This window comes from Dendropsophus ebraccatus, chromosome 14 (genome assembly GCF_027789765.1).
Source record: "Dendropsophus ebraccatus isolate aDenEbr1 chromosome 14, aDenEbr1.pat, whole genome shotgun sequence".
In the NCBI taxonomy this organism is placed as follows: domain Eukaryota; kingdom Metazoa; phylum Chordata; class Amphibia; order Anura; family Hylidae; genus Dendropsophus; species Dendropsophus ebraccatus.
In genome coordinates, this window is record NC_091467.1 from 58,251,917 (window position 1) to 58,306,338 (window position 54,422).

Sequence of the window (54,422 nt, forward strand, 5' to 3'; positions counted from 1 at the left end):
GAAGTGTGTTTTCCATCAGCGCAGTCTTCCATTTCTTGGCTATATCGTCTCCGACCAGGGTCTACAAATGGATCCGGCCAAGCTCTCAGCTGTCCTCCAATGGCCACGCCCTGTGGGACTTAGAGCTATCCAGCGTTTCCTTGGATTCGCCAACTATTATCGGCAATTCATCCCTCACTTCTCTACCCTGGTCGCACCCATCGTGGCTCTCACTAAAAAGAAGGCAGACCCCAGACGTTGGCCTCCAGAGGCCGAACAAGCCTTCAATAGCCTTAAGTCTGCCTTTGCCTCTGCTCCTGCCCTAGTCCGCCCGGATGTCTCCAGGCCGTTTTCTCTCGAGGTCGATGCTTCTTCTGTGGGCGCAGGAGCCGTTCTCTCGCAAAGGGACACATCAGGCAAGACCAGAACCTGCGGGTTCTTTTCTAAGACTTTCTCCCCTGCCGAGAGGAACTATACTATTGGGGACCGTGAACTCCTGGCCATTAAGTTGGCACTGGAGGAGTGGCGTCATCTACTAGAGGGGGCTAAACACCCCGTTAACATCTACACGGACCACAAGAACCTCCTCTACCTCCAGTCGGCTCAACGCCTCAATCCCCGGCAGGCCAGGTGGTCTCTCTTCTTCTCTCGGTTCAATTTTACCATCCATTTCCGTCCAGCCGAGAAGAATCTAAAGGCCGATGCATTATCCCGAGCATCCGATGTCATGGGGCAAGAGGAATCTCCTCGTCACATTATACCCCTCGACCGCCTAGTACCAGTTGCTACTTCTGCTCTGCAGAGACTGCCCCCCGGGAAGACTTATGTGCGCCCCGCGCTCCGTAAACGCATCTTGAAGTGGGGGCATTCCTCTTTGGTGGCCGGGCATCCAGAAACTCAAAAGACTGGGCAATTGATCTCCCGTCACTACTGGTGGCCCAATCTCCTCCAGGATGTCAAGGATTTTGTGGCTTCCTGTGCAGTCTGTGCCAGGAATAAGTCTCCCCGTCAAAGACCTGCCGGCCTACTTTTGCCCTTGCCAGTCCCGGACCATCCCTGGCACCACATTGGGATGGATTTCATCACAGACCTACCTCCATCTGCGGGCAATACAGTTATTTGGGTGGTGACGGACCGCTTCTCTAAAATGGCTCACTTCGTGGCTCTTCCTGGCCTACCCTCTGCTCCTCGTCTGGCTCAGTTGTTCTTCCGACACATCTTCCGCCTGCATGGACTTCCTCTTCACATTGTGTCCGACCGAGGCTCTCAATTTGTCTCTAAGTTTTGGCGTGCCCTCTGCTCGCAGCTCCAAGTAAAGCTGGACTTCTCATCAGCCTACCATCCCCAGTCTAACGGGCAAGTGGAGAGAGTCAATCAGATCCTGGGTAACTACCTACGGCATTTTGTGTCCAGCCGCCAAGACAACTGGTCCAATCTCCTTCCATGGGCGGAATTCTATAACCATCTGGACTCGAGTTCCACAGGCAAGTCTCCTTTCTATGTGGTCTACGGGCATCATCCTCGTCCTCCTCTGCCTCTCTCTCCATCCTCTGGGGTCCCAGCCGTGGAGGAGCTGTTATCTGACCTGCAGTCAATCTGGGAACAAACTCGACAGTCCCTACTCAAAGCCTCTGAACGCATGAAGGACCAGGCTGAAAAGAAGAGGAGACCTGCCACGAATTTTCGTCCAGGTGACAAAGTCTGGCTCTCGGCCAAATCTGTTCGACTCAAGATTCCCAGCTACAAGTTGGGTCCTCGATTCCTTGGTCCTTTTTCGGTGCTAAAACGCATCAACCCTGTCACCTACAAACTCCGCCTGCCCCCTACTATGCGGATTCCGAACGCCTTCCATGTCTCCCTCTTGAAGCCTGTGGTCCTCAACCGGTTCTCCGATCAGTCTCCGTTCTCCGTACCACAAGCCGTCTCAGACGACGTCTACGTTGTTAAAGATATTCTGGCCATGAAAACTGTCAGAGGGAGACGTTTCTTCCTGGTGGACTGGAGAGGATTTGGTCCTGAGGAGAGGTCCTGGGAACCCGAGGCTAACATCCTGGATAAAGATCTCATCAAGGGGTTCCTGCAGGCAAGAAAGAGGGGGAGGCCAAAGGGGGGGGGTACTGTCATGGCCGCGGCGGCGTCCCGTGCGCGGGGCCGCCGCCGCGACCGCCATCTAGCTCAGGCAGCTGCCGGGGTCCTGGTGCAGGGACCCGGCGCTGCGGTCTGTTCGGCCCCGGGGGGCGCCTCACCTCGTCCCGCTCCGCCTTCCGTCTGTGCCGGCCGGCGCGCGCGTCCCCGCCACCTAGGGCGTGCGTGCGCCGGCTGTCTCAGATTTAAAGGGCCAGTCCGTCCCTAATTGGTAGTTGCACCCAATCACTCCCTATAAATCCCAGCATGCCCTGTCCCCTGTGTTGGAGCCTCTACATGCTTCCCATAGCGTTTGGCCCAGCTCCCTGTTGTTCCTGATACCTGTCCGCTACCTGGTCCCTAGTCCTTGTTCCTGTTTCCTGCCCGCTACCCAGTCCCTACTCCTAGTCCCTGGTTCCTGCTTCCCGTCTCACTGCTGTTCCTGTGTTCAGCCTGTCACCTGCGGTACGCCTACACGCCACTGTCAGTACCTACTCCTGCCACGCCTCGCCTGCCGTCACCAGCAACCAAGCCAGGGGTAGCGACCTGGGGGTCGTCTGCCGCAGCAAGTCCATCCCGCTTTGCGGCGGGCTCTGGTGAAAACCAGCGGCCCCTTAGACTCCGCTCCCTGGTGAGGTTAGTGCCATCGCTGGTGCCGGTCCAGTGGATCCACTACTCCAGGCGTTACAGCGGGGTCCTGCTTCTGCGGACTCTCCACGGCAGTGGAGGTAGTAAAGGTGAAACGGTTGCGGCCTAGCGGCTTTTCTGGGGCCAGAGTCTTGGAGCTGGGCGGTGGCGCCAGGATAGCCCGCTAATGGACATGACAGCTGCATTTAAATGCCCTCCATAGCCTATCCGTGGTGGTCTAGTGGGAGGGGAGATCCCTTCTCCTTACCCGGCCGGGCCTCAGTGTCGGAATGACGCTGATCCTGGCTTGGTATTCTATATATCTGGTCTGCAGCGGACCAGAATAATAGATAATAGAGCACCAATCTAATGGATCGGTGCTCTATTATATGCACGGCATTGATCTCAATGGGAGATCAGTGCTGTGCATATAGAAGCCCCCCAGTTTTTTTAAGGGTAGCTTCACAAGTACCGGATCCGCAAAAGATTTCATGCTGTGAGTTTGCATCCTGGTAGTGTGAAGTTGAATTTGTCACATACCCACAAAGGCCCGGAGCATACATTACCTGCTCGGTGCCGTAGCTATGGATATGTAACCCCATAGACCTTCACACTACTAGGATCCACACCGGATTTTGCTGCAAACTCGCAGCATGAAATCCGCTGCGGATCCAGTATGTGCGAAGCTACCCGATTAATAAAAAAAATCCCCTCCCCTAATAAAAGTCCAAATCACCCCCCTTTTCCCTTTTAATAAATAAAGATAAATAAATAAATAAACATATTTTTTAGAAATTGTAATCTTTTAAAAGCAGTCAGATAAAATAGAAGTTAAACAAGTTACATATTGTTGTCATCGTAACAACTTGAGGAACATGTATAACAAGTCAGTTTTACCATAGGGTAATTGGCCTAAACACAAAACCCCCAAAAATGTGTTTTATTTTCAATTTCACCACACATATAAATGTCTTCCGGTTTTGCAACGTATTTTATGCAAATATTAAGATTGTCATTGCAAAGTACAATTAGTGACGCAAAAGAAAGGGCCAATATGGGTCTCTAGGTGAAAAAATACAAACTCTATGGCCTTTTAAACATGAGGAGGAAAAAAACAAAAGTGCAAAAATGAAAATTGTCTCAGACCTTAAAGTGACTCTGTACCCACAATCTGACCCCCCAAACCACTTGTACCGTCAGATAGCTGCTTTTTACCCGAGATCTGTCCTGGGGTCCGTTCGGCAGGGGATGCAGTTATTGTCATAAAAACAACTTTTAATCCGGCAGCGCTGTGTCTAACAGCCAGGGCTTACATTTGTATATGCATAAGGCTGGCACACCCTCTCTGCCCTTCCTCCCCACCCTCCTCATCATTAGGAATGCTCAAGGCAGATTGCTTCCTATTCCCCACCTGTGTGTATAATGAACATGGGCTGGATCGTTAATACACCTGTGCAAAGCTCAAACAGCAGTAAATGTTCCTGGATCATTCCTAATGATGAGGAGGGTGGGGAAGAAGGACAGAGAGGTGGTGCCAGCCTAATGCATATACAAATGTAAGCCCCGGCCGTTAGACACAGCGCTGCAGGATTAAAAGTTTTTTTTAGGACAATAACTGGATCCCCTGCCGAACGGACCCCAGGACAGATCTTGGATTAAAAGCAGCTATCCGAAGGTACAAGGGGTTTGGGGGGGGACAGATTGTGGGTACAGAGTCGCTTTAAGGGGTTAAGAGATTGTAGTAGTTTTCCATCATATTCTTAAACATGTATTGAAAATTGGTTTATATAAGAAATGATATAACTACTTTAAGGTAAGACGCTGTATTAGTTGCTTCTATGCAGAGTTGACCACAATGAAAGCCAGCCTAGAGAATTATTAAGTATGTTTGTGCTTTGACTATGTAACCAGCAAGTATCTTAGCAAGAAATATAAACCACAGTAGGAGAGGAGGAAATTGTGGCTGTGTAGCAGATGCACAGCAGTATACGTCATGTAAAATATTTACTGTATAACATTTTTTGTAAAGGTAAAGATTTAATCTAGTACTGTATATGGAAATCTTAAATTCTACAAAAACATGAAAACAGAATACTGAGAAAATGACACATTAAGCAAACAGGCGCTTTTTATTGTATATTTCGTGTCCAAACTCCGTAGAAAATATCACAGCGTGGAACAGCAAGTAGAAGCTTGACACATGTGGCAGGTGCTATATAAAGTGGTTCTCTGCAGCATCAAAGTATAATGTTCATGTGTTTCGACTATTGGCCTTACAAAGCAACTAGCCATAATGCGTTAACATTATGCTTTGATGTGATTTTTTTTATGTCCGGTTTGAAATTTTGAATAAAGCAATTACCTTCACATATTCTGTCTTTTGACTTTTTTTTTTTTTACTATTTCAGGTGATTCTTTGATTATCTGATTCAAGGATTTCCACTGAAGAATAAAAAACAAACAAACAAAAACAAAACAAAAACAAATGCACCCAAGAAATGCTGCATGCATTAAAATGTACATTTTTAGGCTATGTTCACACTATGTAAAAGTATGGCCTTTGGTGCAATCGGCAACAACGGACGTACTTTACACGTGTGTACACATTGCCACTGCTAATATGGGATCCCGGCCAAAGCGTATACACATCATATACGTTGTGGCCGGGATCCTGCACGGGGCCGCAAAGAACTGACATGTCAGTTTTCTGCAGCCGCAATTCAATGAATTGCGGCCGTAGGAAACCCTGTCAGTTCACACAGTGAAGCGAGCGGCTCTGGCCGCTTGCTTCACTGTGCGCTATGGGAAGCTCTGATGCGGGCGCGCGCTGACGTGCCCACATCAGAGCTCTGCGTCCGGAAAGAACATCCGGGATGATCCGGGCAGAGACCAGCCGTTCCGTGACCGGCCGGGGTCACGGAACGGCCGGTCCCTTACGTTGTGTGAACATAGCCTTAAAAGGAATCAACATGATTGTTCTAATATGAATCTCTGCAGCACAGTATAGATCTACTGTGCAGCTTGCAGAGCAGACCAGCCACGACTGCAGCAGTAGCTTTATAAAGGTGAAAAAGATTATTTTTTTCAATATTCTTTTGTGTTCAAAGCAGTACTTTTTTTTTAAATTAAATATTCATTTTAGTTTTTTTTTCAATAAAATAACAATCATCAGACTATTCAGCTTGTGACAAAGGCATGAACAATGACAGTATCCAAAAATACAATAAAAAGAATTTTTATTATGCTGTGGGGCAGGAGAGGGTCATCAACTAGTCATCTGGGAGCTGTCTGACTAGTCACAGCTCTCTGCCTGTCAGTGCGCTCTGTAGGGATGACCCGTTAGTAGCCTCACTGCCTGTCAATCATCCTCGCACTGCATGGCAGAGAACCATGACTAGTCCCAGCCTCAGGCAGCAACTAGTCCCAGCCTCAGGCAGCATAAAACTACTGCTGCCCTTATAACTACTACTGCTGCAATCACAGCTGGTATGCTCCGCAAGCTGTACAATAGCTCTAGGGTGCCAATTGGTTCCCTTTAAAGTGTCACTGTCGTTTTAACTTTCGAAATCTAAATCAACAGTAGATTAAGCACGTTTGCCACATACATTTATTATTTTTTTGTTATCATGCTGTAAAACAAAGCAGTCTCCAGTCTCCAGTCTCCTGAAGGCAGATTTTCTGACTTGTGTTGGTTGGAAAAAACAGACTAAACACAGGAATTCCGTCCAGTACAGAGAGTCACGGCTCAAAATGTCCATCAATCACATGACTGCCTTCTCTCTGTAAGCGCTCAGATGGCCTGGGGTACACAGGACTTCCTTTTTTGACTGTTCCCTGTTTTTGAGAAAAAAAAGAGTCAGAAAACAGGAAGTGCCGTGTTCTCCATGATAACTAAAAAAAAAAAAATGTAAATTACAAACTTGCTTTATATCACATCTACTGTTGATTTAGATTTTGAAAGTTATAATGACAGGGACACTTCAAGCAAAGAAAAAGGAAAATCTTATGGAGGTCTATGGTACAAAACTAAGCCAAAAACTGGATGAAAAACAGCATAGCAACAGCACATTGCTACTAACCCCCAGCATGGACCTCAAGGGAGAAAATGTGTCACAAACAAAAAAGCCTTGTAGGAGTAATGATTTATATTTGCCTATTGCCTTTCAGCTAACATCTGGCTGCAGTGTTTTTCTGGAAATATATTGTGTATGAAACCACGCTAAGACTTTCTTTACTCATACTGTTCCTGTGGTTCCTGAGCCACAAAAGTCTACACATTTTTGTTCTCTATGATGTTGTTTATGTGCCTTTGATCCCAAAATAGTATATATCAGTATTTTTGGTGGTTATAGTATTTTTAATATTTGCTGCTGATCTCCTGCTAACATATGATTGCATTTAGAGATGAGCGAAGCAAATCTGACAAGTCGGGCATTTAATGCGATTAGCGAATTCGCCAGATTCGCTTCGCAAATTTGCTAAACATGGCCGCACATGTTAGCTTACAGAACAGTCTTTTGGCGGGAGCAAGGGATTATCCATAATCCCTAGCACCTGTCCAATCAGTTGCAAACCCCACTGTGATGTCAGTAACCCCCTCCCCCAACACTCTATATAAGGTGATTGGCTTCCTGGAGGCGGTCAGTCAGCTGTGTATAGTGGAGAGCAGGTTGCAGCAGGCAGTTACAGCAGGGAGAGAAATACAGAGAGATGGGACAGAGAGGAGAGGAAGGTGGATTGTGGGTGTTTTCTGTGGGAGCAGTGAAGCCATTGTCCAGTATACCAAGTAACTGGGTGACTGTTGTTCATTATACCAAGTCACTGGGTGCTGGGTGTGCATTATAGGAATGATATATATATATACAGGGGATGCTCTATTGGATTGAGATCTGGTGACTGTGAAGGCCATTGGAGTACAGTGAACTCATTGTCATGTTCAAGAAACCAGTCTGAGATGATTCTAGCTTTATGACATGGCGCATTATCCTGCTGAAAGTAGCCATCAGATGTTGGGTACATTGTGGTCATAAAGGGATGGACATGGTCAGCAACAATACTCAGGTAGGCTGTGGCGTTGCAACGATGCTCAATTGGTACCAAGGGGCCCAAAGAGTGCCAAGAAAATATTCCCCACACCATGACACCACCACCACCAGCCTGAACCGTTGATACAAGGCAGGATGGATCCATGCTTTCATGTTGTTGACGCCAAATTCTGACCCTACCATCCGAATGTCGCATCAGAAATCGAGACTCATCAGACCAGGCAACGTTTTTCCAATCTTCTACTGTCCAATTTCGATGAGTTTGTGCAAATTGTAGCCTCAGTTTCCTGTTCTTAGCTGAAAGGAGTGGCACCCGCTGTGGTCTTCTGCTGCTGTAGCCCATCTGCCTCAAAGTTCGATGTACTGTGCGCTCAGAGATGCTCTTCTGCCTACCTTGGTTGTAACGGTTGGCTATTTGAATCACTGTTGCCTTTCTATCAGCTCCAACCAGTCTGCCCATTCTCCTCTGACCTCTGGCATCAACAAGGCATTTCCGCCCACAGAACTGCCGCTTACTGGATGTTTTTTCTTTTTCGGACCATTCTCTGTAAACCCTAGAGATGGTTGTGCGTGAAAATCCCAGTAGATCAGCAGTTTCTGAAATACTCAGACCAGCCCTTCTGGCACCAACAACCATGCCACGTTCACAGGCACTCAAATCACCTTTCTTCCCCATACTGATGCTCGGTTTGAACTGCAGGAGATTGTCTTGACCATGTCTACATGCCTAAAAGCACTGAGTTGCCGCCATGTGATTGGCTGATTAGAAATTAAGTGGTAACGTGCAGTTGGACAGGTGTACCTAATAAAGTGGCCGGTGAGTGTATATTTTCCTCTATTTGTATAGTGCTGCCATATTCCTAGCACTGTACAAAGTTTGTCATAACCTAAATTGGTCCCTGTCCTCATTGGGGGTTTTTATGTCTTGACAGGTAGCGGGTCCATGGAGATTACTAGTGGTTATCTGCCCTATGGTGCACGTACCTTAGCAGGAAACATAGGGTGAGCTGGTTGTAATGAGTATGACTCCTTTCAGTATTTTGAAACTTGGAGGATATTTAGGATATAAAAATTTTAGGTATTAGCCCATTTGGTTGGATACATTCGATTTAAGTGTAGCATAACAATAGAAAGGCGCCAGCGTGCGGAGGCCGGTGCGCAGTCCTTATTTTTAACTGCGGCCTGATTCCCGCGCCGGTCTATTACTGGGCACTGGCCAGGACTGAGGCACTGGAGGCAGGCTTGCAGTTGCCCCTCTGTGACGCGGCTCCATTGATTCTAATGGAACCTGGTGGTACGTTCACTTTAAAGAAAAAAAAACATACAAAACAAATTACACAATTGTAATTAATCTTTCCCCTTTTTTCTCCTTATACAAATTCTAATGAAAATAAACGTCTATTTCTATTTCTTACTCTTTCCATACTGTATAATGTATTTCTTCTATAATTGCTGTATACGAAATGAGTTTCCCTCCTATGACCGACCATTTTCTCCACAGTACAATTAAATGATATACCCTGAACTAATTCAGCCCCAGTGAGAATTGTAACCTTTTACAATTCTTTGTTTTTAGGCTCAGGACATAGATTATTAGGGGTAAGAGCAGTTTCGTATAAAAAAAAAAATCTTTCAAATCAACTGATGCCAGAAAGTGCCAGAGATTTGTAATTTACTTCTATTATAAAATCTCAAGTCTTCCAGTACTTACCAGCTGCTGTATGTCCTACAGGCAGGAAGTGTTGTCTTCTTTTTGGTCCGACACAGTGCTCTCTGCTGCCACCTCTGTCCATGTCAGCAACTGTCCAGAGCAGTAATAAGTTCCCATAGAAAATCTCTCCTGCCCTCCAGACTGGAAAGAATACACCACTGACTGCAGGACATACAGTAGCTGATAAATACTGGAAGACTTGAGATTTTTTTAGAAGTTACAAATCTTGGTTTGTAGCTTTTGGTCAAACTGCTGGCGATCTGTTGTCTATGGCCAGCAGCAGTGGGGTGGGGGGTGTCTCCAGGTAAGACTGCAGGCAATTTGCTGTCTGTACCCGTACCAACCAATGACGGTGCCACGCTGAATGATGGGAAATATAGTTTCCTGGCTGATCGCTACATTTAAGGCTCCTGGGACACTAATTTGAACGTATATGCATGTTTCTACTGCACGGGGCCATGACCCATGTTCAATGCACTTACTGAGGGAAGGAGGTTGTTTCGGGGAAACGCAGTAGATAGGTAGGTCCCTCCAGGACATAAGTAGGTACCCGTTAAATAGGTGGGTCTTGCCAGTAGATCGGTAGGTTCCCATTAGGTAGGTCAACCCAGTCGGTAGTCGGTCCTCTTATAGGTAGGTTCCACCACTACACGGGTAGTTTCCCCCCATACTAGTAGGTAGTTTGTCCCACCCTCCTCAACAGCATAAAACATAAAAACTGCAAAAAAATAAAGTATTCTTACTTTCTCCTTACTCCCATTCTGAATAGTAAATTTTTCTTACTCCTCTGTTTGGAATTTTTAAAGAAAGTTTAATATGTTGGCTAAAATCCAATCCCGTAAAAGAGACCTTACTGTAAAACTGGTTTAAAGTGTAACATATACAGTATACTTGTACATGTAAAACTAATCAAATTTTAGCTTGACCTTATCAGTATCACTGACTTACAGTATATATTTCCTCTTTTTATACACGTCTCAACCTTTATCCCATTCACTTTTTGGTGTGAAAACATTAGTTGGCCAAAACCCCTTCACATCAGGAACGTATGTGCATGTTCCTACTGCATTGGGTATCGGCAGTAGGCATATATATATATATATATATATATATATATATATATATATATATATATATATATATATATGAGACGTGACGGGGTAAAAAACTTTGTCCAAGAGATCCGAAATTTCTTGTTAATGCCTTCAAATTAATTTCCAGTTGCAATATGCAAGTTTGTCTTTCTTTTAATTTTTTTTTTTTTTAGCGGTGTGGTTTGTGTGGCTAGTAACAGTACAAATAACACCTGTCTATTTAATGTCTAGTGCTGCTGATGTCTTTCTCTGCACGCCTTTAACAAAAATGTATCCGCGGTGCCAAAAATACCCACCATTACACAGTTTCTACTCCTCTTTTCTTCCAGTTATGCTTTGCTCCCCCTAAGTCATCCTTATGTATAGCATTATACAGTATGCAAGGTAAAAAAGTCTGTGGGCCTTTTCGCTAAGCACACTGTCAGCAGGAAGCTTCCCCATACTCTGTCACCTTTGACATCAAAATCTGCTAGTTTCTCCCATCCTCCTCAACAGCATAAAGAGCTGTAAACAAATAAAGTAATCTTACTTTCTCCTTACTCCCATTCTGAATAGCTAGTTTTTCTTACTCCTAGGTTTGAAATTCTTAAAGTGTCACTGTCGTTATAACTTTCAAAATCTAAATCAGCAGTAGATGTGATATAAAGCAAGTTTGCAATATACATTCATTATTTTCTTGTTGTTATCCTGCTGTAAAACAAAGCTGAACTTACCAGAAATCCAGGTCCAGTCTCCTGAAGGCAGATTTTCTGACTTGTGCTGGTTGAAAAAAAAAAAAACCAGACTAAACACAGGAATTCCGCCCAGTACAGAGAGTCACAGCTCAATGTGTCCATCAATCATAGGACTGCCTTCTCTCTGTGAGCGCTCAGATGGCCTGAGATACACAGGACTTCCTATTTTCTGACCGAGTCAGAAAACAGGAAGTGCCGTGTTTTCCATGATAACTAAAAAATAAATAATGAATGTAAATTGCAAACTATATATATATATATATATATATATATATCATGCATCACAGGTATAACGACAGTGACACTTTAAAGAAAGTTTAATATGCTGGCTAAAATCCAATCCCATGAAAGAGACCTTACTGTAAAACTGGTTTAGCAGCAGATTTGATGCTGTGAGCTTGCAGCGAAATCCAGTACCGCAGCCCCCCCCCCCCCCCCCCCCGCAGCCCCAGCCCCCTGTTCACCCGTCCGCCCGCAGTCCCGGCCCCGCGTCCACAGCCCCAGCCCCCGAACAAACATTACCAGCTCGGCACCACGGCTGTGTGAAGCCTGAATCAAGCCGTGGCGCTGAGCAGGTAATGTATGCTCGGGACCGGGGCTGTGGGCGGACAAGTAGACTGGGGGCCAGGGCTGCGGGCAGGCTTTCGGCCGGTGGCACAGGGGTTAAAAGGGCTGGGTCCCATACATGCAGCGGATCCGCTGCGTGTATGGGACCCATTCAAAGTCACAGTACTGGATCCGCAGCAGATTTTGCTGCAAACTCGCTGGATTTGACGCTGCGAGTTTGCAGCAAAATCTGCTGCGGATCCAGTACGTGTGAACGTACCCTGAAAGTGTAACATATACAGTATACTGGTACAGGTAAAACTAATCAAATTTTAGCTTGACTTCATCAGTATCACTCTGACCTATATACTTCCCCTTTTTTGTGCACGTCTCAACCTTCATCTTATAACGTCTTGGTGTGAAAACAGTAGTTGGCCAAATATTAGGGATATCAAAGGACATCTTGCTAACCAATTTTTTCACACTCGCTCATGTCATAAAAAGGTGTTCTAATCTGCCTTTTTTGTTGCCCCAAATCCTTAGCTATTAGCAACATTTACTGTAACAGTTGATAGTGTTATATTTTTTTTAGGTTTTATGTACATTATTTATATATTTGTGCTTTTTTGCCTTATACGTGTCAAGATGTAACTAATGAGAACTAAAGAAACAACCAAAATTACACTGATACACCCTACACAGTTATGCAGTGTCCCAAAAAAATTAGGTGGTCTCTTGTGTCCCTTATAGTGTATAGGCGTGAGTGAGTAAACACAATGTCCAGCGTTCATAACAAGTTTATTGGCAGGTTTTCTTAAAGGTATAGTAAAGTGCATTTAGTGTATTAAGTTCACACATAAAGTTCTGCGCTTGAGAAGTCTCCCACTGGAGGAAAGCAGCCTTAGAGGACTTGGTATCTCATAGATTAGAACCTTCTAGAAGAAAGAGGGTGGTGATTGCTGGCTATCATTCTTTCATACTTACCATGTAATAAAACAATATACATAACATTAACCCCTCAGCCCTTCAATGTGCTGGCTGTTAATAGGAAAAAATAGTTAACGGCATCTTGTGGACACAAAGCAGTACTACAACTTCTATAGAGATACATATAAGAACCCAGCTTAAATGGATACCTTAGTGTCGACTGACAGAAATAGGAACCTAGAAGTGGCACATGGGTTACAGGACACTGCAAATGTTGAGGCAGTTTCTTTACTGAGGAGCATACACGATCGTATATCTACAAGAGGGGGAGTTTGTGTCAGGATTCCGAGCGGAGTCTGCGTCTGGGGCTCCGCACGGAATTCCGTCACTTTTACTCAGTGTGAACAGATGTAGTAACCCGGTACAGGCTCCTACGTCTTATTGCACCTGAGGAAGGTAACTCTCTTGGGCTCACACAAGCGGGATGAGGTATCCACTGCAGCTAGTGTTTTTCCCACTACTTTGTTTCTGTGTAACTTATTCACTGCACAGCTGAAGTCTTTCTAGGGTTAATTGTTATGTGTCACATGTTGCCTATTGTATTGCACTGGACTGTATTGATAGCATGAATATTCTCCTTGTATTGCACTATGTTTAGCCTAAGTAAATTATTCTGCTTTGCAGAAGCACTGGCTTATCTCTTCCGCACCCGCACACACAGCTCTACACTTGGGTTAATCTCTTTCAGTGTTGGGGAGGTTCCAAATTGTCAAGGGTGGGCCCTATACCACTCTAGGCTACCTTGATAAGTGCCCAAGTGACCCTAGACCCACTCAGCTACCAGACCATCGTACCAACTGACCCGGCGAGAGTTCACTCCAAACCAACCCTCACTGCACAGACCCTTAGTGCAGCCTCTCTGTCACTGTGCTAACCTAGCTTAGTGTGGAAGGACTAGTGTAAGCACTTTAGCCACTAAGAATAAATCTTAGTCAAACCCACTGAGCCTTTGGTCATCACATACTTTACCCCTTTACACTTGGATCCTAAGAAATGAGGGGGCATAAAAATAGCGATGGGATACATTTTAACCCCTTAGTGACCGCCGATACGGCTTTCTACGGCGGTCACTAATGGGCCTTATTCTGCTGCCATCAGCTTTTTACGGCGATGGCAGAGAATAAGATTGCGGGGCCGGGACGGCCCCCACCCCATCCCCCCGGCTACCGGAGGTAGCTGAGGGGTTGGGGCAGTGTGTGGGGTCCGTCCCGGCCCCCCCCCCTTACCGACGATCGCCGCTATTAACGTTATAGCGGCGGCCGTCGGTAAAGAGGATTACCCGTGCCGCCGCCGCCTTTCATCTCCCCCCGCCGTGAATCTACGGCGGGGGGAGATGAAATAAGTGTATATCAGACCCCAGATCAGACCCCCCTAGTGCCCCGATAACTAACCCCCCTCCCCCGGCGGCCATCATTTCCAAGATGGCCGCCGCCATCGCTGTGAACCGACTAACGTCGGTTCACAGCGATTAAAAAGTTAAAATGAATGAAAGCCCCATGCTCTCCGCCACCGGAGGTAGCGGAGAGCATGGGGCAGTCATCGGGGACCCCCCTGTGGGGTCCCGGTACAAGCGATCAGCGGTATATACTATATACCGCTGATCGCTTGTACCATGTGCTCCTGGCACTTTTTATCCCCTGTCACCATAAATGATTGGTGACAGGGGATAAAAAGTGATGTCCCCCCACCCCCCAAGTCGCCCCCCACCCCCCCTGTCACCCCCGTCCCCCAGTCACCCCCCCTTCCCCATATACTCACCGGAACCCACGGAGCTCCTTCCTCCTCGACGTCCTGGCTGGTTATGAAGTGCGCATGCGCTTCACAACCAGCCAAGCTCTGAAAATTTAAAGTGACAGAGACCAATTTGGTCTCTGTCACTGAACTATGATTACTGTGATAGAAAATATCACAGTAATCATAGTAATACAGTGAAAATGAATATGTAAAGTACAAAAAGTGACAAACATACAAAAAAATAAAACACACACTTTTTATTATAGTAATAATTACAGTTTACTCCCAAATTACCCCTAACCCCTCCCCAGATTACCCGTAACCACCGCACGTTGCCCGTAACCACCGCACGTTGCCCGTAACCACCGCACGTTGCCCGTAACCACCGCACGTTGCCCATAACCACCGCACGTTGCCCGTAACCACCGCACGTTGCCCGTAACCACCGCACGTTGCCCGTAACCACCGCACGTTGCCCGTAACCACCGCAAATTGCCAGTGACCCCCTCCAGATTGCCCGTAACCACCCCAAATTACATGTACCCACCCCAGATTACCTATAAGCACTTCAGTTTATCAGTAACAATCCCAGATTGTCTGTAACCCTTCCAGGTTGCACATAACCCCCCCAGGTTCCCCGTAATCATGCCAGATTACATGTAACCCCCCCAGATTGCACGTAACCACCGCGCGTTGCCTCTGACCACGCCACGATGCCTCTGACCACCACACGTCGCATCTGACCACCACACGTCGCCTCTGACCACGCCACGATGCCTCTGACCACGCCACGATGCCTCTGACCACCGCACATCGCCTCTGACCACCGCACGTCGCCTCTGACCACCACACGTCGCCTCTGACCACCACACGTCGCCTCTGACCACCACACGTCGCCTCTGACCACCCCAAATTGCCAATGACCCCCTCCAGATTGCAGTGCCCATGTCAGATTACAGGTACCCACCCCAGATTGCCTATAAGAACTTCAGTTTATCCGTAACCACCCCACATTGCCCGTAACCACCCCACGTTGCCCGTAAGCACCCCAGATTGTCAGTAAGCACTGCAGGTTGCGCGTAACCACCTCACGTTGCCTGTAACCACCCCAGATTGTGTGTAAGCATTGCAGGTTGCCCGTAACCAGCCCACGTTGCCCGTAACCACCCCAGATTGTCTGTAAGCACTGCAGGTTGCCCGTAACCACCCCACGTTGCCCGTATCCACCCCAGATTGTCTGTAAGCACTGCAGGTTGCCCGTAACCACCCCACGTTTCCCGTAACCATCCCAGATTGTCTGTAAGCACAGCAGGTTGCCCGTAACCAGCCCACGTTGCCCGTTACCAGCCCACGTTGCCTGTAACCAGCCCACGTTGCCTGTAACCAGCCCACGTTGCCTGTAACCAGCCCACGTTGCCGTAACCACAGCAGGTTGCCCGTGACCACCACACGTTGCCCATAACCACCACACGTTGCCCGTAACCACCCCGCGTTGCCTGTAACCACCCCACGTTGCCTGTAACCACAGCAGGTTGCCCGTGACCACCCCATGTTGTCCGTAACCACCCCAGATTACCTGTAACCACCTCAGGTTGCCCGTAACCACCCCTGGTTGCCCGTAACCACCCCACATTACCTGTAATCTCATTTTTTTTATTTTATTTTAGTAACTGCGCTATTCTAATAACCATTACTAGCTGCGGTTTTGCTCCTGTAAATTGGCGCTCCTTCCCTTCTGAGCCCTGCTGTGTGCCCGTACAGTGGTTTATGCCCACATATGGGGTACCGTTTTACTCAGGAGAACCTGCGTTACAGATTTTGGGGTACGTTTTCTCTCCTGTTCCTCGTCAAATTGAGAAATTTCAAACTAAACCAACATATTATTGGAAAAATTCGAGATTTTCATTTTTACTGGCCAATTTTGAATACTTTTCTCTAATACCTGTGGGGTAAAAATGGTCACCACACACCAAGATGAATTCTTTGAGGGGTGCTCTTTCCAAAATGTGGTGACTTTTGGGGGGAATCTATTCTGCTGACACTACAGGGGCTCAGCAAACGCACCTGGCGCTCAGAAACTTCTTCAGAAAAATCTGCACTGGAAATGCTAATTGGCGCTCCTTCCCTTCTGAGCCCGGCTGTGTGCCCATGCAGTGGTTTATGCCCACATATGGGGTACCGTTCTACTCAGGAGAACCTGCTTTACATATATTGGGGTGACATTTCTCTCCTGTTCCTCGTGAAATTGAGAAATTTCAAACTAAAGGAACATATTATTGGAAAAATTCGAGTTTTTCATTTTTACTGTCTACTTTTGAATACTTTCCTCAAATACCTGTGGGGTCAAAATGCTCACCACACCCCAAAATAAATTCTATGAGGGGTGCACTTTCCAAAATGGAGTGACTTATTGGGAGATTTTACTCTGCGGACACTACAGGGGCTCTGCAAACGCACCTGGCACTCGGAAACTTCTTCAGCAAAATCTGCATTGAAAAAGCTAATTGGCGCTCCTTCCCTTTTGAGCCCTCCTGTGTGCCCATACAGTGGTTTACGCCCACATATGGGGTACCATTGTACTCAGGAGAACCTGCGTTACAAATTTTGTGGTACTTTTTTCCTCTTTTTCCTCGTGAAATTGAGAAATTTCAAACTAAAAGAACATAATATTGGAAAAATTTGAGTTTTTCATTTTTACTGTCTACTTTTGAATACTTTCCTCTAATACCTGTGGGGTCAAAATGGTCACCACACACCAAGATGAATACTTTGAGGGGTGCACTTTCCAAAATGGAGTGACTTATGGCGAGATTTTACTCCGCTGGCACTACAGGGGCTCTGCAAACGCACCTGGCGCTCGGAAACTTCTGCAGCAAAATCTGCATTGAAAAAGCTAATTGGCGCTCCTTCCCTTCTGAGCCCTCCTGTGTGCCCATACAGTGGTTTATGCCCACATATGGGGTACCATTGTACTCAGGAGAACCTGCGTTACAAATTTTGGGGTACTTTTTTTCCTCTTGTTCCTCGTGAAATTGAGAAATTTCAAACTAAACGAACATATTATTGGAAGAATTTGAGTTTTTCATTTTTACTGTCTTCTTTTGAATACTTTCCTGTAATACCTGTGGGGTCAAAATGGTCACCACACACCAAGATGAATTCTTTGAGGGGTGTACTTTCCAAAATGGGGTGACTTATGGGGGGTTTTCTCTCTGCTGACACTACAGGGGCACTACAAACGCACCTGGCGCTCAGAAACTTCTTCAGCAAAATCTGCATTGGAAAAGCTAATTGGCGCTCCCTTCCTTCTGAGCCCTGCTGTGTGCCCATACAGTGGTTTACGCCCACATATGGGGTACCGTTGTACTCAAGAGAACCTGCATTACAAATTTTGGGGTGCTTTTTGTCTCATATTCCTTTTGAAAATGAGAAACTTTAATCTAAACGTATATATTATTGGAAAATTAAAATTTTCCATTTTTTTACTGCCTAATTGTGAATACTTTCCTCCAGCCCCTGTAGGGTTAAAATGCTCATTATACCCCTAGATTAATTCTTTAAGGTGTGTAGTTTCCAAAATGGGGTCACTTATGGGGGTTTTCAGGATACCAGACTTCTAAATCCATTTAAAAAAAGAACTGGTCCCTAAAAAAATCAGTTTCACGAAAATGTGATAATTTGCTGATACATTTCTAAGCCCCATAACACCCTAAAAAAGTAAAATATGTTTACCAAATTATGCCAGAATAAAGAAGACATATTGGTAATGTGACTTAGTAACTAATTTATGTGCTACGACTTTCTTTTTTTAGAAGCAGAGAATTTCAAAGTTCATAAAATGCAAATTTTTTTTATTTTTCATGATATTTTGATGTTTTTCACAAAAAACACACAAAGTAGTGACCAAATTTTGCCACTAACATAAAGTGCCATATGTCACGAAAAAACAATCTCAGAATCGCTAGCATACGTTAAAGCATCACTGAGCTATAAGAGCATAAAGTGAGACAGGTCAGATTTTGAAAAATTAGCCTGGTCATTAAGGCCAAAACTAGCTGCAGCACAAAGGGGTTAAAGGCTTTGTGAAAGTGTTTATTACCATTGTGCTGTGACCTCACTGTGCACTGTACATTGTGTTTACTATTCATGTACTGTAACACATTGTGGCTCTCTGACATTATTATGTTTATAATCCCTGCTCTTTTACACTTTCTCTAGTTAAAAGTCTTAGTAGCTCTTAAAGGGGTTTTCCCATCTCGACTTAACGTAATTAATAGAGATGAGCGAACAGTGAAATATTCGATAATTCGAAATTCGATTTGAATAGCTCCTGATATTCGTATATTCGAATGAATATAGAATCCCATTATAGTCTATGGGAGAAAAATACTTGGGACCTGGAAATCCATATTCCACCACTAGGAGGTCACCAAGTGCCCAATGAAACGTCAGGAAATGATGCCAACACCTCTGGAATGCATCTAGGACAACAGTGGAATCATGCCTGGGTGCATCAAGCACTAGTGATGAGCGAACATCCCAATTTTCCCAAGTGTACGTCGAAGATTCACGAACAAATTATGAATGTAAAGTAGAAGTGTACGTATCAGGTCAGGTGCAGTGTAAAATTCATATTAACGTCTTTAGCCTAAGAAAATGATATATGAGAAAATTATTATTATTATTATTAGTTTTTATATTAGAATGACATAAAAAATCTCCTGATTCCACACCTCTGGAACCATAATGAGCTCCTCATAAACAGACACAAGAACTATACATAGAACATGGACGTTCAAGGGGAACTAACAGTATATATATATATATATATATATATATATATATATTCATATATATTTCCTTTGGACAGGGGATGCAAAAGAAGATAATTGTACTACCTTCATCCACAGTATGGATGCCCGATTTCTTGCTCTTTACCAATATGCTTATTAAGCGGTTTAATATACAGGGGGAGGGGGTGGGGGTTTGGAGGGTACTACAGCCCTCAGTGAACCAAAATGAACCCCCCCACCCACCTCCCTCACTCTTCATGAATATTTAGGTGGTGCTCTACAGTGCCGTTTCTCTGGCGGCTCATCAATGTAGAACATCTGGCTGCTGTAGTAGCACACACAGTACACCACACAACCACATTAGCATATTAATAAAAAGCAAGCCATCAGAAAAAATGTGCTGCAGATAAAGGCAACAAAACTACCACCTTCTTTCTGTCCATCGGAAACCTAACAACATGTCTTTAAACCTGCTGTTAGTTTCCCTTTATACCTTTCCCCAAGTTATATCTCTGAAGACCAGAAGAAGTAACAACAAATTGTTACAATATAATACAGTGAATTGCACAAGGAGCTCATTAGCCATATGTAAAAAAAATAAATGACATAAATGATTGCATAATATAGGTTTCATGTGTACAATTTTTCCATAGATAACATAATGGCTTTAAATTTAAAATACATAGAAAACGCCAGCATAAAGATAGTTCTACTTTTTGTGAATTCTCAGTGTAAAATAAAATGTTCAGTCTTAAAAGTTTTCAGCTTTAGTCCATGCTGATTCATTATTTTGTCCCACGTCTTATAGTCTGAGTGAACATTTTAGCAAAAAAAAAAAAAAAATTGAATTTTATGCTTCAACAGACCAAATAGTTAATTAAAATGTAATAAGGAGCGTATTTTCATCTTTCCCACTTAAATACTAAAAGTATGAATGAATTACAGTTGGTGTTTCTTTTGTTTTTCCTGTATGTTCATGTTGTTCTAGTTTTTACGGTGTTGTTTAAGCATGAGTAAAACTCAAAATTCATTAAATATTATAGTATTAGATTTATAGGCTACGTTCACAAACAGTATTTGGTCAGTATTTTGCAACCAAAACCTGGAGTGGATTGAAAACACAGAAGGACTATGTTTACACACTGGCCGACATTTAACAGCAAATAAAGGCCATAATTTCAAAACAACATAAGATGGCCGACACGAAGAAGCACGTGACCCTGCCCCACCCCAGTGCCCCCCATAGGCATAAACAGTGGTGGACACTGGGGGTGGGGCATGGACACACGCTACTCCACGTCGGCCATCCCATGAACAGACTCACCACAGAGCAGGGCAGCCCAGCCTGGAGGAGAGGAGTGTGATTTTAGCTCTATAAGGTACACAGGGAGCTGCTGTCAGTAAGTGCTGTTAGTACACTTACTAATACTGTAGACTGAACTATTTTACCATAAAGTGGCCAACCCCTTTAATAACATACATATTCATACTATGCAAAATAATACTATAATATACTTATTAAGAAAAAAATTGTAAAGGGTTAGGGCACATAGCAAAGTCACATGTACAGGACCTGTATTAAGTCGTGGACACTATTGTGCAGTAATACAGTAATAGTTATCTTCACTATTTACTTTACTTTACTTTGGTATTGGATACTTCCTTAATAAAAGTATCTAATAGGATATTGCCTATTTTGCCAATAATAATGTATATTACTTTCTGTAATGGCTAAAATTAACAATGCATTTGACTGTCATTTTATGAAATACACTAGTAGAGGTTTACAGTAGATGTTTTTTAAATTATTTTGGTGTTTTTTTTTTATTAAAAAAGGGGACAAGCATGGCTTAATTAGCTGGGGGGGGGGGGCAGACTTTACACATTGGCACAGCATACTGACGTGGAAAGTCATACTGGCCTGACAGTGTGAAAATTGTTATACTTACTTTTTACCAACTATAGTACATTCAAACCAAAAAAAAATTAATTTATGAAATGCTCATGCTTCCTATATTACTTAAATAAACTTATTAGGCAGTGACATTTTTGTCATGGGCTAAATTTTGGGGAGTTTCTCTTTTTATTTTCCTGAGGAAAAAAAAAAAAAAATTCATATTAACGAAAATTAACAATAACTACAAATCAGTAGTAGCAAGATAACAGGTATTACCCCACACTCAGAGTATACAGCCGTATACCGGATATATAATTGGTTTTTAAAATAATAAAATTAAAGGGCTGGTCAACACCTTTACAGGACGCAGACTGCGCAAATCAGTAGTAGCAAGATAACAGGTATTATCACACAGCCGTATACCGGATATATAATATAATATGTTATTTATTTTTTTTATATTTTTATTTTTATAATAGGCAAGGAGGTATATTAGTTTTTTTTTTTATTGGGGAGAGAGTTTATAAGGTTTTTTTTAAAACTTTTTATTACACTTTTTTTTTTTTACATTTTTTTCACTGTAAAACATGCAATCAATAGATTGCATATACTGATCTATGCTATGCCATAGCATAGCAAAGATCAGTGTTATTGGCGATCTATCCATAGAGCCTGCCTAAGAGCAGACTCTATTCATAGAATGCCGATCCGACAGGACGGAGGTTAGTGGCTTACCCCCGCCCTTTGGTACAAGCGATCGGGAACCCCCACAACATGGGACCGTATAAACAGGGACAGTAAGAACGTATATATACAGCAAATTTATAGATAATGTTTGCATTATTAATGTGTTAACAGTTAAATGTAGGAAAATCAAAGGTGGAACACTTTTTCAAGGGAAGCATTGAAGTCACAAGAGACACTGTTAATCCATAACAATACTTTATTTACATAGCACCTTTATATTCCACAGCACTGTACAGAAATGATCATCACAAACAGTCTCTTTCCCTAATGGGACTAACAATCTAATTCCCAAATTAACCGACTAGTATTCTTTTGATGTTACCCAAAACAAAACTCCATGCAGATGTTGCCCTCGATCAGATTTTAACCAGGGATCTCCAAGCTGCAAGAAAACGATGCCAAGCCACTATACAAAGTTTAAAGGGGTTAACCAACACTACAAAAACATGGCCACTTTCTTGCAGAGACAGCTCCACTCTTGTCTCCAGTGCAGGTGTGGTTTGTCATTAAGCTCCATTCATTTCAATGGAAATGAGTTACAAAACCTGCACACAAACTGGTGACAAGAGCGGTGCTGTCGCTGGAAGAAAGTGGCCATGTTTTTGCAGCGCTGGATAAACTTCTTTTTTGTAATCTGTTCACTTTCTAAATAATTTTTTTTATTTCATTTTGTGTACATTATTTAATAGTATTTAGAGATGTTCTTTACAGTATAGAAAGCCCCATGAACTGGCCCTATTGACCCTATTCACAAACATGGGAGAATATTCTGGGCATGTTGTGTGACCTGTGCAAAGGTCATTCTACAGGGAGGGGGAGTCTGAGCTGTGAACTTCAGCTGTTGTGTATGTTGTTATCGATAGGCTGGTGTCACTTTTTACTGTACTCCTGATTGTGATGATAAAGTGATCTGGAAAGTGATCTCCAGAGAACAGGAGGCCTCAGTTTACTTTAAGACCTAGTGATGACAAGGAAAACGGCAAGTGTTCAGGACTATTTTATAATTTAGACAGTAAAGTGGAAAATTAGAAAAAAACACCAACAATAATTCTTCCAAATATGTTTAACATAAAAATGTTATTATTTAAAAAACTACCTTATACATGGTAATTGTAACATTGTGAAGCAAAAGAAATGTAATGCTCGATTTACTTAAGTAAACGTTTAAAACTCCTTTAACTCTATTTTGGATCTATGAGCAAAGCATATTGCCACATTTATTTGCATTATCTTTGTGCTATCTAAGTGCTTGTGACCTACTAGGGCACCATACCGCTATCTGAGTGTCTCATGATAAGGAATAGAAATACATTAGCTTGTTATATGGAAGCAGCAATGCTATCAGTGCCATTACAGTGCTATAGCTTATTCATTTGTACATATTGTTGTACAAAGCAGGGGCAAGATGAGTGGCGGGCAGCGTGGGTCAGAGCTTTGGGCGTTATTGGTGGAGTGTAATATTTAAATTTTTTGATAATTATTTTTTTCCTGTATAAGTTGATGGGAAAAGGTGCAGTGGAGGTCAGTGAAAGGGAAGCCCCGATAGAGCCCCAGATACTTACCCACTTCTGCTGGTCCAGTTGCGGAGAATTCGCCACCCACTTGTCTGTGCGCTCAATATTCGAATGAGAAGAGATGAGTCTGAAGTCCATAGTAAATTACTGGAGCAGTGGAGGCAGCAATTTCTCCATGGTGGGACCGGCAGGAGGGGGTAAGTATTGGGGGCTCTATCAGGGGGTCGAATGGGTTCTCTGTCCCGGGTTCCAGAGTGACAGGTTTCCATTAAGTAATTGTCAGTCTGACAACAACACTATCATACTGTACTGCAGGGACTGAGGAGATGGGGAACGCATCAGCCAATGGCCTCGAAAACATTCCAGCTGCCAATATCAATTAGGCTTAAAGGAGTCTGAGGCAAAAAGGAGCCCCTCTTTAGCTATCATGCAAAGTTATTAAGGCAAATCTAACACCAACTTTACACATAAAGTTTTTAAAAATATATAGACCAGCTCTGCCACATGGAATCCAGTCATTTTTTAAATTTCAAGGTCCGGTTTCTGAGATATGGCTGAAATTCCAAATATAACAATGACCTTGTCTGGTGCACTGATGGGTTGTTCGCTTGACACCCCCTCCCCCAAGCATCTTTGTGGCATTACCACCTGTTGCAGTGGCTGAAGAATATTGTAAACACTCAGCTTTGGCCTTTTCATTTCTGAGCTCAGATCATACTCTGCTAAGCCCCAATTTATCTGCCACAAAGGTTATCACACACAGTTACTTCTTTACTCACATTCACTCTCTTGTCACTTGGGTCCAACCCAATGAGGGTGCCGCAAAATCATTACACCCTCTCATCCATGGGGTCTGCCAGTGGGCTGTAGGCCGCAGGCAACCATAGTATCTAGACATAAAGCCAAGCACTAACCAAAACTTTTTTTTGCCATTACACAGGCACTACCAGATGCCACAGCCTGTAAATATAAACATACATGTTATATATATGTTCTGATACAGGCATACAGCATAACCAGGCCTGGCCAAATGGTTTATGTCATAGGTTTGACACAACTTTTACCTTAAGGTCCACAGTCTGTAGAGGGACCTCTTACATGTGCATAAGTGTGATCAAAAGTAGGTGGTCGGTTATACATATAGGAATTTCCCATGGTGTCCCGACGGAGGGTCTGTGTCATATCCACATATGTGCTATGATTGAGGTTTAGTTTTTCATTCTGTAACATAAATAAATAAGTAATTATACATAACAAAGTAACAAGAAGAAACTGATAAACATCAGATTATCGCTCCATGTAATAGGGCCCTAAGGCTTTATATATCTTTATATATATTACCCCCTTTGGACCTTCAGTGGTAGGAAAACCTGACATTGTGAGGAATTATTTCAAGTGTAACTTTTAAATTGTCATCATAGGTGGCTTCAGGCAAACCCCACACTCCTAAGTCATCTCCACCTTTTGTCTAAATCCTTCAGGTGTCTTTCATGTTCACAAATGACCTCAGAGTCAGTGAATAGTAGGTTACAGATATACACTCTTTGACAACAACAAGTGTACCCAAATAGAAATGTAGGATTGCTGCAAAACTCAGCATGTTTCTGACAGATATGTAAATGACACTGGGTCTTACCACAAGAGGGTGTACAAATGCTTTCCCCACTACATTTTGACTGCTAGACATTACTGTATGAAATTTTGCTCAATTGAGAGGTGTGCATTAGTATACTGAGGGAAGTAGGATGGTCCAGAACGTTCTGACCAAGCTGTTAGTAGGTGTTAGGAGTAGTGGTTATATGAGGGTACACACATGGTGAATAGGTTCCGTGTGGCACAGACAGACCACAAATAGAGGGATTCTTTTGATCCACTGACAAGTATTAACATTTCCTGCAGTTTCCTTGTCTACCAAAATACCTAGACTCTTAGGGTCCATTTACACAGAAAGATTATCTGACAGATTATCTGCCAAAGATTTGAAGCCAAAGCCAGAAACAGACTATAAACAGAGATCAGGTCATAAAGAAAAGCCTGAGATCTCTCTTTTCAAATCCATTCCTGTTATACCATGTATATATACTTCTTGTCTTCATCTTCTTGTGTACTTTACGGTATCCTTTGACCTTTAGGGGTCAAAATGTAAAATTCCCTGTATGGGATTATGGGAATAAACTTGGATTTGATCACATTCTGAATGTTGTTGGACTCTCTTCTCTTCATGCCATCAGGCAAGACAAAAGGTATTGATTGCAGGGGGTCTCACTGCTGCGACCCATTGCAATCAGGAGGTATAGCCGGGGAGAGAAAGCAGCGGCCGTGGCATTCAGTCCCCGGTCACTCACTAATTCTGACAATATAGCTTCATAGACGTACATTGTCAGAATTAGCCAACATAGACATACAGCCAGGGAGTGGATTGAATATCTGCCATGCTCTCTTCCCAGCTATATATCTTCTGATCACAGCGGGTCTCACTGCTGATGACTGGCGACGTGTCAAAAGTTATTTTTAAATGACAGTGACTCTTTAAGGCATACTCCTATTTTTGTGACCATTTTTGAGTGCAGATTTGTAAATTTACTCATACTTTTTTTTTTAAAATAAACACATTAACTATTGTTTTTGGATGTGGGAAGGATATAACACCATTCTATTATAAAACATCAGCAACATGCCCTTCCTTCCATTTTACTGTCATTTTACCAACATTGGCTGATCGTTTCTTTAGGTCCAGACCTAAAGTCATCTCTTGTAATAGCAATGCACGGCCAACGGCTGACAAGACAGTTTATACACTACGGGGGGCATTTATTAAGTCCGGCGTTTTTTACGACGGACTTAAAAATGCCCCCGCAGCTCCGGCGCTACAGAGATTTATGTAGAGGCGGACTGCCTCTACATAAATCCCGTGCGCGCCGATGCGCACCCCCGAAAACCTACGCCAGCTGAGGACTGGAGTAGGTTTTCGGCGTATATTTGGGCGCAACGGATGGTAAATCGCGCGGACTCTGAGTCCGCGCCCTCCGTTCCGCCCACTGCACGCCCCCTTTCCGCCCCCCCCTGGCGTACTCGGCGGAAAGTGCCGATTTGCGAATATTTTATTCGCAAATCGGCCATTTGCGTATAAAAAAATACGCAAATCGGCACTTCCGTTCGCCGGATGATACATGTGGCCCTACCTGTCCATGCTCTGGGTCTTCTCCTGTGCTCTGCATTTGTCCCGGCACCACGGCTGCAGGTGGTCCCGGCCAGTGATTGGCTGAGCAGCCTGTCAGCTCAGACATGCCACTCTGAAGCTGCAGCTGCGGCACTGGAACGCATGTAGAGCACAGGAGAAAAGCGTGTATGGGTAATGTATTAACTGTTTGGACAAAGGCTGCGCAGACATAGCTAACAATGTCCGTGCAGTCCTTGGTAACCAATTATCAGGCCGTGTAAGGCCGGGTTCACACTACGTTTTTGCAATCTGTTTTACTTATCTGTTTTTTGCAAAAAAAAAACGGAGGAAAAAAAACTGATGCATTTGTGCGTTGTTCGGTTTCAATTGACTTCCATTATAAAAAGGAAGGATCAAAACGGATACGTTTTTTTTTTAACAGACACGAAAATGAGGTTGACTACGTTTTTTATGTGCGTTAAAAATACAAATCCATTTTCAGTTGTTTTTTTTTTATGAAGCATTTACAAATGCATCAGTTTTTTTCATCCATTTTTTTTTTTGCAAAAAATGGAATAAAAAAACAAGCTGCAAAAAAGTAGTTTGAACCCAGCCTTATAGACCTAGTAAACGAGCGCTGATCTAGCAGATCAGCATTCATTTACAACATTAATCGGGCCTTCATCGACCCGTGTAATAGCACCTTTAGTCTTTGGGTTTGGGGCATCATTCTTCTTATGGGTCCATTTGTATGTGATATCTAATGATGTGACTCCTGTGTGGTCCTGTTTACCATATTTCAGGAATGCAGAGGTAAAAACTGCTGGAAGGTGACCACCGGGCATTGGAGCCCTTCAGCTCCCCATCCTTTTTCTTTTTTGTCATTACATTTTTAAAGATTTAAAATTTTCGATGTAGTTTAAAAAACATTTAAAAAAAAAATACATTCCTTTATAATATAACTGGAAACACCAGCCCCACTGCTGACACCAACATGCAGTTGCCCACCCCCCACCCCCCACTCTGATCCAGCATCTGCATCAAAAATGCTGGGCGGTAGCTTTGAATCAATGTGGGGGTTTAGGAATTACAGAACTTAGCTCCCAACATGAACATTGGTGACAGCAGAGGGGCCTGTGTCACCCCCATACTGCTGCCACTCAACGTAATGATGGATAAATAAATAATATACATTGGACAGGGATAGTGTAGTGCTCAAAAATGTGCAATAATATTAGTTAAAAAACACAAAAATATAGAAAATATCCCAGTATCCCAATGATAAACTCTGAAGTTACTTACCGATCCTTTGTGTTTCATATACACACAAAGAGCCATACAGCAAACAAACAACACCGCAATTATGATGAGACATGCAATGTGAGCAGATAAGTCCTGTGAGCAGGTTTTAGCCATTTCCTTATTTTCTGTGTCCTTATCTTTTGCTAAAAAGAGATGGGATGATAAATTTAGAAATGGTTAGTGGTGTTTGGTTAGATATTTTATATTCATCTGTTATGTCCATACTAAAAATGTGTTTTCCAGTTTAATATAAACCAATTATAATAGGTAATGTTCTATTCCCCCCCCCCCCCCGTATACTACCTCATCTCTCACTTGACATTACCATGCAGAACTGTGAGAAAGAACATATCAAATCACCAAGCACGATAAAAGTTATTTTCCATTTTTCTCATACTAAATATATACCCTTGGTGCTTTTAATAAGGGGAACAACTGAACAATCTCATTTTAAAGGGGTAAAAAATGAAATGCTCCCAAACCTAGCTGAGTATTTTGAGCCATCTCCTGTCTTTTTAGCTGCTGCCATTCCTGGGTTACAAGTTCTTCTGAAAGCCACTCCATATCCAAGATGGCGCCAGCCAGGAAACTACATTACCCATTGGGCAGTGCTTCTCCCTGATTGGTATGTTTGTATCTGCCCCCTTAGCTTTCTTCCCTGCCTACTGCTGGTCATTACTACATTGCACAAGAAACATAGTGATCAAGGGGGGTCCACACAGTGATCAATCATCCTCCTACGCCTCCGCTCTCCACGCCTCTACGCTTAAAGAATTTACATGTCATTGAGCATGCTCTGTGACCTTTGAAAAGGTCATTCCACAGGGAGCTGCTATTGTCTCTTCTATCTACTTATGTCACATGTTGCTCTAATGCTGTACAGATCACTTTACAGCAGCCTCCTCTTATCAACACAGACACAACAGGAAGTCTCATCTTAGTTTTAGCCCCAGTTGTGAGAATGAAAATGGTGTTGCATATTCTAATGAATATTTATCCGGTGCTCTGAAGTGACAAGCGCCGGAGTGATGTCATTGCATAGCAAAGCCCAAATATTCATTAGGAGGGCGGGCCGGAGTGGATCGGTGCACTGAGGGTGGTAGCCCTGCCCCCAGTGCACCAAACTGCCTCACTTACATATCTAACAAACTACAACCTTCTGAGAACTGTGGATCTGAGGATCAAAGTAACAAAATGACCTTCATCCTTAGCACTATAGACAGGTGCTTCTAATCTGCTTATAGTTTCCCTTTAAATGACAACTGCTCTGAGGATCTTTGAGACTGAAGAGAGAAACTGGCACAACCCTAGAGCTACAACTGTTTATCTTACTTATAGCACAAAATATAATCCACCGCCGTGAACGTTATGTACTATGGGGTCCCCATTCTAATATAACTAAATATACGTATATCTCTGCAAACCCTACCGATCAGTTGGTGTCAGATAGTTTTATAGTCATTTGGATTATCTCATATGTTGAAATAAATAATTTTTTTTATTATTAATATCAGTATAATAAAACAAAATAAAAAACACTCACCGGCTGGGAGGTGCACTATGAGTAATGTTCCGTAACCACAGATTTCATCGTTCATCACTGTTAGTGCATCGCAAAGATAAAGGTCGGAGTCGTCTACTGTAAGATTCTTTAATGTTACACTGAAGTGTTTAAGATCTCCAGACAGTGACAAGCGATCCAAATAATCTGTTTCCATATGATTGCCATTACGGCCGACAAACAGAATTTTCTTGAAACGTTTCCTGATGTTGGCTCCTTTTAAATGATACCCTTGTAAAGTGCAATTAAAGACAGCATCTTCCCCAGAATTAACTTCAAGTTGCCGAGGTCCCTGTATTATGTTATTACTATTTGCTAAAAAAACAAAATGAAGAATATTTTTGGTATAACAGTTTCAGTGAAAGCTTATAATAATTAGCTTCTGCGCCAATTTATATTTCATAGCTATAGTTTAGAAGCAACCTGTAAAGAAAATATTATCAGTTTACTGTCAACTATTACACATACAATTAAATTAGCATCAATGAGCTCTGTTTTGCCATGAATTGCGCAATTCGCATTAAAATATTGCTATTATTGCTGCCATTTTGACCGGATTGTGGCAAAAATAGAGATTTTTTTTTTTACAGCTATTGCACAATTCACAGCAAAATAGCACTAATTAACGCTAATTAATTTTATTAATTGTATAACGATAGTTCTGTTTATTAAGCAATTTACCGTCAGTTAATATTAGGATTATATCATTTAATACAATTCCAGAGTAAATAAGGCTAGGAAGCTCTTACACAGGGCACAGGGCGCTTACACAGGGCAGTTTTTCACAGAAGCTTTAAAGGGGTACTCCAGCTGGGGGGCTTTTTTCCGATCTGGCTGGGGAGGAGGTGGCTGAGGGCAACGACGTCCACTCACCTCCCCGCTTCCAGCGACGGGTCCCGTATGACGGCGCTCCAGTCCCCGCGTCCAGTCCTGGTCTCTGATGCAGGCTCGAGACGTGACGTTTCAAGTCCGCTCAGCCAGTCAGTGACGGAGGCGGGATCCCAGCTCTATCACTGACTGGCTGAGTGGACTTGAAATGTCACGTCTCGAGCCTGTGTCAGAGACCAGGAAGTGGCCGGGCAGCGGGGACCAGAGCGCCGCCATACGGGACCCGCCGCTGGAACCGGGGAGGTGAGTGGACGTCGTTGCCCTCAACGACCTCCTCCCCGGCCAGATCGGAAAAAAGCCCCCACGCTGGAGTACCCCTTTAATATTGCATCAAAAAGACAACAAAAACGTATCTAATTGCATCAAACGTGCAAAAGTGCTAACAGCTGGTTCAATGCATGTTGTAATAATTGATAAAGAATTCACCTGAGGCTGCTCTGAGGCTGTGCTCCCACATTTGCTGTTTGGTTTACATGTTTAGAGCCTTACTGATTCTGTGGGTTCTGCAATATCGTCTGAATAGACTGTCTGGGCTTTGCCATGTGATCAGCATTACCAATCTTCATCACACATTGTTTTTTTATTGTTATAAAGATCTTCACACATGTGGGAAATTTATCAAGGGCTTTGTGCCTATTTTTTTGAGAATAATTTGATTTTTCACAGATTTTTGGTCTACGTTCTATTTATGAACCAGTATTCAACAGGTGAATATTTTTTAGATGCAACTTTTTTTTAATCTGCCTCTTTTGAATATCCACCCAAAAGTTCGGACAATCCAGGATTAGCACCCAATTTATCATTTGCGACTTTTTAAAAAGTCGCACAAACAGGTGCAGGCTTACATCTGGTCAGTATCAGGTGAATATGCTTGCGAAATTTTTGCTTTCTTGCGCCTTTTTTTGCTACTTTTTACTTAGATGCATTTACTATGGCAGTGCTACAATTTAATAAATCAGTCACAAGATATTGGAAAAAAAAATATACACCAATCTCCATTGGAATATTCATGCAAATTAGGGTCCATTTACACAGAAAGATTATCTGACAGATTATCTGCCAAAGATTTGAAGCCAAAGCCAGGAATGGATTTGAAAAGAGGAAAAATCTCAGTCTCTCCTTTATGACCTGATCTCTGTTTATAGTCTGTTCCTGGCTTTGGCTTCAAATCTTTGGCAGATAATCTGTCAGATAATCTTTCTGTGTAAATGAACCCTTAAGGCCCTGTTCCACGGAACGATGGAATAGACCCGTGGAATAGAAGTCAACGATCAGCCGACATCGTTCATGGTAGCTGATCGTTGTGTTGTTTGTCTTTCAAACATGTTGAAAGATTGCCCAACCTCCTTGCCCCCCCTCCCCCGCTATCTCAAGATTGGCCCCCGGCTCTATTCATTCTTTGTAGAGCTGCTGGAAACATCCAAATGCTGTACTCAACTTTCTTCGGTTTGCTCTATAGAGAATGAATACTATTGTAGGTCACGTGCCAACCAACAGCTCTATTCAAAACAAAGGAGCTGGGGACGATCTGGAGATTGCTGGGGGATCACGGAGGTTGGACCCCCTCCCCCCAGGATCTCTTACTTGTCCCTTATCCTGTGGATAGGGGACAAGTAGATTTAAATCTAAAAAAAAATTTTTTACAAATTTTGTACAAAATTTACAAAATTTGTACAAAATTGCAGAGCCCACGTCATCAATTAGACTACATTTATGTAAACAAAGAAACCCAACAAAACTGAAAATATGGGAACGCAGCCTTATGGTGGTTTTACACGGAGCGAAAATTCGCCAAATCGCACGATTAATGATTTTGAATGAACGATTTTTTTTATAACGATCAGCGTTTAGACGGAACGATACATCGTACGGAAAAATCGTTATGCGATCGTTTTGCGATCGCTTAAGCCTATCTCACACATAGGTGAAATCGTTGAAAGAATGTTTACACGGAACGATCTGCAAATTTTTGCGAACGATCAACGACGATTTGAAAACTTGTTGAAAGATCGTTCGCTGCGTTTACACGTACGATTATCGCTCGAATTCGACCGTTATCGTGCAAATTCGAACAATACATCGTTCCGTGTAAAACCACAATTAGGGTCCCATTACACGGAGCGATTTTTAACGATTAACGATAAACAATCGCAAACAAGATTGTTTATCGTTAACCTGAAATCGTTCACCATATTACACAGAGCGATGGTCGTTATCGTTATTGCGATCATTACTATGATCGTTTATTCCTTCTGATCTCAGGAAAACAATGGGCAATGTGCTATTACACTGAACGATTAGTAATAAAAATGCGGAACTTGAGCGAACGAATATGGAATTACAGCGAACGATTAGCGAATGATTAACAATAATTTTAAGTTCAGATCTAAATCAACGATCAATGACATACGAACCATTTTTCGATCGTTGCCTGCAATTACACAGACCGATTATTGTTTAAATTCGAACGATATAACGCTATTTAACGATATTTTCGCACAATAATCTTCCCGTGTAATAGGGCCCTTACACATTCAGATTTTATGATGATGCCTTGAAGCCAAAACAAGGTTTGGCTTATAACAACGTACGATAACGATACTGTAAAGAATAAACACCAGAATTTGGTTCAAAGAAGTATAATTTATTACGATCCACACCTGGTTTTGGCTTCAAATCTTTGTAAAATAAAAACCAGATTAAATCATGAATGGGTAAAAACACCCTAAATGTCTGCTCAATTACGCTTTTAAGTCTATTTCCTTAATCTGCATTCCCACGTGTGCGATCCTGAACAAGGCTGAAACTACACCCACCTTTCTTCATCAATAGCTGCTCGATGGTGCCGAAAATGCAGGCACGGAAATGGGGGTTTGGTTTCAACCTGATTCAGGATTGTACTTGTGGGAACATGACCTATGCGAGGAATTTTTCATTAGAGTTTTCAATGTATTTGTGTGTATATGAGGTCTCTGCATGCCGGAGCATGGAGCTTCATAAATTTAAGTCCACTGAGAAGCTAATGAATGTTAGTATTCCACCAAGCTATCAGACGTAGCCATTTAAATGTGGTCTAGAATGGACTGAATTTGCGCTAGGATTAGCGACTCTTCAACAAAAGTTGCTATGAATAAATGTGCTGTGAGGTTGAACGACAATTGTAACTAGACATATAAGTCACACTTAAGTGACACCAGACGTGAGGCGAGGTAACCTGCAAAAAGTTGCTCATTTTTGAGTATTGAAACTTTTTTTACACCAATCCACAGATGAACAGAGATAAATTCCCCCCTTGGTTTTTAATATAGGTCCTAATGCTATGGTTTCAAGACAGGTGGCAGTTGTTGGATATATAGTTTGGAATCTGGTTTTAACTATCAGTAGTGCTTACGTACGCTTGGTGCATGGAAGCTTCTATAACTAACAGCAACTACTGAGCTATATACTGGGAGTTTGAGAGTAACAGATACTCCTGGCAAATTGGCAACTTTAGGGTGCCTTCCCACCTACCGGATCCGCAGCGGATTTCCCGCTGCAGATCCAGTGCCATTCATCCCTATGATAGCACATTGGCTACACTGATTGGTTGAGCGGGACCGGAGCCAGGAGCCTGACATGCAGCCGCGTCGCCGAGCAGGTAATGTATGATCTCGGCGATGGGCTGCGGGCAGTGGGGGGTTAACGCACATACTCACAGCGGGATGTTAATCCCGCTGCAAGCATGTGCTATCATAGGGATGAATGGCACTGGATCCGCAGCAGATTTTGCTGAGAATCCACAACGTGAAATCCACTGCAGATCCGGTAGGTGTGAAGGCACCCTTATAAATGATTTATTTCAGAAGGGGAATTCCAATAAATTTATCATTATAGAGAAAACAAGAGACTTACAATATTTAATGGCATTTTGAAAACTTGTATTCTTGATATGATTGAACAATCTGACTCATATTTTTCTATCAAAATTTCTCAGTCATCTTTCCTTTTTTTTTTAAATTTTAATATTTCTTTTATGCTTGACCCATCTTCATGACTGAGAGCCCTTAAAGACTGCAAAGACCGAGTAATAATAGCATTAACTTACATATTAAAATAAATATAAAAATGTACTTTACCTTGAATGCATCTGTCAAACGCAAAGCTATAGCACAAGAGAGAACACAGGAGACAGAGAAGAAGCATCGTTCTCATAATGTTTAAACTTCTATTTCTCATGTGAGAATGTGGTTAACTTTCTGAGAAAAAAAACATTCTCTGGGCTTTTAACTTCTAAATCTTTAGCTCCCCCTCCATTTCCCTGCCCATATTTTGAGGGGCCTGAGCTTTTCCTATGTACGTGTGTAATATAGTTTTTTAGGCATTCTTTGTTTTGAATAACCATATAAATAAAATAATTTTTTTTAAATGGGTACTCCAGTCAAATACTACTGCTGCCTAATTAAAGTAGCACAAAAAGTTATTAAAATGAACAATATACTCCTTCTTCTAAAAGTACATGGTTTTATTGTTTTTTCATTATTCTTCCACCCCACAAAACTCTCTATGTCTGCAATATGAACTGTGTAATATTAAGTTCCCCGCATTCTCTCCCCCTTGCTTTCTCTCCTGCTCGAGACAATCAATACTTTTGCATAATCACTGGAGGTGGCTTGCAGTAGCATTGGCATACAAATCCACCCCCACTGAGCTCAAGAGTCCTCAGAGGCACAAAAAGATTGTTCTGGGCACAAATTGGTAGATGCTACTTCAAACCAATCCTCAGTAACGGGGCCCAAGAGGTCAACTTGCCCCCCCCCCCCCACCAAGCGATGTTAGTTGGGTGTCATATATATATCCCTATAGCCCCTTGTCTCACCTTATATATAATGTTCCCTTTATACTGCCCTCCCTTTACATTTGTTTCCCACCCCTTACTCTTTCACTGTTACCGTATTTCTCCAGTATGCTGTATACCCGTCTCCTGTATGCTGTATACACATGTCTCCTGTATGCTGTACACATGTCGCCTGTATGGCGTATACACAAAGCTAGGAAGAAGCAGTGTGTGTATTATGTCTTAGATCAGTGTTACCTAACCTTTTTATTTACCTCGGGACACCCCTACCAAATAATGTTCTACAAACGACTAAAATAAATAAAATCATACAGTGGCTCATAGGTGACGTATTCTTTGACCTGAGGCATCTGCCAGACAAATATCTTAAATTCTACACTTTTCCAGCAACTTCCTTCCATTTTTTTCCCCACCCATAAGGCCCCAAACAATTGTAATTCCAGTTTTGGGTTGTCATGTGCAGTAAAGTGAATAGGTATGTGGGTTGCCTCCTGTATGTTGGATCCCCTGCTGTGCAATCATATAGTAATAATGCCTCCTGCTGTTCCCACCAATTGTTATAATGTCCCATGTGCGCCCATAGTAATTATGCCCCTTGTGCTGTGCCCCCATAGTAATAATGTCCCCTGTGCTGTGTCCCCATAGTAATAATGCCCCCTGTACTGTGCCCCTGTGCTCTGTAACCATATAGTAATAATGCACCTATGTGCTGTGTCCCTATAGTAATAATGCCCCCTGTGCTGTGTACCCGTAATAATTATGCCCCTTGTGCTTTGCCCCATAGTAATAATGCCCCCTGTGCTGTTCCACCATAGTAATAATGCAAACATAAACTCAAACAGGTACCTCGGCACTACTTGTGCTGATTTGTGCAGTGTTAGTGTTATTCCTAGTTCGACCCGTGGATCGTGTGGTGCTTAAACATCCGTGATAATAGACTCCAAAAGGATACACTTGCAAACAGAAGTATAAAGGATGAAGCACTCACCAGTCCATATATTGCTTGATTTTTATTTCATATTTCACAGGTGGTTTAGGACGCGGTCAGAAAATGGTGAACGGGCGACAGCCTGTTTCGCGTGATCTCGCGAAACAGGCTGTCGCCCGTTCACCATTTTCTGACCGCGTCCTAAACCATCTGTGAAATATGAAATAAAAATCAAGCAATATATGGACTGGTGAGTGCTTCATCCTTTATACTTCTGTTTGCATAGTAATAATGCCCCTGTGCAGTGCCCCATAGTAATAATACCCCCTGTGTCCTCATAGTAATGCCCCTTGTGATGTGTCCCCATAGTAATAAGGCCCTTGTGCTGTGCCCCCATAGTAATAATGCCCCCCATGCTATGTCCCCATAGTAATAGGCACCCTGTGCTATGATCCAATAGTAATAATGCCCCCTGTGCTAGGCCCCCATAGTAATAATGCTCCCTTTGCTGTGCCCTCATAGTAATAAGGCCCTTGTGCTGTGCCCCCAAAGTAGTAATGCCCCTGTGTGCTGTTCCCCCATAGTAATAATGTTCCCATGTCCTGTGTCTCCATAGTAATAACGTCCCCCTGCTGTGTCAACATAGAAGAAAAACAACAACATTATACTCACCTAATCCGGAGGAGCTAATCTTTCTTCTGACCTCCAGCCTCAGCCGCAGGGACTGATCCTACAGGAGGCGCGATGATGTATCATCACTGCGAGGGAGTGATCACATCCCAGCCTCTGAAACACTGCTTGGTGAGGTTAGGGGGGGGTTTACTCAGGCAGGGAGGAAGGTGGATGGCACGCAGATAAGTAAGGGGTGGTGAAGGGAGGGCAGCGATGCAGCGCTGTACAAGGCTTAGGGGGGTGAGTGAGGAGGCAAGGAGCAGTGAGGTGGCAAGAGGGGCCCTGGTGGGCCAGTCGCATTGGAGACCGCTATAGCTACACCACTGCCAAGTGACTATGTTTCTCTATAGGCTGCACACATGGCTGACTGCATCTTTATGTGGGCTCTTAGATTATGGAGTTTCAGTGAGCTTTCTTATAACAAAAAAAACAAAGATTCAGCATCCTCTCGTCCATTAAAACAGTCAATGATTTATTAATGAATCATTGAAAATAAAACACAGCAGAACAAAACAGCATACAGCATAGGCACGAAAACACATCAAGGAACAAAAAGCAAGTGATTGATCTTTTTTTTGTACTGAAAGGGATATTCCCATATCAACTAAAATAGTTATACTAGTAGGCATCAAGTAAAATATTTTTGCAAATACATTCATTTAGCAAACTTGCCTCCTTCTCCTGATATGCTGCTCTTTCTCTCTTATTGTTGACAGCTCGTTATCTAGGTTACCGACCACCACTCTGCTCTAAAAACAGTGGTCTGGCAGGCGTATATATAAATAAAGTACATATGTTTATATACATCTATTAGAGATGAGCAAATTGAACCACGCAAACCTGGATTTGCAGCAAACTTGTTAAGTTTGTTGACAAAGCGATTTTTTTGCTAAAATCAATAACAAAATTTGCGCCAAAAAAAAAAAAAAGGTTTAGTTATCTGTCTGTGTTCTCCCGATGTCCTTGTCCATGTCTTCAGCTGCCTCCAGCCCGCTCAGGCAATCAGTGACCGAGGGACAGCACCATGGCCATTGACTGAGAGAGCTCGAGACACAAGAGTGACAGCCTGAGCCAATTCTTGTCAAGCCAAGCAATGTTTGCTCTCAGTTAGTCAGTGATTAGCTGAGTGGAGACTGACAGCCCACTCAGCCAATCAATGACTGAGGAGGGACAGCACCAGGGTCAGTGATTGGCTGAGCGGGCTGTCACTCTCACTCTAACCTCCCACATGCCTTCATGCCCCCAGATACGTGTGCCATCTCTAAAATGCCCACTAGTTCCCTGATATCCTCTTGGTCCCTCATCCCTTGCCTGCTTCAATTCTTTAATTTTTTATATACATTTCTATATATACATATCTGGCTTTGACCATCCTATAGCGGCTATTTATTCCGCCCCTTATACTAACCGTTAGTCCTCTGACATATATACTATGCCCGCTTATGTTCATCGGCCCTTCCTGAACCCTGCATATCTCCACATCAAGCTATAGGTTCATTTCCGACATATATTTTTCTCTATATACTCACCATGAAGTCTGCTATTCCTTGCTGGTATCAGCCAGTCCCAGATCTTCATGATAGAGGGAGACAAGCAGCAATACACTCACACTCCCTCCTGCTGATTGGGCCTCTGATTCCTATTGGCTTGGTCACTCACGTGACCAACCATCCCTTCTAACAGCAGCCAGACTCTTCGCTCACACTAAGGGTCCTATTCCACGGGCCGAGGAGGGCCCGATCAACGATGTAAACGAGCGGCGATCTGCTAGATATAGGCCACACTCAGCCAATCACAGGCCGCGGCGGTCCCGGCCTGTGATTGGCTGAGCGATCCGTCAGCTGACCGGCCATTCTGAAGATAGAGCGCGCGGGACCCGGGGATGAAGACAGCGCGGAGAAGAAGCCTGGACAGGTAATGTATGCTACTGCTGCTTGTCAAATCGTCGGTCGCCCGCCGCGCACCACTATTTAACCGTAGCGATGCGCGGTGGGGGAACAATGATTTTTGCTTTGGCCCTAAATGAATGATCAGCCGATGACACGATCATCGGCTGATCGTTCTCTCTATTTCACCGAACAATAATCGGCCGAATCTTGCCAAATGGGGCCGATCCGGCCGATTATCGTTACTGTGGAATAGGGCCCTAAGTTCGTTAAGTTTGGTTCACAAACTGGTGCTTTTTTGCGTTTTTTGTTTACGCCATTCACTGGGCAGGAACAATATTGTTATATTTTAATAGATCTGACAATTACGCATGGTACAATACAAAATATATGTATTGAATTATTTTTACTTTATTTTAACGGTTTTAATTGTATAATTGGAAAGTCTTTGTTCCCTGGGCATATATAAGCAAAGAAGAGGTTACCATATGTTAGGTGTTCCTGGTTTTGATCGCTCTCATCCCTTGGCTGCTCTGATTCCTTCAGCTCTTGCAAGAGCAGAAGGAATCAGAGCAGCCAAGGGATGAGAGCCATCACACCAGGAACACCTAACATATGGTAACCTCTTCTTTGCTTATATTTGCCCAGGGAACACTAAGGAGACTAACATCCAGGAGTACTTGGATGTTTTTCTATTCTATGTGCCAGCTGCTTCTGAGCTATCTATGGACTACTGTCTTTTGGTACAACTAAGCTGCAAAATGCAAACTTTTGTATCATATATATCACTGTAAGTTTTCTGTTCCCAGCTGTTGATTTATGATTTACTAGATTTGGTTTACCACTACAACAGTGGAACATATCATTATAGTCATAGGCATATAGACATTTGAAACAGGCCGGCAACAGTAAATACAACTTTTTCTTTAAGGTCCAGAAACTAGTGGAACCTGTTACAAGCGTACAGCCGGGATCGGAGGTGTGTCCACGCAGAGTTCGGTTATACATAAGAATTTCCCATGGTGTTCCGACGGAGAGTTTGGGTCATATCCACATATGTGCTGTGATTGAGGCTTAGTTTTTCCTTCTGTCAAATAAATAAATAAACAAATAAATAAATAAGTTACAAAATAAGTAGAAAAAAATAAGCTGTTATCAGAGAGAAGCTGACCAACCATTCGTTCTGGTTGCCAAACTGAAAGGAAATCTCCAAAGGTAAAGTGTCTTGTGATCTTCCAATGTCAGCAACAGAGAGTGCAGTTGTTTTAGTCTATTTAGAGCAGGGGTGGGGAACCTTTTCCATGTCGAGGGTCGGTCGGGCATTTATAAAATCATTCGAGGGCCGCATACCGTGCGCAGCAGGGTAGCGTGGGTTTGCAGCACCCGGGGCAAGGCAAAGTTATTGTTCCCCTAATGCCCCTGCTATTGTAGTTAACCCTCTGTGATGCCCCTTGTACCTGATGTGAATCCTTAGTGATACCCTGTAGCCTGAGTTAACCCCCCAGTCATGTCCCTGGTAGCCTAATTAAACCCCCCCCCCCCACCCAATGATGCCTCTGGTAGGCCTAGTTAATCCCCCCAGTCATGTCCCTGGTAGCCTAGTTAAGCCCCTCTGTGATGTCCGTGGTAGCCTAGTTTAGCCCCTCAGTCATGTCCCTGGTAGCCTAGATAACCCCCCAGTCATGTCCCTGGTAGCCTAGTCAGCCCCCCGTCATGTCCCTGGTAGCCTAGTTAACCCCCCAGTCATGTCCCTGGTAGCATAGTTAACCCCCCAGTCATGTCCCTGGTAGCCTAGTCAGCCCCCCGTCATGTCCCTGGTAGCCTAGTTAACCCCCCAGTCATGTCCCTGGTAGCCTAGTTAAGCCCCTCAGTCATGTCCCTGGTGGCCTTCTTAACCCCCTCAGTCATGTCCCTGGTGGCCTTCTTAACCCCCTCAGTCATGTCCATGGTGGCCTAGTTAACCCCTCAGTCATGTCCCTGGTGGCCTAGTTAACCCCCCAGTCATGTCCCTGGTGGCCTAGTTAACTCCTCAGTCATGTCCCTGGTGGCCTAGTTAACCCCCCAGTCATGTCCCTGGTGGCCTTCTTAACCCCCTCAGTCATGTCCCTGGTGGCCTTCTTAACCCCCTCAGTCATGTCCCTGGTGGCCTAGTTAACCCCCCAGTCAGGTCCCTGGTGGCCTTCTTAACCTCCCAGTCAGGTCCCTGGTGGCCTTCTTAACCCCCCAGTCATGTCCCTGGTAGCCTAATTACCCCCCTCCCCACACCCAATGATGCCTCTGGTAGGCCTAGTTAATCCCCCCAGTCATGTCCCTGCTAGCCTAGTTAATCCCCACAGTTATGTCCCTGCTAGCCTAGTTAATACCCCCAGTCATGTCCCTGGTAGCCTAGTTAAGCCCCTCTGTGATGTCCGTGGTAGCCTAGTTTAGCCCCTCAGTCATGTCCCTGGTAGCCTAGATAACCCCCCAGTCATGTCCCTGGTAGCCTAGTCAGCCCCCCGTCATGTCCCTGGTAGCCTAGTTAACCCCCCAGTCATGTCCCTGGTAGCATAGTTAACCCCCCAGTCATGTCCCTGGTAGCCTAGTCAGCCCCCCGTCATGTCCCTGGTAGCCTAGTTAACCCCCCAGTCATGTCCCTGGTAGCATAGTTAACCCCCCAGTCATGTCCCTGGTAGCCTAGTTAACCCCCCAGTCAGGTCCCTGGTGGCCTAGTTAACCCCCCAGTCATGTCCCTGGTAGCCTAGTCAGCCCCCCGTCATGTCCCTGGTAGCCTAGTTAACCCCCCAGTCATGTCCCTGGTAGCATAGTTAACCCCCCAGTCATGTCCCTGGTAGCCTAGTTAAGCCCCTCAGTCATGTCCCTGGTGGCCTTCTTAACCCCTTCAGTCATGTCCCTGGTGGCCTAGTTAACCCCCCAGTCATGTCCCTGGTGGCCTAGTTAACCCCCCAGTCATGTCCCTGGTGGCCTAGTTAACCCCCCAGTCATGTCCCTGGTGGCCTAGTTAAGCCCCTCAGTCATGTCCCTGGTGGCCTAGTTAACCCCCCAGTCATGTCCCTGGTGGCCTTCTTAACCCCCTCAGTCATGTCCCTGGTGGCCTTCTTAACCCCCTCAGTCATGTCCCTAGTGGCCTAGTTAACCCCCCAGTCAGGTCCCTGGTGGCCTTCTTAACCTCCCAGTCAGGTCCCTGGTGGCCTTCTTAACCTCCCAGTCAGGTCCCTGGTGGCCTTCTTAACCCCCCAGTCAGGTCCCCGGTGGCCTTCTTAACCCCCCAGTCAGGTCCCTGGTGGCCTTCTTAACCCCCCAGTCAGGTCCCTGGTGGCCTTCTTAACCCCCCATCCCCCCCCCCCAGTCATGTCCCTGGTGGCCTAGTTAATCCCCAGTGCCTGCCCCAAATAAAAAAAAAATAAACATCCCACTCACCTTTCCTCCGCTCCCACGCTATCTAGGTCCTCTTCTCCCTCCTCTCTTCTATGCTGGTCTTCTCCTGCAGGCGGCGCGCGGTGAAATGACGTCATCGCGCGCGGCCCGCAGGAGTCACAAGACGTGCGCCGCTCTGTTGGGGAAGGAGCTGGCACAGACACAGGAAGATGCTGTGTATGCCGGCTCCTGCCTCACCACCGCGGCGCACATGACAGGAGAGCCGCAAACCGCAGAAGACGTGTGCCGCTCTGGAGGAGAAGGAGCCGGCATACACAGCGTCCTCCTGTGTCTGGTAACTGTCACAGACACAGGAGGAAGCTGTGAATGCCGGCTCCTTCTCCTCCAGAGCAGCGCATGTCACAGGGGTGCCGCGGGCCGCATCCGGAGGCGTCAGGGGCCGGATGCGGCCCGCGGGCCGGAGGTTCCCCACCCCTGATTTAGAGGAAATAAAGTATGTCCAGGTAGTTGTATTATTCCTCCATCAAAGTCAACTGAACATTGAAACCTGGCATTTGTACATTTTCTCTTTCTTAAAGGGGTACTCCAGTGTGGGGGCACTTTTTTACTGGATCGGGGAGGAGGTGGCCGAGGAAAAAGACGTCCACTCACCTTCCCGGTTCCAGCGGCGGGTCCCGCTGATTGGCTAAGCGGACCTGAGACGTCACGTTTCGGGCCCGCGTCAGACACCCGGAAGCTGGAACCGGGGAGGTGAGTGGACGTCCTTTTCCTCAGCCACCTCCTCCCCGGTCCCAGTAAAAAAGTGCCCCCACACTGGAGTACCCCTTTAAGTTAACCCCTTCACGTCAGCCATACGGCTATATACGTTCCTGCTGCACATACTGCAGCTGCCTGTCAATAACCCCCTTAAAAATCAGTAAAGCTACAAATAACTTCCCTGGGTTGGGGCGCATTTGGAATGTAGGGCTCTGTGTGCATGTTTCAGCTTATTCTAGGGACTTAGTGTAACGCAAAAAACCCTATTAAAGATTTTGTTTAACTTTTTAAATTTTTATTGTAGGTGGCTTCAGGAAAATGTCTCACCTCTCACATTTAGGCTATGTTCACACTACGTAAAAGTACGGTCATTGTTGCCATCGGCAACAACGGCCGTACTTTGAATGGAATGGAACACTGCCTCTACTTCTATGGGATCCTGGCCGGAGCGTATACACATCGTATACGCTCTGGTCGGGATCCCATGCGGCGCTGCAAAAAACTGACATGCAATTCAGTGAATTTCGGCCGTAGGAAAACCTGTCAGTTCACATAATGAAGCGAGCACGCCCGCATCGGAACACTACGGCCATAAAGATCATTTGGCCAGTACCGGACGATATGATCTGTGCAGAGACCGGCCGTTCTGTGACCCGGCTGGGGTCACGGAACAGCCGGTCTTTTACAGAGTGTGAACATAGCCTTATGTTGTAACCCCCATTGTCTAAATCCTTCAGGTTTCTCTGATGTTCACGAATGACCTTAGAATCGGGGGGATAATGTAACTTATTATAAATTAGAGATATTCACTCATTGACAAATAAAAATTGTAGGCAGATAGAAATAATTGCTGCAAAAATAGGCATGCAGTTATGTATCAGCAGATATGTGAAAGACACTGACTGGGTCTTACCACAAGAGGGTGTACAAGTGCTCTATAAAAAGAAGCTAGTTTTGAGCAGTGTACTTCTTGCGAGAGACCTTGACTATTAGACATGCCTCTATGACACACTTAAAGAAGAAGTCTCAAGGAATTAAAAAAGGGATGAAAGCAGGGGTGTGTGGGAAAATAATAAACTTAATAATAGGTATCAGCAAATACAAGAGAAAATAGATTGCAAGCACTCACAGGTGCATGAAGCAAGGACAACTTTCTTTACAGTATATCTCTCCATTCCTCCACACTAAGGACTGATTCCCAGCGGTGCGGGTGATCTGTTTCTAATTCCTATTTTAAGAATAAGTAAACTTACCCTTTCCCGTGCCTCCTTAGCATCGCTCCCAGGTCCTGCTGATGGCTGCAAGAAGTCATTTTTGGCTCGAATCTGGGTATGTCATATACACTGCTCTTCCAGCTGTAATGTCACGGCCTGACTCAGCAATTGCTTGCTCAGCCATTCAGTGACTGGGATAGTGTACCACCCCAGTCACTGACTGACTGAGTGGGTAATCATTCAGCTGGGTACGTGGACAAGCTGGAAGAGCTGCAGGACACTGGCTGTCAGTTAGACCTGGGAGCAGTGCTATGGGGCATGAGGATAGGTAAGTTTACTTTTTTATTATTTTCCCCCTCCTTCCTCCCTTTTTTTTTAGTTAGCAGGACTTTTCCTTTAAGCACATTTTGCCCGGTTGACAGACTTTAAGAAGGGCACATCACTAGATACCATTCTCACCCTTTTGACCAAAGAGCAGTAGTGTCATAAGGCATCTCATAGTAAATAAGCTTTGAGCATCCCTGACAGACCACCATTAGAGGTATTCTTTCGATCTGCTGACAGGTATGAGCAGCTTTGAGTTTCTTTGACCACCATCCAGAAAAGGGGGCCCCTTCATTAGACTCCTGTTTCTGTCCAGACTACTTACTGGTGCTAGACTGCAGAACATTTAGTTTCACCTATTTCTTGTCCTGCCATTGATAACCAGACACTATCATCTTAATTTGCAGTCGTATTATTAATGAGAAACCTAGACTGTTATGGACTGGAAATGTATCATCTGCAGCAGCAAATGCAGGTTCTGTTTGGGAGTCATTGATGGGCAGGTTGGAGTATGGAAGCCTTTTGGTGAGAGCTTCAATACTGAAGTGACACAGTGCCCCCTGCCGAGGGGGACCTGGGTCATGACGTGTCAGGCCCATTCAGACAGTTACTGTTTGAGGTGGGACCCTGCTATGGGCGCTGACTAGCTGAGTGGGCCCGTCACATCACAATCTGGGTCCTTGCTCACATCAGAAATTGGCCGGGGACCGGGAACCGGAGCCGAGGACAGAGGAGTCCAGCGCTGGAGCCGTGGAGGTAGGTGCACATAGTTATGTTAAAGTGTAACTGTCATGTTTTTTGCATGTCAATTGTACAAGCGATTTTAATAAACTCTGTAATAGGGTTTATTAGGCAAAAAAGCCTCTTTCTGTACTCAAGAAGCGGTTTCCCAGCCTGCCCTCCCCCCCCCCCCTCTGCACTTCTTATCTGTTCATTATCGGACAAATCCCTCTTTATTACAGAGAAGTCAGTGAAGACGGGTTCTGCTGTGTCCATTATATCCTATGGAGGGGGGGGGGGTCGGCGAGGGAGATGAGTGAGCAGGAAGAGGAGACTTGAAGGTCAGCTGTTTGTAGACTCTCTGGGCGCCTAAAATGCTGGATTCAGAGGTCAGAAAGGTCAGTGCTTAACAAGGAACTTGCTGAGAGAAGATTGCAGTGTGTTGTGCTGTGCAGGACTCCTCCATGCTCACTCACTCCTCTCAGCCCCTCCCCTCTCCATAGAGCATAATGGACACAGAAATCCTGCTTCTTCTAGAGTGTGTGTGTGTGTGTGGGGGGGGGGGGGGGGAGCTAGGAAAACTCATGGTAAATAAAACTCTTTTGGTGAATAAAATCTATTACAGAGTTTCTTAAAATCGCTTGTACTGTTGATATTTATTCTTTTATGAAAATGACATCTGCGCTCTATTATCATGCCTGTGATCCTGGCCGTATAGTTGCGATCCCGCGAATATGCGGCCAGGATATTTCAGGGATTTCAACATCGATTCCCTGGAATATCCTGGCCGCATATTCCCGGGAGTGCAAGTATGCGGCCGGGATCACAGGCATGACGAGAGAGCGAACTGCTTTCGGACCAAAAGTCCAAACAGTTCACTCATCTCTACTCCCCAACTCTTTTGAAGAAAAAAGAAAAAGACTGACCCCATACTCCTTCTGTGTTGTTTAAATGTTTTGAATTCTCTTGTGGTCTGTGTATGGATTATTATTTTTTAATAGAATAAATGAGTGCTGATCTGTTTTTAAACACTATTTTCTATATTGACTACTTTTTTTGGGTGTGGTGTGGTAAGGAAATAACACCATTCTAGTGTAAAACTGCCCTTCCTTAATTTTATCACATGTAGTGTTTGGGTGTGGGGCACCATTCTTCTCATGAGTCCATTTGCATATGATATCTAATGGTGCGATGATTGCAGCTGCATTTGAGGATCCTATTGATTTACCCTGTGGCTCCAGTGTGGTCTTGCTTACCATATTTCAGACATTCAGGTCTGATTTCTGGAGGTAAAAACCACTGGAAAATGATTATTGGGTTTGGAGCTCTTTAGCTTTGCACCCTACTTCTTCAGTTCCTGGGAAATCTCCCTTTTTTATTTTGAAATTCCCATAGCTGAAGGGGTACGTGGAAGAGTAAAGGCCCTATTACACCAAGCGATTATCGGCCATATTCAGGTAATAATCTCTTGGCCTAATAGCTTCTGTTAAAAGTCAGCAATCAGCTGACATGCACAATGTTGGCTCATCCTTGTCTTTCAACATGTTGAAATTTTTTTCATTCTGTGTAATAGGAGAGGCGGCAGCAGACCGCTCGCTTTTGGCGCATCTAATAATGTAATACAGGTTGGGGCTTGCTTGCTTCTGCTGCTCAGCCTGTGTAATAGGGGCTTAATAATTTTTCTAAATACATTGCTTTAATAAAGTTATATGACTTTGTGATATAACTTCATTAAGATAAATGTACAGTGGTACCTCGGTTTAAGAGTAACTTGGTTTAAGAACATTTTGGATTTAGAGCTCAGTTTTTCAAGAGCATTGTTTTGGTTTAAGAGCTCTCTGTACTGGGTGGGAGGGCGAGTTGGGGAGGTGCATGGTCTGCATAGCGGGGTCTGCAGCCTGTACTCTGACCCAGGAAGTCTCCCTGACCTTCCAAATCATAGCAGATCCACTTCAGGCTGGGGCTTACATCAGGGGACAGGACTGTGGAGGTTATCTCTTCATAGCTGTAACCCCTCTCTCCCCAGACAGAGTGCTGCATGTGTGTGCCCACATCTGCCCTGCTCATTCCTTCATACTCCCTGCAGTCTCTGTCAGTCCTGATTGGTCCAAACTGAAAACACCCCTTCTCCATTGCTGTCATGTGACCACACAGACCTCTGACAGCAGCCCTGCTTCTCTATTTTTGCCTGTTGTACTAAGCTACTGCATTATGGGCATCTGCAGTCCTGTATCTACAAACTGCTGCTGTTTTTTCAGGTTTATGCAGCTACTATAAATTATACACCACATGCTGATTGCTATACTGTACAGTAACTTATAATATCACATATTCAGCTGTTTATAAATGTTTGTTTTATTTGTTTTACATGTTATTAAGAATATAAAATCATTATTTTGGGGGTGTGGAAACACTTGTCCGCATTTCAATGATTTCTTATGGGAAAATTTGCTTTGGTTTAAGAGTGGATTTGGATTACAAGCATGGTCCCGGAACGAATTATGCTCGTAATCCAAGGCACCACTGTATATTTTTTTTATTCATATGTCGTTATATGTTAAGTTGCAGAAGTAAAGGATGCCTTTCTGCTGCTAACAACATTTGTCTCATGAACTGCAGTTCCTTAGCCCCAGCTCTGATCTAGTATCTGTATTATTATTATTGCAGTTATTATTGCAGTGATATTACAGTAACACTGGATCAGTGCTCGGGATTGTAGTTCCTAACAAGACCATTGGTGTCGGCCAGTTTCAAACTGCTGTGTCTCAGCGTAAAACGATGTATAAATAAAAAATATACATAATATAACTTTATTAAAGCAATGTATAAGGGAGCATTCACACTGAGTAAAATAGGCAGAGCTCTGTTGCGAAATCCCACCTGCCTCAGTGTGTCAATGGGATGCCTCGCGAGCGGAGGGGTGTGAGGTATCCCATTGACACACTGAGGCAGGCGGGATTCCGTGGCGGGGGGCTCTGGCACGCAATTCAGGAGATTGGACCTGGATTTCAGATAACTATATCTTTGATTTAAAGCTTGATAACAAAAAAAAAAAAAAAATGAACCCGAACGCTCGGCATCAGATTCCTGCTGTCTGCCTGCTCTGTGCAGCGGGTGGATACAGCGGGAGGACCGCCTGGAAAACTGACATACAGCCTATGGTTATGGCTGTATCCCAGTTTTCCAGGCGGTCCTCCCGCTGTATCCACCCTCTCCACGACAGCGAGAATCATTTCCGAGAGTTCGGGTTCGTACGAACCCAAACCGAAGCAGGTTCAGACCATCCCTAATTGCAAACATGCTTTATTTCACACCTACTGTTGGTTTAGATTTTGAATGTTATAATGACAGGTACACTTTAAGAAAAAAATTTACTTTCGGGAATGACCCTTAAAGGAACCATAACACCTGTGTAGTGCATGAAAATGTGTAGTAATAGTAAGGAAAAAAACAGTAATATAGAAAATATCCCAGTAACTTATAAATGATCAGCTTTGAAATTACTTACTGATCTCTTGCGTTTTGTATACACACCAACAGCCATACAGAAAGCAAGTAGAGCCACAATTGTGATGATATATGGAACAAGAAGGAATGAGTTATTTCTGCAGCCTTCTTTGATACTGACTGTAGATAGAATAATAAGCGTGTAAATGGTGAGATGTTTTTGGTTAGATATTGTATATTTATCCGTTATGCCATACTAGAAATCTGTTTTATAGTTAAGTGTAAACCAGTTATAATAGGTGTTCTTTATTTTTCTCTCATACTTCCTCTTCTGTCACTTGACATTACCCTACAGAATTGTGAGAAAAATTTAGAGTGCTAATATTAAAATAACCAGTTATATAATTCTTTTAAATATGTACCCTTAGCGCTTTTGATTTCGAGTACCACTGAACAATTTCACTTTAAAGGGAAACTATCAGCAGTAATCCTGTGTCCATTAAGGCAGTTTGGAGCACAGGGAGCACCGATCCCACCAGCCCCCTTGAGGTGGTTGCCCTGCCCCCAGTGCTCCAAAGAGCATTACCGGACACAGGATTAGGCTATGTTCACACAACGTAAGCTTCCTATTAATCACAACCATCGTTGTTGATTTGCAGCAACCGCCGTTATTAATAGGAAATTTATATTGTTCTGCCCGATTGTATACGCATTTATATCATGGCCGGAGTGTATACACATAGTATACACTTCGGCTAGGATCACTAGGATCACTGATATGTCAGTTTTGTGTGGCTGCTATTCTTTGAGAGTGCGGCTGCAGCCATACTCTCCATTGTGTGCAATGGTGAATTTGGATAAGGGTGCACATGGATGCACCGCATTCCAATTCAGCACAAATGAAGATCATCCGGCCGGTACTGCAGTGTCGGCCGGGATTATCTTCACTAACACCGGCCGTTCTGTGACCTGGCCGGGTCACAGAGTGGCCTGTGTTTCACGTCGTGTGAACCCGGCTTTACACTACAAACTGCACAGTTACAGCACCAAGGATGAAGGTAAAAGACTTACCCTTATCCTCAGTGCCACGTGCGGAATAGGGTCATATCAGCAGGTTAGATTTGTCTCTCCTGCTGATAGTTCTCTTTTAAGTACAACTTTTATGCCAGTAGTTGCTGCTGGAAACTCTGGAGGAAGAGGGGAGGCAAGGACAGTGATCCCTGATGCTACCCACCCAGCTGTCCCTACCTGCATGCCTTAGTGTAACGCCTGGAGTCGTGGATCCACCGAACCGTCACTAGTGATGGCACTAACCTCACCAGGGAGCGGAGTCTAAGGGGCCGCTGGTTTTCACCAGAGCCCGCCGCAAGGCAGGATGGACTTGCTGCGGCAGGCGACCCCCAGGTCGCTACCCCTGGCGTGGTTGCTAGTGATGGCAGGCGAGGCGTGGCAGGAGCAGTAGGCAGGAGATAGTGCAGGCAGAGATCTGCAGGCGTAATTGCAGGTGGCAGACAGTACTCAGGAACAATAGGAAGGCAGCGGGCAGGGACTAGGGACAAGGACAACGGACAGGAACTAGGAACAAGGACTGAGGTCAGGAACAACAGGGAGCTGGCCCAAACGCTATGGGAAGCATGTAGAGGCTCCAACACCTGTGGTAGGGCATGCTGGGATTACATAGGGAGTGGTTGGTGCAACTACCAATTAAGGGCGGACTGGCCCTTTAAATCTGAGGCAGCCGGCACGCGCGTGCCCTAGGAGGCGGGGACGCGCGCGTCGGCCGGGACAGACTGAACCAGGAGCGGGGCGAGGTAAGGCGCCCCCTGGGGCCGAACTAGTAGCAGCGCCGGGTCCCTGCACATGGACCCCGGCGGCTGCATGAGGCAGAGGGAAGTTGCGGCGGCCCGGGGCACGGGACGCCGCCACAGCCGCGACACTTAGCTTCACTAAGCATTAGATGACAACTTGGAAACAGTTCCTTCTTATGTTACACAAAAAGTGAATACACAAAATGATGACAAAACAAACAAACAAATATGGGGAGCCAATGGTCATAACCAATCAGGCAGTAAAGTACAAAGTCAGAAGCAGAAGAATAGTCAAATAGTAAAAAAAAAAACATAACAGGATAAACAGGAGGTAATGATAGCACGCTCAAACAGATGCTAGGAATATGCCCGAGGATTGATTGGACCAGACCATGACATCCCATCAATCACAGAAGGAATAGGAGAAGTAAGATTGGTATGGAAGGATGTCAATCAAAGAGCAAAACTAAGGTTAACTGTTAGAGTACCAGAGGAAATTCAGCAGGGGAAGAGACGGGTGTGGTATAGATTTAGTTAACAGAGCAAAGGGAATATAGCTGTGTTCAGACTAGCATAAATCAAGAAACCAAAAAAGCACAATATCAAACTCATCTGTGGTACCTTATGGCTGGAATGTGCCACACAAGTCTGAACAGGTGCAGATGTTACAACTTATTAAAAAACGTTACCAGGCTTTATCATGGGTGTTTTTCTTGTCATATCATAAATGATCTGATGAAGCCTGGGTAATGCTTATCACATGACAAAATCCTGACAGTCAATTTAGCCAAAATTGCAAAACCTACAGAATTAATTCTCTAACTATGTGAACAAAGAAACAAAGCAAACCAGTGAATGTGTAAACATGGCATTAAATGTAAATTTCTCCTACCCCAAAAACTACATTTATTTATGAAGAATTAAATGATGACTGTTTCAGTCCCTCTGCCCAGGTTGATTATCCTTAATGAGCTTTCCAAGAAATGCTCACAATTAGCTAATAATCGTTCGAGGCATCAACCTCTTGAACATTCCTGGCAACAAGATTGGTAAATAATATTCATTTTTAGATTAATATCAGTATAATCAAAGAAAATAAAAACCACTCACCAGCTGGAGGGCGCACTGTGAGTAAAGTTCCATTACCACAGATTTCATGCTTACCCACTGTTAATACATCGCAAAAATAAAGGTCGGAGTCATCTACTGTAAGATTCTTTAAGGTTACATAGAAGCGCTTATAATCTCCCGACCAAGACAAGCGACTTGTATGATTTGTATAAATTTTACTCCTATTAGATTCAACAGACAACATTTTCTCAAAACGTTTCCTCACATTGCTTGCTTTTATGTTGTACCCCTGTACAGTGCAACTGATGACAGCATCTTCCCCAGAATTAACTTCTAGTTTCCAAGGTTCTTGTATAACATTATTGCTGTTTGCTAAAAAAACAAAATTAAGAATAACTTTAGAATAACAGTTTCAGTGCAAGTGTAAAATACTCGTTTTTTGCGCCAGTTTCTATTACATAGCTATAGAAGCAAATTTTAAAGAAAATATTATCAATTAACTGTCAACTAATACTACAATGGATGTTAAATTAGGGCTCCATTTATTAACAATTATTTTATATTAGGATCTAATGATATTATTTAATAGTATTCCAGAATAAATTCAATTTGGAAGCTCTTACACAGGGCAGTATTTCACAGCGGTTTCAATAGTGCATCAAAAACACAAGGTTATGTTCTCATAATGTCTTATTTTGGCCATATAACGGTCGCTATTTTATAAAGACAGATGCCATTATAAAACAATGGGCGTTATTATATATTTATATATATTTATATTTATATATTTGTGCTAAAAGATATCAAGCAGGCAAAAAAAAAAAAAAAAAAAAGACCTGGGAACATAGCCCAAAATTGTATTTAGTAAATGTTTTCTAATGATTTGCCCATAATATTGAAATCAGGTGTTTTGAATTTGCTTGAATTACATCCTGTAACCTGGAGAAACAGATATCCCACCTATCTATAGTACAGGGCACTTCTCTCCTTATACATGGGTTGTTCATTGGCTGAATGAGTATTCATAGGAATAGAAAACAAGATGTGTGGTCAGCGCCCAGTTTATATATTGTTTGTTTCCTGTTCAATATTTGTTGAGCACGAAGGCAAAGCCCCTGGATACAGGGGTAATCATACAGAAGAAAAACCGGATTCCTTCAGCTCATTTAAAATTAATCACTTTATTGTAGCATTCTTAAAAGTAACCAACGCGTTTCGAGCCAGACTGGCTCTTATTCGTGGTATCTGAATCTAGGTTAGTGGGAAATAAACATCAAGGTGGAGTGGCGCCTTTCATATGCTTCTCCTACAGAGATGTCCCTTAAGAGTTTTTTTGTACTCTATGGTGATCCCAAGATTGATGTTTATTTCCCTATAACCTAGATTCAGATACCATGAATAGGAGCCAGTCTGGCTGGAAATGCGTCGGTTACTTTTAAGAATGCTACAATAAATTGATGAATTTTAAATGAGCTGAAGAAATCCGGTTTTTCTTCTGTATTCATAAGAATGCTTGTTACAGATAATTGATCCATGTAAAAGTGACAGATATCATCCAATAAATACTTTTTATTGTGAGACCACTAAATGGGATGTGCTACCAACAACAAAGAAATTAAAGGGCTTCAATTGTTTGTATGGTCTGTCCTTATGCAATCATTATGCAATATGAAGGCTCATTAAACAAGACAATCAACAAGATTGGGACCTGCTCGACCCATAAATATGGCTGAAAGCCCATAATGACTGAGTAATTATACTATTTCCATACATATTGCAATAAGTATAAAAGTATACTGTACCTTTAGTGCATATGTCAAATGCAAGGCTACTGCACAGGAGACAACACAGGAGAGAGAGAGGGATCATTATCCTTATCCTTCTAGTTCTCATGTGAGAATGTGGCTATTAACTTTCTGAGATAAATACATACTCTGCTGTCATAAATCTTTAGCTCCTCCTCCATTTTTCTGCCCACATTTTACATGGTACATGAGGTTTTCCTATGTACGTGTAAGCTTTATGTGTTTACTTGTAAATACTATTCTGTTTTGGGCATTCTTTCTTTTGCATAACCCTATAAATAAAACAATGGGTCTGATTTACTAACGTGTTCCCAGCAACAAATTGTTGTTGTTTTTTTTTTCAATTTTTTTTGTCCATTTTTTGTGGTCCGACAGATTTACTAAAGACATGCGACACAATGGTCCTTATTTACTAACAACGCATCAATTTTAAGCCATTATGCTGTAGCTTTTGTCTGTTGTTTTGTTTTTTTTTGCCGAATTTATTAATGTGGCGAACGCCTTATGTAAATCTGGAAGGTTTTTCACAAGACAAAACTAAAATCTCACTATCCCACTACTCTAGAACAAAACCAATTAAAAATGGTGGCTTGCTTAGTAAATCTGTTGGTTGTGGTAAGTTTTAAAGAACACACTCGTGACACATACACAACACAACACTTTTTGGACAGAAATGACGGGTTTGTCAGGTTTTTGAACAAATTGTGTAGCATGCCTTTAGTAAATGTGTGGGTCCACTGAAAGTGAACAAAAAATGGACAAAAACCTGACAATTTGCTGCTGGGAACACCTTAGTAAATGAGCCTCAATATTTTTGTATTGTGTAAGTGTGGTGTCCCACCACGGGTATTGCTATTGGTTTCGCCACTAGATGTCACTGTTATAGGTATGTGTACTCAGAAGCTGCGCGGTTATTGTTTATTTGTGTGTCACGTGGATCTGTGAAACTATAGGACTGTCTTTTTATTCTGCCCTATCATCTTTCACTTTACTTCTTCTTATGCACTCTTCACCCACTCACAGCACATGTTAGATATGCTGGAGATAGGAAGTCACATGGGTAGAGGAAGTGTAGAGGTCTTTTGTTTCTAGACTCTGTAGGGGAAGGACGCAAACTAGAACGCTCCCTACAGTGGTCC

The 54,422-nt window shown here is 43.7% G+C and overlaps 1 protein-coding gene across 2 annotated transcripts; it reads right to left on the bottom strand.

Moving 5' to 3' along the window:
• Positions 1–6,359: 6,359 nt before the first annotated feature.
• On the bottom strand, positions 6,360–34,664 carry LOC138772038 (uncharacterized). Of its 2 annotated transcripts, XM_069952123.1 has the most exons (5): positions 34,559–34,664; positions 29,538–29,870; positions 27,995–28,137; positions 24,597–24,753; positions 6,360–6,564 (listed from the first exon to the last, which is right to left on the bottom strand). In XM_069952123.1, the coding sequence occupies exons 1-4, from the start codon at positions 34,656–34,658 to the stop codon at positions 24,598–24,600; spliced, it is 732 nt and encodes a 243-aa protein (XP_069808224.1). In that variant the 5' UTR covers positions 34,659–34,664; the 3' UTR covers positions 6,360–6,564; position 24,597. The 2 variants fall into 2 exon arrangements, with proteins under 2 accessions (XP_069808224.1, XP_069808223.1); XM_069952122.1 differs by lacking the exon at positions 6,360–6,564 and having other exon boundaries at positions 22,197–24,753.
• Between the last annotated feature and the right edge of the window lie 19,758 nt (positions 34,665–54,422).

What these genes read in the sequence shown, in the direction of transcription:
- LOC138772038 (XM_069952123.1), bottom strand. Translation starts at nt 34,658, where the DNA reads ATGAGAAATAGAAGTTTAAACATTATGAGAACGATGCTTCTTCTCTGT. An exon ending in CATAGTGCACCTCCCAGCCG is followed by an intron (nt 28,138 to 29,537) that starts GTGAGTGTTTTT and finishes ATCTCTTTTTAG; the next exon opens with CAAAAGATAAGGACACAGAA. An exon ending in ATATGAAACACAAAGGATCG is followed by an intron (nt 24,754 to 27,994) that starts GTAAGTAACTTC and finishes TTTATGTTACAG; the next exon opens with AATGAAAAACTAAACCTCAA.